At 37.3% G+C, this 55,947-nt stretch overlaps 2 protein-coding genes and 1 long non-coding RNA gene across 3 annotated transcripts; 1 reads left to right on the top strand and 2 right to left on the bottom strand.

The window, feature by feature from the left end:
- Positions 1-1,366: 1,366 nt before the first annotated feature.
- LOC117315670 lies at positions 1,367-11,720 on the top strand. Its single transcript, XR_004529740.1, has 4 exons — positions 1,367-1,470; positions 3,458-3,555; positions 4,288-4,364; positions 8,941-11,720. It is a non-coding gene; the product is annotated as an uncharacterized LOC117315670 (long non-coding RNA).
- A 1,951-nt stretch (positions 11,721-13,671) lies between these two features.
- LOC117315669 (transmembrane protein 267-like) lies at positions 13,672-17,791 on the bottom strand. Its single transcript, XM_033869965.1, has 3 exons — positions 17,574-17,791; positions 15,704-16,384; positions 13,672-14,727 (listed from the first exon to the last, which is right to left on the bottom strand). The coding sequence occupies exons 2-3, from the start codon at positions 16,013-16,015 to the stop codon at positions 14,395-14,397; spliced, it is 645 nt and encodes a 214-aa protein (XP_033725856.1). The 5' UTR covers positions 16,016-16,384; positions 17,574-17,791; the 3' UTR covers positions 13,672-14,394.
- A 14,932-nt stretch (positions 17,792-32,723) lies between these two features.
- LOC117315668 lies at positions 32,724-34,074 on the bottom strand. The gene is made up of 3 exons (XM_033869964.1): positions 33,652-34,074; positions 33,237-33,317; positions 32,724-33,151 (listed from the first exon to the last, which is right to left on the bottom strand). The coding sequence occupies exons 1-3, from the start codon at positions 33,898-33,900 to the stop codon at positions 33,047-33,049; spliced, it is 435 nt and encodes a 144-aa protein (XP_033725855.1). The 5' UTR covers positions 33,901-34,074; the 3' UTR covers positions 32,724-33,046.
- Between the last annotated feature and the right edge of the window lie 21,873 nt (positions 34,075-55,947).

Here is a 55,947-nt window from a genome sequence, read left to right as displayed (position 1 = left end):
CACGGCAGAAAATGTGTTTCTACTTTATTTGTGTGAATAATTTATTGGAGAGTGTGATAATTTCCAGTAGTATGATCAGATATCAAGTCATTTATCTTAAAAAAATGTTCTTATTATAAAAATTCTTAAAAAAAAACACTGACTTCTGGCCAACAGATATATTTCTGTTAAAGTAAACCATTATGGTGTTTCTAGGATAGAATCTTCCATAAGGCTATTTTTTCGATCGGTATTTTCAAAATAGCTTTCCGTTTAGCTGTAGTCTGAAAAAGCCTTCTCACCCAAGATAAGTCTATATTTTTTATACTTATCATCTATAAACCACCATTTAGCTCCTGGTCTCGTTATACTGCCGTTAATTCTATGTTCTCTATTTTTTTGTTCTAGTTCTTTTTTTTTATTCCAATTGAGCAAAACTAATGTTATCTTCTTCCTGAAGTGTTCGAATAGCTATTTTTGAATCATTTTCATTAAGATTTTGTCGTTTCATGAGATATGTTGAGTAAGAAATAGTTTTGCCTCTGATGTGTGTCAATAATGTTTCTAGAAAGAGAGAATCGTCAATAGTAAACTGAAGGTCTGCATCTGGTATGTGCGATATATTGGAAAGTTAGTTCAAATTAATGATGTACAAGTACGCATCTAACTTGACCTACTTTGCGAATGCAGCACAACATATACATAATAGTATTTATGTATTTTCCCCTCAATTAATAAATACACTTAATGGTAATATCCATATTGCAAAAGTGCTTTTTTTTAAAGAGGCAACTCAATTTTACAAACAATTATTTTCTGCAATTATCTGTTTTTACAATGTTTTATGTTCTATTTTTTTCATTTTATATGAATCAACGACTGTATAAGTGGAGACAGCTACATTGTCCATTTTTTTTTTAACAGACGTATTCTAATATCTTTCAAATATAATCCATCAAATTCATTATCATGTAAATGCTTATGTATGTTTTATGTATTTATGTTGATCTATTTAGTATCTGTGCATGTCTGTTTGAGTCGGTTTTGATAGTTCATTAGAACTATATTATGTTGGGTTATGATATGTGCCGACTAAAAGTTTGAATGGAACTGAATGTTGCAGAGGTTAAATCACTTATCTTTAGGCGATTTAATAAAAATACCTGGGGTCATGATATGGTGGGATGGAGGGCCCATTGAGCCTCTTGTAGAATCTTGTAATTTGTATCGGGTATCATCTTCGATGGGAAAGTGAGAAATGAGTTCGACGGTACGAGAGGCGATATATCAAAAGGGATACAACATATTACATGTATGTAAAGAATGATAACTCTTCCCTATGCGGTGTAATCGAGCGCGCCTTGTAACCTGTATCTACAACAATACAGTCGTAATCGAATGCCGTCCATAGTCTAATGTGTGAAGAGCGTGAACACTCGCTGTTTCAACACTGCTGATCATGGGGTTGGTGAAAGTACACGTCGAATATTGGTGAGGATTTTTCCTGAATTTCAACACACACACTGGAATTTATTATTACGGACACATTCTAATTAATTATCCTGCGAATACCTAGCAACACAATGCGTTTAATTTGAATTATAAAGTATTAGTAAGCCCAATACTGTACAGCTAGGGTGCCCTTCCTAGTCTAGTTTGCCAGAATTAATTTACGTCGTTATAGTTTGTACCCGTATGTTGTCACGTGCACGGTGTATCAGCCATATCTTCTTATAATTAATTTTTATGGACATATTTTCTGTGAATTATTCCTAAATAAGGTGTTGACAACTTGGAGATACTATATTTTGGGAAGTACTGTCTACAATCAATCGGTAATTAGCTTGTGAGAGACTAGCCCGAGTTTCCTCTGGCCCTGACACATGTCATGTCTGGTGTCAGGGCCAGAGGAAACTTGGACTAGTGAGAGAATACAGGTCCCAAATTTAAAATGAACAATAGCCACTTTCCTCGAATTAATTTCAATGCCCAATAAGACATCTAGTGGGGTCTGTGGAAACTTGATTTAAGGGGTATTGCCGAGTGCAATCACCGACACCACCAGGTGAACATATAGGCACTTGTATCTGGTTATTGACACCAGAGTTAAAATTATCCTCGATATCCTGTATATAGTAGCCCGAGTTTCCTCTGGCCCTGACAGCATGTCTGGTACATGGTGTCCGAGCCAGAGGAAACTCAGGCTTATAGTACATATGATGAATAATCTGAAAACTGGTGTTAATTACCAGATACAAGTGACTATGGGTGAAAACATGCATAGACGGTTTTCATACAAAATTAGTGACGTTATAGGATGAAATAATCGTTAATGGGGAAATGTTTGTCGATTTCATTATAAGTTATTACATATTTTGTTGGTGTTCACAGGGCTGCAGTATTCTCATTTCATGAAAGATAAATTATTTTCTATGTATTATGTCAACCTATCAATTTTTCTGGAGAAGACTGGCGAGAAACATCACAAAACTGCATTCATTTCCATGTCCACAATATCCAAAACAGCAGTTGAGATGACAAGGCTTTTTATGCACTGAGTCATCCCTACCTGCCAAAAGGCGGCGTCGGAGCTATATGAAGGTGCATTCTTACATAAATGCACATGCTACAGGCCAGGTACATGTATTTAAATTTTCATTTATACCCAGGAAGACTTGTCACCTCAGCTGTTTTGGATATTGTGGACATGGAAATGAATGTGGTTTTGTGATGATGCTTGGTAGGTTAACATAATAATGCCAACAATTCTGCTTGAATATAATACATTGTACAAGTACACATTGAAAAATGATAAAATCAATGACCTATATAAGAAATATCCATAACTTTAGGTGAAGCTTTAGTATCGGAAATATGTTGGTATGTTCATATAATAAGAATTATATAATCAATAATCAGTTGGATGTGAGAACTACCAATAACGGATTACCAGGTATAACTGATTTCATCTTGTTGCCAGTTGACTGATTAACCAATTGATAATTAGTATTTATATTATATATAATTAAAAAGTTACAAAAAAAAAAAAATGACAGCAACTGTCACCTTATAATCTTATACAGCTATCTGATTATGTAGTCTATTAACTAATCAAAACAGATGTCCTGTCACTATTGCCAAGTTATAGGAACGATCATAAACCCATTTTAATACCCTGTCTACTCTGTTTCTCTGGCAGGACTAGAAATGTCCATGACCACACATGTAAGAAATTGTCTGTCCATCATCATTACATTATTGCTTCTGTAGTTATACATAAATGTATTTATATGTTTCAGTGACTCGTGAAAATGTATTTGTTTCAGTGACCTGTGAAAATGTATTTAATGTTTCAGTGACTCGTGAAAATGTATTTGTATGTTTCAGTGACTCGTGAAAATGTATTTATATGTTTTAGTGACTCATGAAAATGTATTTGTATGTTTCAGTGACTCATGAAAATGTATTTATGTTTCAGTGACTCGTGAGGGTACGGTGGTCGGTACCAGGAGCTTCGCAAGGCCATCCTTGCTGAGGTACCTGATGCCGACGTCACTGGAGCTGTGGGACGTTCCTGTAAGTATCCCCTAACATATCATATCTGGGTACTAGTCGTAATATTTCCACATCTTTTCAAAGATCAAATTTGCACTGCCTACATGGTATAATAAAGGTATCGGTGGTCGACATTTCATCCATATTTCATACGCAAATTCTGCTTAAGTTATTTTTCATTTCATAAAAGATTTAATATAATTGCATGCATCTGTGTCACAACTAGTTATTATATAGAATTTGGACACACAGCCATTTGTTTTTGTGTTGATGTCCTATTTCAACAGCTATGGTCATTTAAGAACCCTGTATGTTAAACATCCTTAGTATCAAGAGCTATGGTCATTTAAGGAGTCTGGACACTGTATTGTTTAACATCATATTAAGAGCTATGGTCATTTAAGGACCCTGTGTGTTGTTTAATGTCTATCAAGAGTTAAGGTCATCATTTTAGGACAGCCTCCCCTGTATGTGAGATGCATGTGTGTGGTTCGTTAGTGTGTATGTCTTTGGGGAGGCTGCTGTTTGTTGTCTTTGTCTCCTTGTGATAGCACAAAACTGATGTCAACTTTATAGTGCTACCTCACTGAAACATACTGTCAAAGACACTATGTACCATAATCAATTAAATAAATCAGAACGCTTTTCTGATAATAATCTGTTTATATAATGGGAGAGATTATCGGTACAATTGTTTTTCGTTTCATAGATATACATACAAGATATTTGAATTGTGTCATATTTACTTCACAGCTTCCTTTGAGGTAACGATAAACAGCGAAGTTGTCTTTTCCAAGTTGAAGACACATGGCTTCCCTGACGCAAATGATGTAAGTATTTGTCAATTGATCATGATAAATGATCAGCATTTCTGTTTCCCCAAATCCTGACTAACCTCTGCATTGTTATACATATAACTGAAAGGCTCCTAGAATTACACCCAATGTTTAAGAATAGCAATTGCCTTGGCCTATATTCAATATCACTTGGGTAAAAGTTTACAAATTTTAAACTACTTTTGATTGAAAGTTTTGATAAACAAAAGGGCCTGAGATCAAGACTTATCATATAATTTTCTTAAGTAGGAGGGGTCAATCTCAACAACTAATAAACTCACCGGCCTTGGATTTACACACTTTTATATTAATTTTTAGCTCGTCTCTTCGAAAAAGTGAGAGCTTATGTTGTCACTCTGGCGTTGGCGTTGTTTTTTCAAATGTTAAGTTTTTGGTGCAAGTGTTGAAAGGCATAGTAATTTATGGTAATATGGTCCCATTGGGGGTTAAACTATCCCCTGCCGGAGTTAAACTAAAAGAGTTTTTTGAAAATTGAAAAGTTTTTGGTGCAAGTGTTAAGAGGTTTTAATACACCACTTTATAATTGTACTAGGGTGCTGATATTTGGCAATAGAGTCCTTATGGAGTAGGACCATCCCTTCCTGGTGTAAAACTTTTTAAAAATTTGATTTTTTCTTTTTAAATCTGTTTTTTTTGTTTTTTTTTTAAATCTTTTGACTTTGTTGTGAGTGTTGAAAGGCACAGTAATACATGGTATTAGGTTCCCTGTGGGGGTTAAACTATCCTTTGCCAGAGTTAAACTGAACATTTTTTTTGGGGAAAAAACAGATTTTTTAAATTTTTGTGCAAATGTTGAAAGCTATTAACACATCACTTTGTGATTGTACTAGGGTGCTGATATTTGGTAAAAGAGTCACTATGGAGTTACACTATCCCTTCTTGGAGTTGGTAAAAGAGTCACTATGGAGTTACACTATCCCTTCTTGGAGTGAAACTTAAAAAAAACAATGCAAAAATGCTCACATTAGACAATTTATACCTGTCCAAATTTTTCAAGGGAGACAACTCTCATAAGGATAATATTTTATCAAAAAATTGAAGAAATATGTCCAAAAGCAATTACATTTGTATTTAATATATTCATTTAATCTACAACAGCATAGCTTGTCTTCCGAATGTTTGTCAATAAATAATTTATATACATGTATATATAAATTGGTATGGTTTTGAAAATTGCATGAATTCACAAAACACAATCTGATCAGGTAAACAATATAAATATTATTAATACAATTTGTGAAACCATTCCAATTAATATATTTCAATTATTCATTGATAAACATTTCTGAGACGAGCTATGCTGTTCTCCAATACTTCGTCTTAATATCCGATTGACTCGTCTGTAACATTTTACATGTCGCTAGTATATACCTTGGATCATCTGCCAGTTATAACTCCATTATGGCGTCGTGATATGGAAAATGACACAATGTAATGATTTGTAAATGGCACAAAAAATGGCCGTCTCTATTTTATTAAGGCCTCCACATTTGTAAACCTTTCAAAAAGGTATGTCTTGACTTAAAAGTGTCCTAAATTTATTTTCATCTATTTGTATATATAGTCTACCAGTTATACATGTAGTATGGAATAATAGTCTACATGTAGTATTGAATGATAGTCTAACGGCTATAGTATTGAATAATAGTCTAACAGATGTAGTATTGAAAAGAAAGTATTCTTGCATTAACTATGACAGGTTTTCGGATATAATATGCTTCGTTTTCTTGATTTAAACTATCTTAAGAATTAAAACACAGTATAAATACATCTGTTCTTTTTAGTCCATTACTTTCCGGTACAGGTGGTTAGTTGCACTGTCACTGTCACAAATATTGGAAAAGTGAGGGGCTAAATGGATGGACCCTGGTTTCATGAGATATGAAACAAGAATGATGCTGAAGTATATTTGTCGCTGGTATTGGTATGTCAATATATATCATAAGCATTTCATATGGGTACATGTACATTGGTTTTATTTTAATACTGAAAATTCCAAAAAGTGCATTAATCTGCGACCTCAGAGGGATGCTACCACGCTAATGTGAGTGATATCCATTGCTTAGTTTCAGAGAAGAACTTGTTTAGACCAATTGACCCCTTTTGACCCTGACCTCTGCCCCCTTGGGGGTCAGCTCGTTCCTTTATGCAATTTTGAATCCCTACCCCAATAGGATGCTACCAGTCAAACCATTGCTTAGTTTCAGAGAACAAGTTGTTTAAATCAATTTAGCCAAATTGACCCCTTTTGGCCCCACCCCTCAGCCCCCTGGCGGCCCAGGTCAACCCCAACATTTTTACAATTTTGAATCCCCACCCCATAACCATGCTGCCATACAAATGTGAGTAATATCCATTTCTAAGTTTCAGAGAAGAAGTTGTTTAAACAAATTGACCATTTTTGCCCCGCCCCTCAGGCCCCTGGGGGGGTCAGCCCCACCATTTGTACAATTTTGAATCCCCATCCCATAGGGATGCTACCCGGGAAATATGAGCGACAGCCATTGCTTAGTTTCAGAGCAGAAGTCGTTTATTTCAATTTTGCAAAACTGACCCCTTTTTGCCCCGCCCCTCAGCCCCCACGGGAGTCGGCCCCGTCATTTGTACAATTTCAAATTCTTACCCCAAGGTGATGCTACCAGTAAAATATGAGATATCCATTGCTTGGTTCCAGAGAAGAAGTCAATTATATGAATATAGCCCGATTGACCACATTTGGCACCACCCCTCAGGCCCCCAGGGGGTCAGCCCCATCATTTGTACAATTTTGAATCCCCACCCCATAGTGATGCTACCAGGCAAATATGAGCGACAGCCATTGCTCGGTTTCAGAGAAGAAGTCGTTTATATCAATATAGACAAATTGACCACATTCGGCCCGCCCCTCAGGCCCCTGGGGGGTCAGCCCCATCATTTGTACAATTTTGAATCCCCACCCCATAGTGATGCTACCAGGCAAATATAAGCGATAACCATTGCTTGGTTTCAGAGAAGAAGTCGTTTATATCAATATAGCCAAATTGACCACATTTGGCCCCGCCCCTCAGGCCCCTGGGGGGTCAGCCCCTTCATTTGTACAATTTTGAATCCCCACCCCATAGTGATGCTACCTGGCAAATATGAGCGATAGCCATTGCTTGGTTTCAGAGAAGAAGTCGTTTATATCAATACCTCCAAATTGACCCCTTTTGGCCCCACCCCAGAGGCCCCCAGGGGGTCAGCTCCATCATTTGTACAATTTTGAGTCCCCTACCCATAGGGATGCTTCTGACCAAATTTGTTCAAATTCTGATCAGCGGTTATGAAGAAGAAGTCAATTGTTGACGGACGCCACGGTATGGCATAAGCTCACCTCCAAATTTTTCAAGGGAGACAACTCTCATCAGGATAAAATTTTATCAAAAAATTGAAGAAATATGTCCAAAAGCAATTACATTTGTATTTAATATATTCATTTAATCTACAACAGCATAGCTTGTCTCCCGAATGGTTGTCAATAAATAATTTATATACATGTATATATAAATTGGTATGGTTTTGAAAATTGCATGAATTCACAAAACACAATCTGATCAGGTAAACAATATAAATATTATGAATACAATTTGTGAAACCATTCCAATTAATATATTTCAATTATTTATTGATAAACATTTCTGAGACGAGCTATGCTGTTCTCCAACACCTCGTCTTAATATCCGATTGACTCGTCTGTGTAACATTTTACATGTCGCTAGTATATACCCTGGATCGTCTGCCAGTTATAACTCCATTATGGCGTCGTGATATGGAAAATGACACAATGTAATGATTTGTAAATGGCACAAAAAATGGCCGTCTCTTCTATTTTAGTAAGGCCTACACATTTGTAAACCTTTCAAAAGGTATGTCTTGACTTAAAAGTGTCCTAAATTTATTTTCATCTATTTGTATATAGTCTACCAGTTATACATGTAGTATGGAATAATAGTCTACATGTAGTATTGAATAATAGTCGAACGGCTATAGTATTGAATAATAGTCTAACAGATGTAGTATTGAAAAGAAAGTATTCTTGCATTGACTATGACAGGTTTTCGGATATAATATGCTTCGTTTTCTTGATTTAAACTATCTAAGAATTAAAACACGGTATAAATACATCTGGTCTTTTTAGTCCATTACTTTCCGGTACAGGTGGTTAGTTGCACTGTCACTGTCACAAATATTGGGAAAGTGAGGGGCTAAATGGATGGAATAAACCATTGATATGGGAATAAATGAGTGTTCATCCATTTATACATGTAGGTAGGTGTTCTATCATTCCATATTTATTTTGACTGCACCAAAACACCAAACAGTGTCTAGAGAAATTCCATGTTTTCATATAGTAGTGTGCTCTGGCCCTACTCCAGACATGGTATCAGGGCCAGAGGAAACTCGGGCTACAGGTAAGCTATGCTGGCCCACTGGGCCTCCTGTTTTACTTGATCAGGTTCATGTACAATACTTTAGGGAAGAACGGTTGAGATAACACATAGTTGATGGATATTATTGTATTTTTTTGCAGGTAATCAGACAGGTCCAAGCTGCTCATAAGGGGGAGACCACGACAGAGATTACCGATTCTCAGTCCCCAGGCTGTACCATTCTCTAGAACAATAGGGGTCACAGCCTCACCGGAATATCCCATTCCAACATTGGGAGCCCTTCAACACCATTCACATTACCTTCTACATCATCCTGACTGACCTCTGTATCTTCAGTGGACTCTACCATATGCATCTGTGCCTAACATAGACTTCATCTATGAGCAATGTTAAAACTGTAACTAATAATCCAAGTTACTCATTTTAAATAGAGCACATATGTTCTGATGTTGGTAAAAGTATGATCAGAATTTGTAATTATCTAGTAATTGATAACAATGTCCCACTTACTACTTTATATAATAGTGAATTCAGAATACTTTGACCATTGTTTGATATAACAAGCTCATTAAGGATTTTGAAACAAGAACAGTATTTATTAACTAATATTTGAATCTGTGTCCTGAAATTTTAAACACACATCATTGGCATGTCACAACAAAAATATGCCTTTCGTTTAAATGTAAAAACAGAAAATATCAATGTTAATTGTGATAAATGTATGAAATCATTTTTTTTTGGTGAATATTGATGCAGCAAGAATGAAAATAGCATGTATGCTTATGCGTACAAGAAGAAAATTGTGAAGAGTCAGTAGCTATAAAAATGCAACTTTGTCCTTTTATGTGTTTTTGAGATTATTTCAATCCATATTATTACAGTGGCGACTGAACTCCACTAACTTATCATTTCAAAACAGATGTTGGCAGACTTTCATCTACAGTTGAAAATTGTGATGTCATAAATAATTGATAATTCATTCATTTGATTCACATAGAGGATAATTTATTCATGTTGTCAATAAATATTGTTTCGATCAGTATAAAAAAAAGTATCGTCCAAGTCGAAATTCTTCAGTCAAGGGAAATAACTCTTAGATATTTTGCTTATTTTTTCCTGAATATGAGTTTTGTGATAAATAGCATCTTACACTTGAGTTTAATTATGCAATATTTGAACTAATTTGAAATAAGTTTGTTTTACATTTGAAATTCATTTCATGGTCCTGTATGTACAAGGTGTAATTGTGTATGTGATCAAGGGTTTGTCCCATTTAAAAACTGATGTAAATATTTTCTTTAATTTTCTCCATGGTTGAGAGCTGGTGAGTCGCCCATGATATTAAAACGCCACAGTCTTTTAGAAAGGCGTCTTAGTGGATACAATGATAAAATCAGCTCTCACCTTGGGATAAAATTGCAGAAAACTCTACCTCAGTTTTGTATAGGACTGTATGGTATTATCAATTCATGTACATATATATATATATTTCTTTTTTCTTTTTTATGTATCAAAAATATCTATAGATTAGAACATTTCTAGATTATAAAGATCAAAAGATATCCGAGTGACCCAATATTTAGTGATAAAACATGTTCACAAGATTTAGAGTACAATGTGTATTTAAAGGTGCTACATCTCTGACAAAGGGCAATCATTGATAAAAACAAGAATAGGCTATTGTATGTTTTTACACAATACTTAAAGTTACATGTACATTCCAAAAAAGTGAGCTACTGCATATAAGAATGTCTTCTGTGAGAATAAATAATTGCATATTTATCACATAACTGGCCCGTTCTGCTGTGTCATAAATATCACCAGACACATGTGTAATAACACTATTGTGACGCCAAATGGCTTGTAGCATAGCCACTCATTAAGGCACTCTATATAAACAATGTCCATTGTCAGCAATGTAGCATCTTAATTACTAACAATCATTAAATATTCTTAATAGTTTTAGTGATAAATAACATCCAGCATATGAATCTACATTTTAAATAAACAAAAAAATAGATATTTGACATTAAGGAAAAATACCATTTAAATATTCTATGAGTACCCAATCCAATATCCATTTAACATAAACCTTCCATGAAGTAAAATAACCAATTCCATAAAAAGGAAAAAATCAATTTGAAAATATATAAAAATATTACTCTGTATATATATATTGACATGTCTGAATTTGGTAGCTACTTTGAGTGTCAACTGTTTACTAGTCGAGCTGTTCCATCCAATGTGATTAATTCTGATGATAAACAACAAGCAATTTACCGCTGTTCTTCCAAACGGCGACACTTGCACACATTATATCTAGTTGCTGTGCTCTGACCAAATTAAATTTGGTGGTCGAGTCATAGTTGATTTGATATGTTTTTTCTCGTTTTCTCGTTTCTTTACACATGTGCATTACATGTTACAAAAATGAGTTAAATCTTATAGTAAGATCAGTCACTATATATAGTTGACACTCAAAGTAGGTCATTGCACATATCCAGAAATAAGCCGAGGAAGTCAACTTATGTCGTTGGTGGTCCATGTAGATAATATGGGTTTATTCCAGGGATTAAAACATGAGCAAGGTCACAGGCACCGGTTTCTGGTTAGTATTAAGAGAAAATAAATATCAGGCCCTACTCCTACTAGATCTTAAAAGTGTTACACCTTGTTGATATAGTATGAGTAGGGTCTTATATTTTTTTCTATTAATATTAACCAGAAGCCTGTGGCAGATTATATCTGTATCTACTTTTTGACATGCCGGATAAAAATAATCTTTGCTCTAAAAAATGAGCTTTGAACAACCGAGTACTTGATATTCTGCAAGAAATCCTTGGGGAAAATAAGAGTATTGCTATAATTTTTGTTCTATCTAGTCATGTAATATTATTTGAATTAAAGATATTGTAATTTTTTTTTGATTTTGTGTAGTATTGTTTAAAAGTCCTATCAACAGCTAAGCTGTTTAACCAGCAGGACACCCCACCCGGTCACTGATGAGTAAACCAGTCATCCCACTTCCAAAATGATGAGTTAAGTAGGAGAAGCAACTACCAATTTTAAAGACTCTGGTATGTCTCGACCAGGGGACAGAACCCAAAGCCATCCACACAGGGGCGAACGCTCAATAGATGCAGTTTCAAGGAAGACATTAAAAGTAAGAAAGTTGTAATAGAAGGAGGCCCTGACTCTACATGACAAAGCCAGAAAGAAAATTCTTTACAAATATTGCACTTTTTACGGGGACTTCGCAAAAATTTCAAACACCACGGTCCCTAATGCATATACAGGGTATATATCGTGATAACGGATTTGGTAACTAGTGCAAAGGCTATGAACTACAAGGAAACACAAAGTTCAATACATAATTTATACAAGTCACTCAAACTTTAGTTTAGATTTTCGATTAATGAAAAGTCAATATTAGATTTCACATCTCGTTAGAGTCACAAAAACACTTGTTTAGGTTGAGGTTGTGATCAGGAATTAAAACAGCTCTATATAATTATGGATGATGTGATTGAATTTGAGACAGGTTGGCACATGCATGTACATATTAGGATTTCCTTTCACAGTCCAGGTCCCAGTTTCATCAATGACCTTAACTTAAAATTTCCTGTAGCAAAGCATTGCATTACAGGATTCAAGGAAAGTTCCTTAGCCAAGATATTTTTTTTTTCTAAAATCCAAGAATGCTTTCCTATTGACAGTTTTAAGTTCAGGAATATTGATGAAACTGGCCCCAGGCACCTTAGGATTTCTGTTTCCAACTGGAATGTTTGATTTCACTGGCAACACATTCATAATTTCATTGTCATTTGGCACCAAGTTAAAGAGGAATGAATAGTTTTATTTTTTTTAACGTCCTATTAACAGCCAGGGTTATTTAAGGACGTGCCAGGTTCTAAGGTGGAGGAAAGCCAGAGTATCAAGAGAAAAAACACCAGCCTACGGTCAGTACCTGGTAACTGCCCCACGTAGGTTTTGAAATCACAACCCAGAGGTGGAGGGCTAGTAATAAAGAGTTAGGACACCTTCACTACCGCTGCCCCTTATAGAGGAGATATATCACACCCTAGGGGGTGACAGAGATATCACACCCTAGGGATTGACAGATATATCGCACTGTAGGGGTTGACAGATATATCATCCCCTAGGGGTTGACAGAGAATATCATACCGTAGGGGTTGACAGAGATATCATACCCTAGGGGTTGACAGATATATCACACCCTAGGGGTTGACAGAGATATCACACGCTAGGGGTTGACAGATATATCACACCCTAGGGGTTGACAGAGAATATCATACCGTAGGGGTTGACAGATATATCACACCCTAGGGGTTGACAGATATCATACCCTAGGGGTTGACAGAGATATCACACGCTAGGGGTTGACAGAGATATCACACGCTAGGGGTTGACAGAGAATATCATACCGTAGGGGTTGACAGATATATCACACCCTAGGGGTTGACAGATATCATACCCTAGGGGTTGACAGAGATATCACACGCTAGGGGTTGACAGAGATATCACACGCTAGGGGTTGACAGATATCATACCCTAGGGGTTGACAGATATATCACACCCTAGGGGTTGACAGAGATATCACACGCTAGGGGTTGACAGATATCATACCCTAGGGGTTGACAGAGAATATCATACTGTAGGGGTTGACATATATCACACCCTAGGGGTTGACAGATATCACACCCTAGGGGGTGACAGAGATATCACACGCTTGGGGTTGACAGAGATGTCACACCCTAGGGGGTGACAGATATCACGCCCTAGGGGTTGACAGAGATATCACACCCTTGGGGTTGACAGATATATCACATCCTAGGGAGGGGGGGGGGGGGGGTTGACAGAGATATCACACCCTAAGGAGTGACAGAGATATCACACCCTAAGGAGTGACAGAGATATTATACCCTAGGGGTGATATCATACCCTACATACAATGTAAGGGTTGACCGAAAAATAATGAATAAGTTTAACGTAAGACAAATCTGTTAATGATTGCAGAAAATGGTTTCTTTTAACCATTTTGATGATTTGGTCTGGATAATCTAAATATTTGACAAACATGAAATTGGTGTATTGCGGAGCTGCCATAAAGTTAACCGAAATCTTTTTGAAGTCCTAGATATTTGCCACCTGAGAATATTTTTGTTCCTAATTATACACAGTTTGATCCTTGGACAACTACACTTAACTACTTTCAATTAAGTTTGGATAAAATGTCACAAATTTCTCAATCAACTGATGACTCATGAACAGAAAGGGAAATATACCAACATGGGGCTGCAATATAGTAAGTTTTAAAATGTTTTCAAATATTGTATTTTTTAAGAGGTTTAACGTCCTCACAAATGACAGGGTCATATGAAGACGGTCAAATATTATTTAAAGCTTTCTGAGGTAAATCTATAATTTCTATTTCTAATTTTGGGTTTGATGTAAATCTCAATAACTCCTGAAAATTTCCAAGTAATAATAGTCAAACCATCACAGAAAATCAGGATTAGGCAAAAAGACTAATCATTAATAAAAAAAGCACCAATATCGATGCAAGTATTCAGTTACAATATATCCATATCAACAGCTGCATCCGTTTGAACAATATTTGATTTTGACATCCTCAATAAAAACAACACGGCTACAGGGAGTATCATCATCATGGTAATGTACAGTGATGGTGAGAGAGGAGGAGTGCTACCAAAGGGAGGTAACCACAACCCACGTCTTGTAGCATCCCTTAGATGGTGTGACAACCAGGCTGTGATAAACAGAGGACACATGATGCCATAGAAACTGTCTTTGTACACATCTCCCAGGGTCCATAGGATTGCAGCGATCGGGATGATGATAGTCGTCGCATGAAAGTACGGCCTGCTGGGTAACGAGACTAGATCCTGTTTAAAAATAAAGCATGTCTTAATACTAACAAAAACCTGAGACGTGAAAATAATATTTATTCAGGTGAAAGTGGGGCAAGCTATATATTAATATCACATATTTAGTACTTATTTCAAATGTGTATCACAGATTATCACAGCCAGTGTTTACATTAACACAATTTAACACAAATTAAATTATCACAGCTTTTACCAAGGATATCACATGAAAGCTGTTAGACATTTTATTTCTAATGCAATTCTCAAGTTAAGATTTTTTATTACTTCATAGTGTGACCATATTGTGTCAAGGTTTGATTTTGTATTGCTTAATGTCCTATCAACAGCTATAGTGATTTGAGGATCCTAAGTATTGTTTAACGTCCTCTCAACAGCTGTAGTGTTTTGAGGATCCTAAGTATTGTTTAACATCCTATGAACAGCTATAGTCATTTAAGGTCCCCCTTCTTGCCTGTGTGTGATATGCACAGTGAATGTGTGTGTTGAGGCTGTGGTATTGAATATTTGGTTCAGTTAGGTATTGTTTAATGTCCTGGTAACAGCTGTGGTCATTTATGGTTATTGATACATGTGGGTGTTTAGAGTGCAATTTGGGTTTGGATTATTTTGTTTCATGTCATATTAACAGCCATGGTCATTTAGGATGTGTCTGGTTTTGGAGGTGGAGGAAGGCAGAGTGTCCAGAGAAAAACAATTGGCCTACGGTCAGTACCAGGCAACTGCCCCACGTGGGTTTCAAACGTGCGACCCAGGGGTGAAGGCCTAGTGATAAAGAGTCTGGAAACCTTTACCACTCAGACATCGTGCTCCCCCACCCCCTCCCCTGTGTAATTTGGGAGGCTGCAGTATATTCATAAATAACATGACTTTATAGTGCTACCTCACGTTCAATCTCATTTTTATACATCTTATCTAATGGTTTTCCTGTCTATATGTTTGATAAATGAATACATACACAATACAATATACTTACATTAAGGTTTAGAGATCTCGCCATAATAGCATGATCCACATCAACCACCATAGACAGTCCCATACATATGATACACTGAAGAAGGCCCCTGACCCATTGAGTAGAGGTCAGAGGTCGAAGGTCAATTACAATTGCCCAGGAGAAGAATCCCACTAATCCATGTGTCAGACTGTCTGTGAAGATTCGAAACACAAGATTTTCATACTCTCTTGCCAACAGGAAATCCCCAACACTTAAAACGGCATATAACAGGAACTCAAAAATAATCGTGTTTACGTTAATCAGAGTCGAAAAAGATGCAAGACTTTGCATGTTGTGGTATCTTGCTGCTTAAACAGCTCAAACCTGCGTAGTTCTAGCTGACATTCACAGAAAACTGTCGAAGTGAAGCAAAAATCCTCAAGTCTGAAAATCCCATACTACATTTTCTGATCGCTTGATGAGTATTCAGCCCAAAAATCATGCATTCCATAGCACAGTCGAACATTCACAGACAACTGTGTCAAAGTGAAGCAAAAATCCTCATGTCTGAAAATCCCATACTACATTTTCTGATTGCTTGACGAGTATTGAGTCCAAAAATCACACATTCCATACTACCGTCGGAAAGTGAAAGTCACAATATTCTGATCAGTGAATCTTCAATAAACGTTTTTTTGTCCCTGGATCCGAGTCAACAGACTAAAATTGAAATAAACAAATGTTGATCATACATATATACACTAACAAAACTATTCTATAAAGGTCACTAAGGGAGAAAAAATGACCTTTACAGGCATGAGTCTATATATAAAGTTTCATACTCAGTTGTTACAAAGGAACCTTGTCTAGGAGGGGGGCAGGTGGCCTCAATACATAGGTTCAATATCTGAAGTCAAAATAAGTTATCATTATTTAGAGGTTTTCATTATATAAAGGTGGTCTTTTAGACAGGTTTGAATGTACATATGTCAATCATTTTTTAAAGTAACTGTGCATAAGCATGTTGAATCAATCAAGATTTTTTAAATTTGACTCCTTTTGGCCCCACCCCTCAGGCCCCTGGAATATCGGGACCATAAATTCACAATTTTGGTTGACCTTTGGCCATGGAAGCTTCTTGCCAAGTTTCATTGAATTTGGTACAGTGGTTTTGGAGAAGTCGAAAATGTAAATTGTTTACCAATGCATGACAGACGACTTCAAATCAGGTGACCTGAAAACTGTAATGTTCCCAAACTTAACAACTACATCAACCTCACTGTACATTGCGTATACACACCACACTGCCAACTGTGATAGGGCAGGGCAGGGCAGGACAGGGCACTACATTACATACTTCACAAGTCCGACCACTCCACATCTAGTGTCACAGACATGTGTAGAGATGCACGTCTCAGCTTGTCCATTAAAAGGCAGCAATTGTAAAATATAATAGTCAGGAATTCTAGCACTCTCCTTTAAACAACATAGTGCTCATTATAAAACACGTCAGAAAACAACCTTTCTTCCCGGTCATCGCACCATAGGCCTCATCAAAACTTACACCAGACAGAAGTACCTCCTGATCAACCACCGATTCCTTTAAAATAACCACCTACTCCTGTTATAAACAATAAACATTAAACTACGCCCCCTCCTCCCCACACATATTTTTATCATATCATCACTTGTAATTGTTTTCCGCTTATGACATTCATGACAGGCCGACGATTTCTGACAGATGGTCGTTGTCATCAGAATGATGTCGACTGGGAATCATTACTCGTTCTAGAAGCAGTACGAATATAAGTTAGACTTACCGTTTATAAAATGTTTGTATAATTTCAGTTTTAATTCAAGTTCACCATTTCATTTAAATTACTCTCGATCGCAAGTATAGCGTACCTACCTATCATAGCATTTTCTCTTGTCTTATCCTGTTGTCTTTAAACTGCAGTCTTTTTATTTCATTTTATTAATCAATGTTGCACACGTAGCAAATACTGATCCGCGTGTTTACCGGAAGTAGTCGACATCGAATGCACCCATCGAGGTTAAGTCTCGCTCAACCACGCGCTTGCATATTTTGCCTACGTGTACATTTTGCAATACGCGTAGATTGGACAAAGGAGCAACAACCATTTACATGCATTACAAACTAGGCGTTACACAAATAGTGGTCAGGTGTCCTAATTATTTCACCAAGACTGTTAAACATTACGTTGACACGCCTATTTAGTCCATTCTACCTACGAATTTCAGCCGTTTGAGTATTAGTCGGTTCCAAGCCCGTGTTGGGAGTGGCGGAGGGAGTACTGACTTTCGGTATAGCTAACGATTCGCGAGTAGAGGTTGAAACCTAAAATTCAAATCGAGACTTTAAACCTGCAACAGTATCACGTGATTTATGCTAAAATCCTATCGAACATGGAAATGACGTCAACTTTATGCAATAACATATGGGACGAGACCCAAATATACCAAGAACATGTCTATATAAAACCAATGGAGACACGGGTCAAAAAACATGGAATGTCTATGTAACAGAGCGGCGAGCGCAGGATTAATTAAATTTAAATCACGGCCTCCGCTAGGGATCGAACCCGGGACCTCTGGCTTACTAGTCTAACGCTCAACTGATCGAGCTAAAGATATTGCGGCTAGTATTCTACCAGGGTTACATACTCACCCTCCAGGAAAGAACTCGTCTTCGAGTTTCCAGGAGTAACAACGATGCTTGTGGAGCATTCCTGAGTATTTTCCCCGGATCCCTACATGGGCGCCAATGTAACAGAGCGCACGATAAATTAAATTTAAATCACTGACTCCGCTAGGGATCGAACCCGGGACCTCTGGCTTACTAGTCTAACGGTCAACCGATTGAGCTAAAGAGAAGATCTCTCTAGCCGAGCGGTATATTGCGGCTAGTATTTACCAGGGTTACATCTATATAAAAATACAATTCCCTGCATGCTCAGGAGTCCCATCGAAGTTCACACCGACTAGGGTTATCCGGTAACTGGATACGCAACTGGAACGATGTCGTAGTTCCAGTCGCTTGCATCTACATTTAGGTCATCGTCAAGAGCTGTCGTTGGGTTGGGCTGCTCCTTTCCTTCATGTCTTGCAGATTCTGAGTGATTTGGTTTGGTATTGTTTATCGCCGATCACCAGTAAAGGTTATTTAAGGACAGTCTCCCCTACATGCGACATGCATGCGTGTGACAAGGAGTATGAGCAAGGTGTACGCATGTGTATTTTAGAAGGCTGCGGTATGTTTATGTTCGTCTCCGTGTGATAGCGCGGAACTACCACCGACTTTATAGAGTTACCTCAATGAAGCATGCTACTGAAGACACCTAGCACTGACAACGGGCAAGCCAGTCGTCCCACTCCCAAAACGCTTAGCGCTGCTTCGGGGTAACCACTAGAAAGTCTCTGGTACATTTTGTATGTCTCGGCCAGGAACAGAACCCAAATCCTTCCCCACAGGGGCGAACTCTCATCTAAAGGCCATAAGTAAGACATGATGAAGGAAGACATAAGGAAGAAGAAACGTGTTAAACAAGAATGAATAGAAAAGAAAACCGCTCCATGTCCGATAAAATATTGGCGGAATCAAAGTTGTCTTCGCCCAGAACCATTACATCCAATTCCCTCCTTGCGGCGTTTATCGTTGTCGGACTTTCTGGTTACTCTTGGAGTCTCACATCGTCTCATTACAATGGGAAGAACATCCCCAATTTAGTCGCCTCTTACGTTCATGCAATGGGGTAGCAGATACAATGTTTACGCCCTACCTGTTTATATGGATGCTTAGCATGATGGTGCGACTGTGTGTTGGAGATTTGGTCCCAACTTCTGGGTTGTATCCATTTGTTTCAACTGCAGTTTTAAATCTTGATCGAGGAGATTTTTTGTTTGTTTTGGACGTGTCATTACACAGTGCCTTGATTATAAGAAGAGAGCAAGTCCGGGCTGATCAGAAAATCGGTGAAGTTGATCTGAAGTAGCTTGAACGTGTCATTTGCCAGTTTGAAACGCTATTCAATTTCTGCAGGATCAAGTCCTTTCTTGGCTTTAGCGCCGGGCAACATTTAATCAATCATTTGTGGGTTTGGACAAATCGCTTAAAGCGATTAAGACCCTTTTATTTTGGCATCAATGTCTTGCGTTTTCTTGCGTAGTGTTGGTCATACATCAGTGTTAACTTGAGGTACGACGAAGTTTTCCGGACGGAAGTTCTGACATGTTCAAGTTTTTGCCTCTGTCACACTGGACTGGAAATGTCCGTTTATGGATATTGCAAGATCTCCGCTAATCGCCGGGCCACATTAGTCTTGCATTGTCAAAAAAAAAACACTGAGAGATTCCAGTAGATCTTCAGAGGTACCTTCCTGTTCTTTTGTAGACGCACAAGTTCGGCCGTAAAAGTAGGATTATCGGGTACAACTTTCTCCGTATTTGCGGTGGTTGTATATGTTTGTCCTTCAGAGTTTGTAGTCCGATATCCCAGAAACACACTTGTACAAAACCTTGTTTTTCGAATATCTCGCATCTTAAAAATGTAAAATACGCTTTAATTTGGATTCCGAGCCATGTCGGAATTGAAGAATCAGAAGCAACGAATTTGGAGACGGGTTTAAATCTCCAGCTAACAAATATCATACTTCCATACACACATTTCAAACCTGTTGCGATATTTGCACGGTCATTCAAAGTAAAAAGCAACAGTGGTCTGTTGAGACAAGAAACAAAGGTTTTAATGTACAACCGAAACTTAAATAATTCTTTCCTAGTTGGAATGATCGTAGAAAGGAAGTTATCCTCTCTGGGCTCCGCACTATGCACCTATGCATTTGTTATACAATAAGGTGTATCAACATTTTGGGGGCCACGGTGGACGAGTGGTTAAGGTGTCCCGAGACTTTAACACTAGCCCTTCACCTCTGTGTTGCGAGTTCGAAACCTATGTGGGGCAGTTGCCAGGTACTGACCGTAGACCGGTGGTTTTTCTCCGGGTACTCCGGCTTTCCCCCTCCTCCAAAACCTGGCAAGTCCTTAAATGACCATGGCTGTCAATAGGACGTTAAACAAAAACAAACCAAACAAACCAAACTATAAATCGCCAAAAGTTCCGGCCTATCACAATGAGACTTAACACGAACATACCGCAGCCTCCCAAAACACACATACGCACTCGCCACATGCATGCATGTCGCACCTACGGGAAGGTTCATCAACATGCCATACATGAGACACTCCGTTTACAGTCAAGCATTTATTTATATACCGTTTCGATTCGGATATGAAACTGTTCAGATCTATGGATTCGAGGGATCTATTTAGCTATTCGATCTTTTCTTTATCAATTCTATTGTCCTTTTACATACCTTAGCTACTTTGCAATATATATTTATGTGATTATATTTATCGCATATAGTTCACATCATCTACTTATTATTTCTTAGTATTTTAATTTATTTTAGTGATCTAAACATACAGCACACACATGCGATTGATTTTAAAAGTTGAACCTTTTTATCTGATTTTGTTTATTAGAAAGTAAATATATCATCATGACCCTAAATGACCTCAGCTGTCAAAGGGCCGTAAAACCAAAACAAATTGCATGATGGTAAGAGGCGACTAAATTTGGGATATTCTCTTTTCAAAACTTCCTTATTACTTGCTTATCCCTTGACAAAAATGCGTCACTTTCCTGCTTGATTGTCCGTTTGCCCATCTGAGGAAAGGCTTCGGGATCTGTCCGCAGCCCGAGACATAATCTAGAGTCCAGAAAATGGTTATTTTCAGCATTTTGGAACGGGGACAACTGGTTCGCCGGTTGTTACTATACTAAGACCGGGTGGTGTGTCCTGCAGGGTGCCTTCGGCACAATTTCTGCACCATCACATGAGACAACATAGAGCATCCTCCCCATACACGCATATGCACCACTGTATTTGTTTCTGGGTTCATGGAAATACAGGAATACCTAGTAATGAACAAACATATCGCGCTGCAAACACGACATTTACCGGTTTTAAACCATTTCTAACTAATTTTTAACATCGCTTTGGCAAAGTGCATGGAATCAATATGTAGATGACAAATGGAACTCGATTAAACCAGATTTTGGTGTATCGTCTTGCTATACAGAAAAACACGGATCGGCACGAAATATTCCTACATGCAGACTACATGCGTTAGTTCCTATCATATCCAAAACCAAGGATTATCTCTAGCACTTTGGGCTTTTCGAACAACACCATTGAAAAACCTTGATATAGAAGCAAATTAGCTATTCTTTTAAAGACCTTTGGTTTGGTTTATTTTGTTTAACGTCCTATTAACAGCTAAGGTCAATTAAGGACCACATAATGATAAAAAGGACATGCTCTACATTATGCCGGTCAACTGAAGTCAAACCATAAAAAAAACATATTCACTCAAAACCAAAAAAATCTTGTCAGCATTATGCATCAGAATATAAAACTTCATACAGGACTGCCATGTAGGTAGGGCGTAAGAATTGTACCTACTATCGTAAAAGGCGAATAAATTTGGGATCTCATTTTCTGTTTCTGAACAGCTTCTTTTCAATGTCGCCCTTGACAATGCCCCATTTTTTACCTTGAGTTGAGCGTTCTCACCTGTGAGGAAGGCTTTGGGCTCTGTCCCCTGGCCGATACATACCACTGTCCTTAAAAAATTGTAGTTTCCACTCCTACTTAGCGTTCTGCATTTTAGGGGTGGGACGACTGGTCCGCCCGTTGTCAGTATAATGTGACCGGGTGGGGTGTCCTACTTGGTGTCTCCGGCAGTGTGCCTCAGTGAGACATTACCATAAATAGGCAAAAGTTCCGGTATACCACAAGGTGACATCACACAAACATACCACAGCCTTCAAAAGCTCAGCTGTAAAATAGACATCAAATAATGAAAATTTAGGTTTACGGAATAGTGAACATCAATCCCATCTGTACGTTTTCTGTGAAACACGTTGTGTTAAAGTGTGTTAGGATAAAAATAAACAACCAATAAATAAAACGTGTTTTAGTTCAAAACGTTACAAGGCCCCTTACCTGTAGGTCCTTTATGATAATAACATGAGAGGTGCCGCTATCACGAACGGTCCATGTAGGTCCCTCCATCATAAACGGTACCTCTAGGTCCCTATATATATACAAAAAAATAGGTAAACATGATAATATCTCGTGCGTGTAAACAAATTCATAATATTTATCTCTTTACAGCCTATCTTCAAACATTTCAAACATTATTATCAGAAATCTACATATGATGCTTATTACAAAAATATATATACATATATCTTCTCACAATTAAAATGAGAAATGTAACTTTTACTACTTATGACACACATTTTGCATGGAGTTTTATTTTGACAGCCTATTAATTTATCCAAACGCGGAAAGGTCTCGCATTTATAAGTGTGAAAAAACAAGTTTAATTGAACATCAATTTCTTACCCTTTGATCCCCCGACAGTACCGCTAGAACCTTCAAATAGTATTTAAAGCATATTTAATATCGTAACATTATCATATATTCTTTTTAAAATTTAAAAAATATCATCTTGAAGATAAAAATTATCTACAAATCATCTACATAGATAAATTACAGACATCATAATATACTTAATATCTCACGGAGAACTTGTTTAAAGTCAGCGAGTCATTATAATTTGACATGCCACTCCATGGACACCAGAGAGAAAATGCCCATATTATTATGTTATTATAATTAACTGTTTTCATTACTTTATAACAACTTACATTCATTTCCTTTTCTGTTTCCTATTCCATTCCTTGGATATCAAGATCTGCCAGGATCTGTTGGAATGGAGTATTTAGTTCCTTGCTCCATTGAACTTGCATTGTGGCAGCTGCATAAATTAATATACATGCATGTATATATAATTGGATTAGGCCTACATATTCCAACAAGATATGCTTTACCCCTCTTTCATAAGGCATTTAACTTAGATCTTAAAGATTAACTTGTTTTTAATCCACCCCCCCCCCCCCCAAAAAAAACCAACAACAATAAAACAAATTCCCCCACTCAAATTTTTTATTTTGTTTATATGCAATAAGATCTAGCCTGGTGGTCTGGAATTCTGATTGAAAAATAATCAAAACAAAAACAAACGAGAATTCCATGTCGTAATTTTTTTATTTGTAGCTACGATAGGGATGCTAATTTTGGCTTCATTGAGTTGATTTACAAATATAGATGATTTCAAACAGATTCAAATAATCATACAAAATCTGCTTCTATTTCGGTTATGATCGAGGAAATTATGACGAGTGATGTCCCCTGTTTTACTACCCAATATGTCGCAAGTAAAGTGGGAGGGATGGAACTAAATCATAGACGTTCCTCCAATCCTGGCTATAATGGCGTTCTGGTTTCCATGTCCCGGGCATTTAGCGAGTCTCCAACTCGATACGTCTGTCCTTGGCTGAATAATATTTGACAAATTTAGTACCTTTCCTTGTTTAAAGTTGTCTACTTCCCAAAGGAATATGCCAATATCTGCTTTTGCCATCGCGTATCTTCGAAAATCAAGCGATTCACTTTGTTGTGTAAACAGATATCGACCTCGTGACCGCCAAATAGAACACCAATGGAACAAATTGGTGACATCATACGATCTATCCCGAAACAACACATCTCCATTTATATCAATGACAGATTTAACAACACGCTCTTCATACATATCTGAAGAGGTTATCGATATCACTGTAAAGAGCGATAACTCGTAATCTGAGTTTGTCTCTCTAGATCTACTGTTTGAAAAAAGAGAGATATTGATCGAATTCGTCCATGTAGGACGAGGCTCCAGTCACTGCTCCGGCTGATGCTCCGGAGGGGCTTCTTCTATAAGGATGTATTCTTCTTTCAATGACCATGGCTTGGTATAGTGATGAAAGTCTCCTAAAATTTCAGTCTCCTTGTCGAATCATGGTTTGTGGCGCCTCCGGTTCGGGAAAGACATTCTTAACCAAAAGAATTTTGGAGAAGACCAGTGGCATGTTCAGCGAGCCTCCTAAAAAAGTAATCCTATGTTACGATACATGGCAGCCAACATTTGATGAATTGAGACAAAATTTGAGAGAAATCACGTTTCACCAAGGTTTACCAAACGAGGATCAGTTTAACGAATGGGGAGATATAGAAGGTCATAAATTATTGGTGATCGACGACTGCATGGCAGAAGGTGTAGATAGTACACCTCTAATGAAAATGTTTTGTGTGAAATCGCACCATAAAAACTTCACCGTTATGTTTTTAGTACAGAACGTATTCCAGAAAGGAAAGGTCATGCGTACGCTTAGTCTAAATACACAATATTTCTTACTTTTTAGAAATTACAGAGATCAATCACAAGTAGAGGCGCTGGGGAGACAGATATTCCCAAGACAGAGCGCTTATTTCAGAGAAGCTTATCAGTTGGCAACATCAAAAAGATTCGGCTATTTATTAATAGATGTCTCACCTTCTACTCCTGACGTAAATATCATCGGTCTCCAATCCGAAGTACCCCCACTCCGCACCAGGATCTTACCGGGAGAAGACACGGTACTGTATTTTCCTAAAAAACAATGAAGAGTTTAGTGGAATTCTGGCTGATAGCATCGAACAAGCAAAAGAAGTGTATTTTATTAACTCTAACAGAGCAACAACTCGGCTTTGTAATGGAAATTATATACAACGTTGTAACAGATAACATAAACATATCTAACGAGGATAAAGAGCCATCGCCAAACACAAAGTGTTCATTCATAAGGTATTGAAGGAAGGACTCAGCAGGCGTCAGAGAAGACAGAGACTTCTTACAGTGAGTAAAATCTTACCCGTATTCTTTCAAAATTACTTAAAATGGCTAGAGCAATGATATTGATACCAAAGGTAAAATATGATGACATGATAAAGAAAAACGACGATACTACAGCCAAAAATAACAAGTCAGACGATACCAACACTAAACACGTTGGTTTGAACTCAGAAAATGACGCCAGTCCATCTTCCCACAATTCAACAGACACTAATACATCCGAAAATGTAGAAGATAGTAATCTATCTAGCCTGAAACCATCCAACCGAGAAAAAAACCCGGGTGAGATCGCATCGATCAGACGGAGCATGCGCAAAAAAGTCAGTACTCAACGAGGTGGAAAGTTGTTTGTGAAGACCACACCTCTACAATTCGAGAAGCGAACCAATCGGAAATGGCTTTCATTCAAGGTATAAAACCTCAACATTTCAGCGGGGATTATAAGTGAGGAAAAGACCAAACGAGAAACATGGCAGCAAAATATTTTGACGATTTGATTACTTCAGTGAGTGATGGAGATAAAAATGCCATAGAAACAGCGAGAAAATTGAAAAGAGTATTAGATACGGTGGATATATCTCCGATGAAAAAAGTCAGAAATGAAAACAGAAAAGGACACAAAGTTGTACTTAAAGACAGCAACGGGCAGAAAGAGCTCGCTTGTAATGTGTGCAAGAAGACATTTTCTACGGAAAGGAAACTGAAAAACCACACTAAGACTCATTATCAACAGTCGAAGTGTAAGGAATGTGGTAAAGTGTTTAACGATTCCAGTAATCTAAGAAGGCATGTGAATAACATACACAAAAAGAGTTATTACAAATGTGACATATGCAATGAGACCTTCCAAAGGAAATATAATATGAAAGCACATTTGGTGAAAAAGCATGGGCAAAGTGGAGGAAAAAAACGCATATATACATCTCTTCCTGAGCAGTCAAGGGTATCACCACACTCCGGAATCCTATCACCGCAGGTGGGACCCTCTGGAATCCAATCACCACAGGCGGGACCCTCCGGAATCCAATCACCACAGGCAGGACCCTCCGGAATCCAATCACCACAGGCGGGACCCTCCGGAATCCAATCACCGCAGGCGGGACCCTCCGGAATCCAATCACCACAGGCGGGACCCTCCGGAATCCAATCACCACAGGCGGGACCCTCCGGAATCCAATCACCACAGGTGGTACCCTCCGGAATCCAGTCACCATTACCAACACCCTCTGCGCAAGAAAGACATTGTTTTTCAGACGATGTGAGTTTAGGAGGGAATGCAAACATCAGAAACATATTCCCAAGTTTTCAGGACAATAGTGACATACTAACATTTTTCACTAATACTAAAACGGAAGTGATGGAACATGTAACGAATTTGTGTGAGAACTTAAATGGAATTAAGTGGTATTTGAACATTCGCATGTTGTTGGAAAAGGAAGACCGAGAAGGTAATGTAGTACAGACCTCACCCCATTTCCTGAGTAGAACTTACATATTGATGCCAAATGAATCAGGGTTAGAACATGATATCAATGAAGCTTATCAGAAAATGTTTGCCTCTTTTGAGGAATTCGTTCGGCATGGGTCAGCATGGGTACTGAAGAAAGTCATCAAGTTAGAAATACACATTGCAAATTACTCACCTCTGAGTGGCTCCTCTTACATACCAACTCCAGCCACTTTTTGTAACCACAATTTGATCAATGTCTTTAATTCTGACGAAAAATGTTTCCTTTGGTCGGTTTTGGCTTCTCTCCACCCAGTCGATACCCTACCTGAGCGTGTTTCTCATTATGAGCAGTACGAATGCGAGTTAGATATGTCAGGTATCAATTATCCCGTCTCCATCACCCAAATCGATAAATTCGAAAGACTGAACGGTTTATCGGTAAACGTGTTTGGCCTCGAGGATAAAACCGTTTATCCTATGCATGTGAGTAAAGCGAAACAATCCCGCCACCACGTCAATCTGCTCTTTTTACAAGAGGGGGAAAAAACACATTACTGTCTCATTCAAAATTTGAACGCATTTTTAAGTAGAACGAAAAAAGCAAAACGTCAAACCCATTTTTGTCAGCATTGCCTGCAAGGTTTCACGAGTAACGTACTACTAAGTAAACACATGGAACTGTGTTCCAATTACAAGACACAGAGAGTAGAATTTCCCAGTGAAGACGATGCTCTCTTATTGTTTCAGGATTTTCAGAAACAAATGAAAGTACCTTTCATTATTTATGCAGATTTCGAAACGTTTGTAGAGCCAATGGATTCCTGTGAACCAAACCCAGACCATTCCAGCACTACTAAGACTATAAAATTCGAACCTTGTGGTTTTGGATATCAAGTCGTGTGCATGGATGACAGATATACCAAGCCACCAGTCATTTATAGGGGGGACAATGTCAGTCAACATTTTTTGGAATGTATTTTAACAGAAGAAAAACAAATTAAAGATATCTTAAATCATCCAGAACCACTAGTCATGACTCTTCAGGACGAGCAGTCTTTTGTGACGAGTAGTCGATGCCACATTTGTGGTAAACATTTCACAGACACTAGTACCGTGGTACGCGATCACTGTCATTTGAGTGGGAAATACCGCGGTGCTGCACATAATGAATGTAATCTGAAATACAAATATCCCAAATTCATACCGTGTGTTTTTCACAACTTAAAACGGTTCGATGCGCACATTATAGCGGAAAGCATAGGAAAATTCAAAGATCAGGAAATCAATTGCATTCCAAACACGACGGAAAAGTATATTTCCTTCAGTCTGGGTAACATTCGATTCATAGACTCTTTTCAATTCATGTCTCAGAGCTTAGAGACTCTAACTGAAAATCTTGCCAAAGAGGGTTTGGTAAAATTCGAAAACTTCTCCAGAGAGTTTACCCAATCAGAAGCCAAATTACTTCTCAGAAAAGGCGTATATCCATATGAGTACGTAGACAGTGCCGATCGATTTTCCGAACATAAGCTCCCCCCAAAAGAGAAATTCTATAGTTCACTGAGTCAATCACACGTGTCAGATGTTGATTACGCACATGCACAGAACGTGTGGGAGAAACTTAACATTTCAACTCTCGGTCAATATCACGACCTCTATCTCAAGACGGACGTGCTTCTATTGGCCGATGTCTTTGAGAACTTTAGAAACATGTGTCTAGAATATTATGGTTTAGATGCGGCTCACTTCTTTACCAGCCCAGGCCTGGCTTGGAGTGCAGCTTTGAAGATGACTGGAGTTAGGTTAGAACTCATTAGAGATCCAAACATGTATCTCTTCTTTGAAAGTGGAGTACGGGGTGGTGTTAGTATGATCTCGAACAAATACGCTCAGGCTAACAATCCATACATTCCAGAATCATACGACCTTTCCCAACCGCACTCGTACATTATGTATACCGATTGCAATAACTTGTATGGGAAGGCCATGTCGGAATCCTTACCCGTGGGATGGTTTCAATGGGTTGAAAACCCACACACATTTGATCTGAACAAGATAACCAAAGATGGAGACTTGGGATACGTATTTGAAGTTGATCTGGAATATCCAGACGAGCTCCACGACAATCATTCCGATTACCCCCTTGCACCGGAACGCAAAAAAGTCTCAGACAAAGAATTGTCACCTATCAGTAAAGAGATGTGGAAAATATTACATCCAAACCCTAAACACACCGATGACAATTTACATGGGCGCGTATCGACAGAAAAACTGATACCAACATTAGAAAACAAGACCAAATACATCTGCCATGGTAGAAATCTACAATTGTACATGGAACTGGGTCTAAAAATCACAAAAATCCACAGAATTTTGGAATTTAAACAAAAACCCTGGTTACGCCCATACATACAATTCAACACATCCAAAAGAGCGTCCTGTAAGAACGAGTTTGAGAAAGATTTTTTTAAACTCATGAACAATGCCGTATTTGGAAAGACGATGGAGAATGTACGATCGCGAGTCGATATCAAGTTGGCTCACACGGTCAAAAAATTCAAAAAATATGTGGCAAGACCTTCGTTTCAAAGATTCACAATCTTTAACGAAGACTTGGTAGCCGTTCAGAACGATAAAATCAAACTAGTTTTGAACAAACCTGTATATGTAGGACAGACCATTCTAGATCTGTCGAAGTGTATCATGTATGAGTTTTTTTACAAGTACTTAAAACCCAAATATGGGAATGGTATAAAATTACTCATGACAGACACAGACAGTCTATTATACCATGTTCAATGTGCAGACATCTATGATGACATGTATCGGGACAGATATCTATTCGATCTGTCCAATTATCCAATCGAGCATCGCTGTCACGATACAAAGAACAAAAAAATACCCGGATATTTCAAGGACGAAACGGGAAGCGAACCCATTGCAGAGTTTGTAGGGCTCCGTGCAAAAATGTACTCCTACATCTATGCCATACGTACACAGATAGAGATTGAAAATCGTACCGTTCTTTGGAACGATATGAAAGAAAAACAGATAGCCAAGGGTGTCGCAAAAACGACCATCAGACGCGATCTAAGGCACAAAATGTACAGAGAGTGTTTATTCGGAAACGAAATCAAAATGTGTAAAATGAATTCAATTAGAAGTGATAAACATCAACTCTACGTTCACAACGTCAACAAGTCGGGTCTGTGTGCCTTCGATGACAAGCGTTGGGTCTTACCCAATCGGTGCGATACGCTCGCATACGGTCATTACATGATTTCCGCAATGGAATGGTAATAAAAACAGAAATGTAGTTTTACAGATATTTATTATGGATATCGAACAGAAGTCGTCATGGAAAATATTGTAAAACTATTTATACATGCTTTGGATATGTTGTAAATATGTTGTGTTATTTAGTTGTAGAAATTTCAAGTTAATTATATACACATGTATTATTACATTCTTAATTAAGTATAGAGTTTAAGAAAGTTTTTATACGTATGAAAACTTAATTAAGATGAACTAAAAAAAGCTTTAATAAAAATCTAGAATAAAGATAAAGTTGAAGAACAAAATTATTTTAAAAAATAGCTTTAAAATGTTTTTAAAAAAAATCATGTTTCAGAATATAAAGTTTTTTTTTAAAATGTTTAAACAAATGAAAATATTCAAAGTTAAAAATTCATGTTTCAGAATATAAAGTTTTTTTTAAAAATGTTTAAACAAATGAAAATATTCAAAGTTAAAATTCATGTTTCAGAATATAAAGTTTTTTTTTTAAATGTTTAAACAAATGAAAATATTCAAAGTTAAAAATTCATGTTTCAGAATATAAAGTTTTTTTTTTTAAATGTTTAAACAAATGAAAATATTCAAAGTTAAAATTCATGTTTCAGAATATAAATGTTTAAACAAATGAAAATATTCAAAGTTAAAAATTCATGTTTCAGAATATAAAGTTTTTTTTTTTAAATGTTTAAACAAATGAAAATATTCAAAGTTAAAAATTCATGTTTCAGAATATAAAGTTTTTTTTTTTAAATGTTTAAACAAATGAAAATATTCAAAGTTAAAATTCATGTTTCAGAATATAAATGTTTAAACAAATGAAAATATTCAAAGTTAAAAATTCATGTTTCAGAATATAAAGTTTTTTTTTTTAAATGTTTAAACAAATGAAAATATTCAAAGTTAAAATTCATGTTTCAGAATATAAAGGTTTTTTTTTAAATGTTTAAACAAATGAAAATATTCAAAGTTAAAAATTCATGTTTCAGAATATAAAGTTTTTTAAATTCAAGTTTTTAAGTTGGTATGAGAGATTTCATTTAAATGTTACAAAAATCATATATATCGCACATTAGATGTCAGTATGAGAGAGATCATTATAAGATTCTCTAACATTGTAATTCTGGAAGTATGAGAGAGATCATTATAAGATTCTATATAATTCTGAAGTATGCGAGAGATATTTAAAGGTTACATAACATTGTATATCTGAAGTATGAGAGATGTATACTACAGTGTATCATTAAAATAGTTTCAGATTATTCTTGAATAAGATCCTATACCCCTTATGAATTCGATATTTTATTAATGTATAATTATGTTTTATAAGTTGTACTTTGTATTCATTTGTCAATAGAAATGTTATAATTAAAAATGTAGCAAACAAATTATTTGTTCTTATTCAATCTACTCTACATTCTGATATAGAATCCAGCACTGTCTCTTCATACGTTGAAAAGATGACTTCTACTTTACAGTAATATCGATGTCTCCTCAGCTTTTTCATATGGGAACGAACTCTCCCATATCTCACTTCTACTACGCTATCTATGAAAAATTGAGTTTCGTCTCTAAATTCTGGATACCGTAGCTGTATTGCTGTAATTACTTTACGATAGATGACGGATCGACAGATGTCTACTTCATGACACCCGAATAATATACTAATAAAACAGAGACTATTTGAATAGTACGATCTATCTCTAAATAATACATCTCCATTTGAATCTATGACTGACTTAACGACACGTTTTTGATACATAGTTGAAGAGACGTCACTATTGCTGCAAGTTTAACAAATGACTGCCCGAAGGGAGATCACTCTGATTTAAAGTCACTGTTCAGTGACAGTAGCATAGACTCTGAATTATGTCTTATAAGGATTTAGAAGTTTACATAATATTTCAAAAAGAAGCCAATATCTATCGGGTGATTATTAAAATTGTTGTCCGTTCAGATATTGATCAAATTCGTCTGCATATGTCTGGATCGCTCCAGGCGGGTTAGTCTGACGGTACGGGTGCATTCTTCTTTCCACCACCTATAGTAAGAAATAAATGTAACTAGTACACCAACAGTAGTAAATAATATATTGACACATGTTCAAAACTTGACAGCCAACTTACGTGTCTCACATCTGTTGCACCCTTTTGCTCGTCCCTTTTTTTACCAGCTTCAGTTGGTATCGTATCTTCTGGTTTCTGAGCCTGTGGGAAAATTTAATGGTGCTGTACAATCCACTGTTTAAAACTCGATCAATCAATGGTTTATTACTGTGTCATGCATTATATCACAATATATATAACAGATAAAACATACATTTGTGGAAAAAACATCCAGATAAAATAATTTCAAAATTAAATTGGTGTAATTGTCTAGCCACAGATGGATTATGAGACATATTTTCGTCTAAATTCTGGATACCATAGCTGTATTGCTGTAATTACTTTACGATAGATGACGGATCGACAGATGTCTACTTCATGACACCCGAATAATATACTAATAAAACAGAGACTATTTGAATAGTACGATCTATCTCTAAATAATACATCTCCATTTGAATCTATGACTGACTTAACGACACGTTTTTGATACATAGTTGAAGAGACGTCACTATTGCTGCAAGTTTAACAAATGACTGCCCGAAGAGAGATCACTCTGATTTAAAGTCACTGTTCAGCGACAGTAGCATAGACTCTGAATTATGTCTTATAAGGATTTAGAAGTTTACATAATATTTCAAAAAGAAGCCAATATCTATCGGGTGATTATTAAAATTGTTGTCCGTTCAGATATTGATCAAATTCGTCTGCATATGTCTGGATCGCTCCAGGCGGGTTAGTCTGACGGTACGGGTGCATTCTTCTTTCCACCACCTATAGTAAGAAATAAATGTAACTAGTACACCAACAGTAGTAAATAATATATTGACACATGTTCAAAACTTGACAGCCAACTTACGTGTCTCACATCTGTTGCACCCTTTTGCTCGTCCCTTTTTTTACCAGCTTCAGTTGGTATCGTATCTTCTGGTTTCTGAGCCTGTGGGAAAATTTAATGGTGCTGTACAATCCACTGTTTAAAACTCGATCAATCAATGGTTTATTACTGTGTCATGCATTATATCACAATATATATAACAGATAAAACATACATTTGTGGAAAAAACATCCAGATAAAATAATTTCAAAATTAAATTGGTGTAATTGTCTAGCCACAGATGGATTATGAGACATATTTTCGTGAAATAAACTGATAAGATTTAGAAGCTATAAAAACTCATAAGTCCATATATATATATAATCATTTAATCGCGTCTGTGTCTTTTTTTTTTCAATTTTTCTGTATATATAAGACACTGTTTATAGACATTTACCTGACTAATCAAATGTAGACTGTCCTCCAAGGTTATTCGTAGGTCTGTTAAGTCCTGGTATTCGTCTAACGTTAATGGGAGATAATACTTTTTCTCCCTCTTGTTTATGTGAACGTACACAACTCCGTTAAAGACATTCACAGACAGACTGATCTGGCTATTCAACTTAGTGGATAATGTTGGTTCTGTAGAACCATCTTTTTTCTTTTGGTTGATAACATCAAACTTTCCGTAGATATTATGATCCATTTTTGCGCTAAAAGTAACAGCTGGCGGGGTTTGCGCGCTTTTTTATACCAACGGTTTAGGTGTGAAACCGGGTAGAATCGAACGACCAATGAAAACCTAGAATGGGGAATGTTTAAAATTTTAAAGGGTGTATTCTTGATTAACCGGTTTTTTTTTTTTTTTTCACACGACATTTGTGTAATATATTTCAATTTTAAGGCTGTGTCAGCATTTCCACGCATATGATTCGTGTTATGTATACAATTTCATGTGTGACACTTTTTTAACATATTTATTTCTCTGAGCAGAGGATTACGTACAAGTTATCGACACCTTTTACTCTAATACAGTACATATTAATATTTACATACTACGACATATTAAATTGATATACAACTAATACATTATATTTAAAACTGGATTTGATGAAAAGTCGCACGTGTCTGAAAACTTCTGTATTAATATCTATGAATTGATTTTCTAGATCTAACTAATTCCTGCATCAATAAATTTCTCTCGTTTTCATAATTTGATAGATCATCTAAAATTGTGGTCCGACGTCTACAATTTCATGTTTGACATTGATCTCGTTTTCACCATTTGGTCTGTAAAAATTATTGTACGACATTTTTTTTCCCCGATTGATACTGCTTTTCGACGATTTTATTTTCAATTCACTATTGTAAAGAAGGCTAGGTTAAAGCTGTCACCGTATTCCGGAAGCTTTACAGAATTTGACGGGATTTCTGCACGTGCAAAGCGTGAATCTGAATCAGGTCACGACCTGTAGTGGATAACGATGGCTGTACATGTGCTGCGTGTAATGTTGCTATTGCTCCTGTTGGGGGCAGAGGGGTGTATGCACACCCCTTTGCTGTATGCCTGTAACAACAACAGGGAAGACACAGACTTCCAGATCTTTTCGTGTACGATGGACGAGGCATGGTTGATTCGGGGGATGAACACAACGTTCACGTTGTGTTGTGGACCAGCACCCCACGACCAGCCATTCCTTGTCATCAAAGAGTGGCGATCAATTGACCGTCTCCTGGGGGATTGCATTTATTATCACCCCAACATCAGGATCTACCCCCAGGTTGATTGCAGCATGGTGGAGGGGCAGATAGAATATTGTGTGAGTACAATCTATTCTGTTACTAGAAAATATTTTGTGTATATGTAATATCACCTAATAGGTTATCTATTCATGTCAATACTTGTGGTTTACAAAATCTGACCTCTATTGCCAAGTATATATAATACCTGAATCTACCAAGTGTCTTCATATGAATAAAACATTCTAATTACTGTTGTTTAGCATAATGCCACCACCGCTACCACCAGTGAGGGGGCCATTGCTACCACCAGTGAGGGGGCCATTGCTACCACCAGTGAGGGGGCCACCGCTACCACCAGTGAGGGGGCCACCGCTACCACCAGTGAGGGGACCATTGCTACCACCAGTGAGGGGGCCATTGCTACCACCAGTGAGGGGGCCATTGCTACCACCAGTGAGGGGGCCATTGCTACCACCAGTGAGGGGGCCATTGCTACCACCAGTGAGGGGGCCATTGCTACCACCAGTGAGGGGGCCACCTGCTACCACCAGTGAGGGGGTCATTGCTACCACCAGTGAGGGGGTCATTGCTACCACCAGTGAGGGGGCCACCGCTACCACCAGTGAGGGGACCACCGCTACCACCAGTGAGGGGGTCACAACATCGAAGATGTCCACTTCTGTGGTGCTGTTGTTAATTTTATCTGTGGTTCTACCATTGATGTTAGGTATGTACGATTACTTAATTTTGTGCATTTTTTTTTTTAAAAGACATCGTCTACTTTCTTAACCTTGATCATCATTGTGTAATGTTAGTAAAATACAATTTCAGTGTTTTCCCAAAAACACCTGATGAATGCTCATTTGGTTCAATAATAAGTAAATATATGTCAGCATGACCAAAAGTCATCTACATTTTCACCCCAACAGAATTTTCTCTAGTCATGCAACTTCCAATATTCTACCAGGGTAAATGTCCTTTGAGGAAAAAAAAAAAAAAAAAAAGATTTATTTTCATGTATTTACTTTGATAGATGACATTGAAATGGATCAAACCTTATTACCACCACCACTACAGCCACTACCAGCGCAGCCACTAGGTAATGATTATTCTTCCTAAGAAATGTAAACAAATCGTGTTGAGGTTAATTACATAAAAATTAAATATTAAGACGACATTAAAAATCAAATATTAAGACGATGTCGCTACCATGGAAAAATTTATGTTTAAAGATTTTTTACATTATTTCATACCAATGTTTAAAGATTTTTTACGTGATTTCATACCAATGTTTAAAAATATTTCCTTATGATTTGATACCAGTTATATTAAAGATATTCTTATCGTGTATCTTGAATTTCAATTTTGTACATTTGTGTAATACTCAGGAAGTTCTTTGTGTCCATTTAGTTTAATTTTATGTGAATTGTCAAAATAAATGTTTGATTTGTTAACTATTGTTTTTCATTATGATTTTAATTTTCATCTGATTCTGGTATCGATCTCACGAAATGGTAAACATTGTCGTGGAAGGAATGGAAATATTAATTGTAAACAAAAAATGACCTATGATGCTACGGTTAAGTAGGTTCAGTATCACATTGTACTTGCCAGCTGTACCACTTCAAACTCCTGCATTTCCATTCCACAACCTTGCTGTTTAGGATATGTATAATCTGTGATTGCATACATATGTGTGTAGCTGTATCCATAGATGCTATTTCGCAGTAAAATCGTCTTTTGTTTGCTTCGAAAACGGAATCGTTTAACATGGCGGAAGGTCTATGTCGTCGTATAGTCATAAAAACGAACAACAAACTGTCTTCCGGAATTAATAATAAAAACACTAGAATTCATAAAATAATAACTGGAACATTTTAAAACGTATACATAGCATCAACTTAAATTATCAAGTATATATATATATATGTGTATCGTTGCATCCACAGATAATAATTCGCAGTAAAATCGTCTTTTATTTACTCTGAGAGCTTACCATTTTAACAAGGCGGAAGTTCGATATGGTCATATAGTTCACAAAACGAACAACAAACATAAGTTATAAAATAATATGATGAACATATTTATGTGGTATATTCCTAATGATAATATGCTTACCTTGTTGTAAACATCCAATTTGGGTTGAAGTATTCCTCGAGTGTCTCCTTCAATATGTTCTCTCAGATAGCAGTTCTTTTAATGGAAATTTATCTCAAAAGTTTTTTTATGGAAATTCATCTCAAAAGTTTTTAAACAGAAAATAATTATCTCTCAATTTTTTATATGTGATCAATTTAGCTACAGAGGGAGGTCCAATTTCTGTTTCATTCAACTCAATGTTGAATGAGCTACTGTAAGACATAGTTAATTTAATTTCTTCACACAATACAATGTTTAATTTTACCTCTCTAGCTTGCCTATCAAATGATATAGAAACATTCAAATTGTATCCATCCCTTTGAATGGTACGGTTACCATCATTCAACAATTCTATACGTAAAATAGATGGTCCATATTTTTCAGGTCCTGTAGTAATTTGTATTTCTCTTACATCAACGATTACTTTACAAGAGTCCGTTCTATTATCATGTATAAATACAACACCGATGCCAAAAGTTTCCGTATCAAACACTGTTAAATCACAATTGAAATCCTGAAGATTAACTTTTTGTGAAGTTTGATTGCAAGTATCGTTATCCATGTCAGCTAATCATTACCACCCTTCAAAAGTTTCAGCTTCTCTTTTAAATTTTTAATTTTCAACCGAAAAAATAATTTTGTGCGTCCCAACAAAATTCCTCCTCTATATATTGTATTTGAAAGTATCAGTTAAGTTCACAGCAATTTTACAGACATTGTTAATATTTTTCATCTGATACCTTAATTTTAAACATTTCTGAACAATGGGTATCACTTTTGTCCATTTCTGTGATAAGTAGTATTTATGCTGTCGGAGACGTAGCATCTTTAAGAATTTGATACAATTTATCGTAAGGTTTCATCTTTGAGAATCGGTTGGTGTCTAATCGATCGGGCGGGGATGCCTTTTCATTAGATGACAGTTCTCATCATTAGATGTCACATCTGATAACCGTATACCGATGTTAGTATTACGAAAATTCATCTTGGAGATAATCATCTTTGAGATAATGATGGGGGTCGGATCGTACCATCGTACGGTTAAGGTTGAATTACTATACCGTGACTTCGTCTTTTCACTTTGTGTCACGTTTCCTCACAAAGTTTTAAAAACACCGATGCTTATCGCAAACCAATGTTCGTATTACTAAGTTACATTACTTGATTTATTGTTCATATTCATCTTGGAGATAATCATCTTTGACATAACGATGGGAGTCGGATCGTACCATCGTATGGTTAAGGTTGAATTACTATACCGTGACTTCGTCTTTTCACTTCGTGTCACGTTTTCTCACAAAGTTTCAATAATACCGATACTTATGTTACTTAGCTGGTAGGCCTATCTCAATTGAAAAACAATTGATAATGTGATAATGAAAAGAATTCATTGATGGTCCTTTAATACCGTTTGAAATCTTTTGTGGTCATTTGAGGTTTTTTTTAACGTCCTTTTTATTGATTTTGATTTTCTTGATAATTGTTGACATTTTATACAAATTTAAGTTTTCTGATGACGACTTCCTGTGTAAGACCGAGTCGACAAACGACTCTGTTACATGAAACCTTTGTCACATTGATGTCTTCTTTCTTTATATGTTCTACCTGTGCTTGCGCCATCGAATGTGTCGACCATGATTCTCCTCTCAATATATATCTATCCACCCGTTACCTCAACAGGAGGGTCCAACTGTAGGGTCCAAAAGGAGGTCCCGTAGTGTTATATAGGAGGTCCTAGGCGTCCAATGGTAGGTCCAAAAGGAGGTCCCGTAGTGTTATATAGGAGGTCCTAGGAGTCCAATGGTAGGTCCAAAAGGAGGTCCTGTAGTGTTATATAGGAGGTCCTACCTTAGGGACCGTACACACCCCGAAAACACTACTACTGCTGTGCTCGGTGATAATGTCGTCGATGACGTATACTTGTAGCAACTCTATACAGGTAAGGACCTACAATATCCTCACTCTGCACGTGCAAACACACCCCGCCTGACTTTACATAACTAAAATATAACGAAACGAAATTTATTTGTTTATATGTAAAAAAAAGAAAAAGAAAAACATTACAATGTAATCTTATTTCAAACGAATATACATGTTTTATATGCATACCATGTGATATAATTCTCAAAGACTTACCAATAGATGCAACTTCTGCTCGAATTGCTGCCTACTGGTTTTAAGGTCAATCTCCTCCAATTCCGTAAAACTGAGGGACAGGTAGTATTTTCTGTCTTTCTTATTGACGTGCAGAAAGTAATCGTTTGCATCCGCGAAAAAGTTACATGACAGGGTGATATTAGCATTAACTTTCATGAATAAAATAAATAATACAAACAAATTTAAATAATGTTATAGTGCTTACTTGGAGATTATGTAGATTGTCATCCAGACTTTTTCTTAAGTCTGTCAGATCCTGGAATTCCTGCAGGGATAACGGTAGGTAGTACCTTTTGTCCTTTTTGGTAATTTGTAAATATATCGTTCCAAAAAATAAATTTACTGATACTCTTAAACTGGCGTTGATTTTAACAGAGAGCGTTTGTTGTTTTTTCCCCCACCCTTCCTACCTCTTGCACTTCTACTTCTCCATATGGTTGAGAATGGACCATTTTGCGCCAAAATCTGAATGACGGTTAACGACGTTGGCGCGCTTTTTATATAGTTAGTTTAGGTAAATATATATATTTTACCATTTTAACCAATTTTTTTATCATAATGATCTAAATATACAATACGAATGCTTTTAAAACTAACAAAATAAACCAAACCAAACCCCTCACTCTCTATATTCATTGCTGTTTCCCCCGTAACGTCCACAGCAGAAACATTTTTGACACATACCACTAGTTCTTTAGTTGTTCTATCATAGTGACCATATGATTTTAACTTTTTACCATCTGTAGTATTCTCCTTCTTTAAACTGAAAAATACGTCAACTGGTGTTATCCACAATGAGTCTTGAATGACTTGAAGGCCGCCGGTAAGTCATTTGAAGACCAGTTCATCGATCGTCGGGTTGTTTCCCTTTACAACTGATCATCCACATAATCGTTTGAATATCTACACTTAATCTTATCATTTGGGACACGATCGGAACATGCCGTATCCTCGCCTCCCTATGATTTGTATTGCGGTACTGTTACGCTCCATCTCTCTCGTCTATTGTATCTACACCGGTATCTGCCTTTTATGCAGAGGGCGAAATCACCACAGTTTAATAGGTCTATACCCGTGTGTATATCCTTATACAGGTAACGGTACACTTATTTCAACTGTGGTCGACTTCCGGTCACGCTGGTTTTACCTTAGTAATCAGTGCGTCCGGGGCAGCGCCGATTGTTCGTATATAAGTAGCTTTTAAATTACTTCTCTTTCAATAATTCCACAAATATATCTCTAAACTTCTGGTTCCGATCATTTGGTCACCATAACAGCCGGTCACCGTAGTAATTACTGTCTGTAAAATCCGGTATCTGTAACAAACCCAGCATTATCAGCTAAATCACCTAGGATTGTCTCTAGCTGCGGTGTAACAAAAACGCAGATAAATAACCGTGCTCTTGTCCTCCCATTCCTCTCTTCTCCGATACACATTTTATACGACCCTTCTTAATTCTCTCCCATCTATTGTATCTACCTTAATCTGCTTTTCTAAAGAGGGATTAGTCCATCACCCCATTGATAAGTCCATACCTGTGTGTATATATCTTTATACAGGTAACGGAAACACTTCTTTCAAACATGGCTGGCTTCCGGTCACGCGGTTTTACCTTAGTAACCACAAAATTTGGGATCTTATCTTTTCTCTTCTTTCTTAACAACTTTCTTCTTCCTAGCGTCTCCTACGACACTGCCTCACTTTTGGCCTTTAGTTGAGCGTTCGCCCCTGTGAGGAAGGCTTTGGGTTCTGTCCCCTGGCCGAGACATTCCAGAGTCTTTAAAAATGGTAGTCTGCTTAGCGCTCAGCATATTTGGAGTAGGACGACTGGTTCCTCCGTTGTCAGTATAATGTGACCGGGTGGGGTGTGCTGCTGGGTGTCTTCGGCAGTATGCTTCAGTGAGGTAGCACTATAAATCGGCAAAAGTTCCGGCCTATCACAAGGAGACTTAACACGAACATACCGCAGCCTCCCAAAACACACATACGCACTCAACATACGCATGCATGTCGCACACACGGGAGGCCGTCCTTAAATTACCTTAGCTGTTAATAGGACGTTAAACAAAATAAACCAAACCAAACCAAACCGTTCAAATCAATGATGGATTTTACCACACGTTTTTGATACACTGCCCTGCAGGTAGGGCGTAAGAATTGTACCTGCTGCCCCCATTGCATGATCGTAAGAGGCGACTAAACTTGGGATCTTATCTTTTCTCTTCTTTCTTGATAACTTTCTTTTTCCTAATGTCTCCCTTGACAATACCTCAATTTTGGCCTTTAGTTGAGCGTTCGCCGCTGTGAGGAAGGCTTTGGGTTCTGTCCCCTAGCCGAAACATACCAGAGTCTATAAAATGGTAGTTGCTACTCCTGCTTAGCGCTCAGCATATTTGGAGTAGGACGACTGGTTCCTCCGTTGTCAGTATAATGTGACCGGGTGGGGTGTGCTGCTGGGTGTCTTCGGCAGTATGCTTCAGTGAGATAGCACTTTAAATCGGCAAAAGTTCCGGCCTATCACAAGGAGACTTAACACGAACATACCGCAGCCTCCCAAAACACACATACGCACCCACCACACACATGCATGTCGCACGCACGGGAGACCGTCCTTAAATGACCTTGGCTGTTAATAGGACGTTAAACAAAATAAAGCAAACCAAACCAAATTTTTGATACATAACTGAAGAGACGTCGATAGTATTGTAAAATAACATAAATGCACCTAAAGAGCGATAACTCGTATAGCTATAGCTTAAAGATACATTTGATAGAGCAAGTATCGTCTATTGAAAGTTTGATAGGTACTGTTCGAACTCCTCAGTCTATTGAACGTTTGATAGGTACTGTTCGAACTCCTCAGTCTATTGAAAGTTTGATAGGTACTGTTCAAACTCAGTCTATTGAAAGTTTGATAGGTACTGTTCAAACTCTTCAGCATAACTTGAAGCCGCCCCCGTCTTTTTGTACGGGTGCATCCTTCTTTCAACCACCTATGGCAAGAAAAAAAATGTAAATTAGAACTTCCCTCTTGTAATTAATAAATGATTTATTGACACGTGCTCAAAATATGACAGTTAACTTACGTGTCTCACATCACTAACACTTGTTTGTTCGTCCTTATGCATATGCTTACCGCCTTCTGTTTTCTCATTTGCCGCCCCTGGTTTTTGACCCTGTGGGAAAATTAAACGATACAGTACACTGTCTAATACTAGCTATAACTTGATAAACATTCTGCTGCTTAATAGAATCAACACTTACCTGATTCAATAAATGTAGGCTATCCTCCAGGCTGCCCCTAAGGTCTGCTAGGTCCTGAAACTCGTCTAGAGTTAATGGGAGATAATATTTCTTCTCCCTCTTTGTTAAATGTAAATAAACCACACCGTTAAACACATTCACGGATAAACTGGTTTGCGTATTGAGCCTCGTTGATAAAGATGGTTGTGTAGAACCATCTTTTTTTGTATGATTTGTTAATTCAAATTTTCCATAAATAATAGGTTCCATCTTCTCTTTTTTGCGCCAAAAATAAGTGACGGTAAACAAAGTTGGCGCGCTTTTTATATAGCCGGTTTAGGTGTGGTATGGTGAAATAGACATCAACCAATGAAAACTTAGTAATACGAACATTGGTTTGCGATAAGCATCGGTGTTTTTAAAACTTTGTGAGGAAACGTGACATAAAGTGAAAAGACGACGTCACGGTATAGTAATTCAACCTTAACCGTACGATGGTACGATCCGACCCCCATCATTATCTCAAAGATGATTATCTCCAAGATGAATTTTTGTAATACTAACATCGGTTTACGATTATCAGATGTGACATCTAATGATGAGAACTGTCATCTAATGAAAAGGCATCCCCGCCCGATCGATTAGACACCAACCGATTCTCAAAGATGAAACCTTACGATAAATTGTATCAAATTCTTAAAGATGCTACGTCTCCGACAGCATAAATACTACTTATCACAGAAATGGACAAAACTGGTACCCATTGTACAGAAATGTTTAAAATTAAGGTATCAGATGAAAAATATTAACAATGTCCGTAAAATTGCTGTGAACTTAACTGATACTTTCAAATACAAGATATAGAGGAGGAATTTTTAATTTTCATCTGATTCTGGTATCGATCTCACGAAATGGTAAACATTGTCGTGGAAGGAATGGAAATATTAATTGTAAACAAAAAATGACCTATGATGCTACGGTTAAGTAGGTTCAGTATCACATTGTACTTGCCAGCTGTACCACTTCAAACTCCTGCATTTCCATTCCACAACCTTGCTGTTTAGGATATGTATAATCTGTGATTGCATACATATGTGTGTAGCTGTATCCATAGATGCTATTTCGCAGTAAAATCGTCTTTTGTTTGCTTCGAAAACGGAATCGTTTAACATGGCGGAAGGTCTATGTCGTCGTATAGTCATAAAAACGAACAACAAACTGTCTTCCGGAATTAATAATAAAAACACTAGAATTCATAAAATAATAACTGGAACATTTTAAAACGTATACATAGCATCAACTTAAATTATCAAGTATATATATATATATGTGTATCGTTGCATCCACAGATAATAATTCGCAGTAAAATCGTCTTTTATTTACTCTGAGAGCTTACCATTTTAACAAGGCGGAAGTTCGATATGGTCATATAGTTCACAAAACGAACAACAAACATAAGTTATAAAATAATATGATGAACATATTTATGTGGTATATTCCTAATGATAATATGCTTACCTTGTTGTAAACATCCAATTTGGGTTGAAGTATTCCTCGAGTGTCTCCTTCAATATGTTCTCTCAGATAGCAGTTCTTTTAATGGAAATTTATCTCAAAAGTTTTTTTATGGAAATTCATCTCAAAAGTTTTTAAACAGAAAATAATTATCTCACAATTTTTTATATGTGATCAATTTAGCTACAGAGGGAGGTCCAATTTCTGTTTCATTCAACTCAATGTTGAATGAGCTACTGTAAGACATAGTTAATTTAATTTCTTCACACAATACAATGTTTAATTTTACCTCTCTAGCTTGCCTATCAAATGATATAGAAACATTCAAATTGTATCCATCCCTTTGAATGGTACGGTTACCATCATTCAACAATTCTATACGTAAAATAGATGGTCCATATTTTTCAGGTCCTGTAGTAATTTGTATTTCTCTTACATCAACGATTACTTTACAAGAGTCCGTTCTATTATCATGTATAAATACAACACCGATGCCAAAAGTTTCCGTATCAAACACTGTTAAATCACAATTGAAATCCTGAAGATTAACTTTTTGTGAAGTTTGATTGCAAGTATCGTTATCCATGTCAGCTAATCATTACCACCCTTCAAAAGTTTCAGCTTCTCTTTTAAATTTTTAATTTTCAACCGAAAAAATAATTTTGTGCGTCCCAACAAAATTCCTCCTCTATATATTGTATTTGAAAGTATCAGTTAAGTTCACAGCAATTTTACAGACATTGTTAATATTTTTCATCTGATACCTTAATTTTAAACATTTCTGAACAATGGGTATCACTTTTGTCCATTTCTGTGATAAGTAGTATTTATGCTGTCGGAGACGTAGCATCTTTAAGAATTTGATACAATTTATCGTAAGGTTTCATCTTTGAGAATCGGTTGGTGTCTAATCGATCGGGCGGGGATGCCTTTTCATTAGATGACAGTTCTCATCATTAGATGTCACATCTGATAACCGTATACCGATGTTAGTATTACGAAAATTCATCTTGGAGATAATCATCTTTGAGATAATGATGGGGGTCGGATCGTACCATCGTACGGTTAAGGTTGAATTACTATACCGTGACTTCGTCTTTTCACTTTGTGTCACGTTTCCTCACAAAGTTTTAAAAACACCGATGCTTATCGCAAACCAATGTTCGTATTACTAAGTTACATTACTTGATTTATTGTTCATATTCATCTTGGAGATAATCATCTTTGACATAACGATGGGAGTCGGATCGTACCATCGTATGGTTAAGGTTGAATTACTATACCGTGACTTCGTCTTTTCACTTCGTGTCACGTTTTCTCACAAAGTTTCAATAATACCGATACTTATGTTACTTAGCTGGTAGGCCTATCTCAATTGAAAAACAATTGATAATGTGATAATGAAAAGAATTCATTGATGGTCCTTTAATACCGTTTGAAATCTTTTGTGGTCATTTGAGGGTTTTTTTAACGTCCTTTTTATTGATTTTGATTTTCTTGATAATTGTTGACATTTTATACAAATTTAAGTTTTCTGATGACGACTTCCTGTGTAAGACCGAGTCGACAAACGACTCTGTTACATGAAACCTTTGTCACATTGATGTCTTCTTTCTTTATATGTTCTACCTGTGCTTGCGCCATCGAATGTGTCGACCATGATTCTCCTCTCAATATATATCTATCCACCCGTTACCTCAACAGGAGGGTCCAACTGTAGGGTCCAAAAGGAGGTCCCGTAGTGTTATATAGGAGGTCCTAGGCGTCCAATGGTAGGTCCAAAAGGAGGTCCCGTAGTGTTATATAGGAGGTCCTAGGAGTCCAATGGTAGGTCCAAAAGGAGGTCCTGTAGTGTTATATAGGAGGTCCTACCTTAGGGACCGTACACACCCCGAAAACACTACTACTGCTGTGCTCGGTGATAATGTCGTCGATGACGTATACTTGTAGCAACTCTATACAGGTAAGGACCTACAATATCCTCACTCTGCACGTGCAAACACACCCCGCCTGACTTTACATAACTAAAATATAACGAAACGAAATTTATTTGTTTATATGTAAAAAAAAGAAAAAGAAAAACATTACAATGTAATCTTATTTCAAACGAATATACATGTTTTATATGCATACCATGTGATATAATTCTCAAAGACTTACCAATAGATGCAACTTCTGCTCGAATTGCTGCCTACTGGTTTTAAGGTCAATCTCCTCCAATTCCGTAAAACTGAGGGACAGGTAGTATTTTCTGTCTTTCTTATTGACGTGCAGAAAGTAATCGTTTGCATCCGCGAAAAAGTTACATGACAGGGTGATATTAGCATTAACTTTCATGAATAAAATAAATAATACAAACAAATTTAAATAATGTTATAGTGCTTACTTGGAGATTATGTAGATTGTCATCCAGACTTTTTCTTAAGTCTGTCAGATCCTGGAATTCCTGCAGGGATAACGGTAGGTAGTACCTTTTGTCCTTTTTGGTAATTTGTAAATATATCGTTCCAAAAAATAAATTTACTGATACTCTTAAACTGGCGTTGATTTTAACAGAGAGCGTTTGTTGTTTTTTCCCCCACCCTTCCTACCTCTTGCACTTCTACTTCTCCATATGGTTGAGAATGGACCATTTTGCGCCAAAATCTGAATGACGGTTAACGACGTTGGCGCGCTTTTTATATAGTTAGTTTAGGTAAATATATATATTTTACCATTTTAACCAATTTTTTTATCATAATGATCTAAATATACAATACGAATGCTTTTAAAACTAACAAAATAAACCAAACCAAACCCCTCACTCTCTATATTCATTGCTGTTTCCCCCGTAACGTCCACAGCAGAAACATTTTTGACACATACCACTAGTTCTTTAGTTGTTCTATCATAGTGACCATATGATTTTAACTTTTTACCATCTGTAGTATTCTCCTTCTTTAAACTGAAAAATACGTCAACTGGTGTTATCCACAATGAGTCTTGAATGACTTGAAGGCCGCCGGTAAGTCATTTGAAGACCAGTTCATCGATCGTCGGGTTGTTTCCCTTTACAACTGATCATCCACATAATCGTTTGAATATCTACACTTAATCTTATCATTTGGGACACGATCGGAACATGCCGTATCCTCGCCTCCCTATGATTTGTATTGCGGTACTGTTACGCTCCATCTCTCTCGTCTATTGTATCTACACCGGTATCTGCCTTTTATGCAGAGGGCGAAATCACCACAGTTTAATAGGTCTATACCCGTGTGTATATCCTTATACAGGTAACGGTACACTTATTTCAACTGTGGTCGACTTCCGGTCACGTGGTTTTACCTTAGTAATCAGTGCGTCCGGGGCAGCGCCGATTGTTCGTATATAAGTAGCTTTTAAATTACTTCTCTTTCAATAATTCCACAAATATATCTCTAAACTTCTGGTTCCGATCATTTGGTCACCATAACAGCCGGTCACCGTAGTAATTACTGTCTGTAAAATCCGGTATCTGTAACAAACCCAGCATTATCAGCTAAATCACCTAGGATTGTCTCTAGCTGCGGTGTAACAAAAACGCAGATAAATAACCGTGCTCTTGTCCTCCCATTCCTCTCTTCTCCGATACACATTTTATACGACCCTTCTTAATTCTCTCCCATCTATTGTATCTACCTTAATCTGCTTTTCTAAAGAGGGATTAGTCCATCACCCCATTGATAAGTCCATACCTGTGTGTATATATCTTTATACAGGTAACGGAAACACTTCTTTCAAACATGGCTGGCTTCCGGTCACGCGGTTTTACCTTAGTAACCACAAAATTTGGGATCTTATCTTTTCTCTTCTTTCTTAACAACTTTCTTCTTCCTAGCGTCTCCTACGACACTGCCTCACTTTTGGCCTTTAGTTGAGCGTTCGCCCCTGTGAGGAAGGCTTTGGGTTCTGTCCCCTGGCCGAGACATTCCAGAGTCTTTAAAAATGGTAGTCTGCTTAGCGCTCAGCATATTTGGAGTAGGACGACTGGTTCCTCCGTTGTCAGTATAATGTGACCGGGTGGGGTGTGCTGCTGGGTGTCTTCGGCAGTATGCTTCAGTGAGGTAGCACTATAAATCGGCAAAAGTTCCGGCCTATCACAAGGAGACTTAACACGAACATACCGCAGCCTCCCAAAACACACATACGCACTCAACATACGCATGCATGTCGCACACACGGGAGGCCGTCCTTAAATTACCTTAGCTGTTAATAGGACGTTAAACAAAATAAACCAAACCAAACCAAACCGTTCAAATCAATGATGGATTTTACCACACGTTTTTGATACACTGCCCTGCAGGTAGGGCGTAAGAATTGTACCTGCTGCCCCCATTGCATGATCGTAAGAGGCGACTAAACTTGGGATCTTATCTTTTCTCTTCTTTCTTGATAACTTTCTTTTTCCTAATGTCTCCCTTGACAATACCTCAATTTTGGCCTTTAGTTGAGCGTTCGCCGCTGTGAGGAAGGCTTTGGGTTCTGTCCCCTAGCCGAAACATACCAGAGTCTATAAAATGGTAGTTGCTACTCCTGCTTAGCGCTCAGCATATTTGGAGTAGGACGACTGGTTCCTCCGTTGTCAGTATAATGTGACCGGGTGGGGTGTGCTGCTGGGTGTCTTCGGCAGTATGCTTCAGTGAGATAGCACTTTAAATCGGCAAAAGTTCCGGCCTATCACAAGGAGACTTAACACGAACATACCGCAGCCTCCCAAAACACACATACGCACCCACCACACACATGCATGTCGCACGCACGGGAGACCGTCCTTAAATGACCTTGGCTGTTAATAGGACGTTAAACAAAATAAAGCAAACCAAACCAAATTTTTGATACATAACTGAAGAGACGTCGATAGTATTGTAAAATAACATAAATGCACCTAAAGAGCGATAACTCGTATAGCTATAGCTTAAAGATACATTTGATAGAGCAAGTATCGTCTATTGAAAGTTTGATAGGTACTGTTCGAACTCCTCAGTCTATTGAACGTTTGATAGGTACTGTTCGAACTCCTCAGTCTATTGAAAGTTTGATAGGTACTGTTCAAACTCAGTCTATTGAAAGTTTGATAGGTACTGTTCAAACTCTTCAGCATAACTTGAAGCCGCCCCCGTCTTTTTGTACGGGTGCATCCTTCTTTCAACCACCTATGGCAAGAAAAAAAATGTAAATTAGAACTTCCCTCTTGTAATTAATAAATGATTTATTGACACGTGCTCAAAATATGACAGTTAACTTACGTGTCTCACATCACTAACACTTGTTTGTTCGTCCTTATGCATATGCTTACCGCCTTCTGTTTTCTCATTTGCCGCCCCTGGTTTTTGACCCTGTGGGAAAATTAAACGATACAGTACACTGTCTAATACTAGCTATAACTTGATAAACATTCTGCTGCTTAATAGAATCAACACTTACCTGATTCAATAAATGTAGGCTATCCTCCAGGCTGCCCCTAAGGTCTGCTAGGTCCTGAAACTCGTCTAGAGTTAATGGGAGATAATATTTCTTCTCCCTCTTTGTTAAATGTAAATAAACCACACCGTTAAACACATTCACGGATAAACTGGTTTGCGTATTGAGCCTCGTTGATAAAGATGGTTGTGTAGAACCATCTTTTTTTGTATGATTTGTTAATTCAAATTTTCCATAAATAATAGGTTCCATCTTCTCTTTTTTGCGCCAAAAATAAGTGACGGTAAACAAAGTTGGCGCGCTTTTTATATAGCCGGTTTAGGTGTGGTATGGTGAAATAGACATCAACCAATGAAAACTTAGTAATACGAACATTGGTTTGCGATAAGCATCGGTGTTTTTAAAACTTTGTGAGGAAACGTGACATAAAGTGAAAAGACGACGTCACGGTATAGTAATTCAACCTTAACCGTACGATGGTACGATCCGACCCCCATCATTATCTCAAAGATGATTATCTCCAAGATGAATTTTTGTAATACTAACATCGGTTTACGATTATCAGATGTGACATCTAATGATGAGAACTGTCATCTAATGAAAAGGCATCCCCGCCCGATCGATTAGACACCAACCGATTCTCAAAGATGAAACCTTACGATAAATTGTATCAAATTCTTAAAGATGCTACGTCTCCGACAGCATAAATACTACTTATCACAGAAATGGACAAAACTGGTACCCATTGTACAGAAATGTTTAAAATTAAGGTATCAGATGAAAAATATTAACAATGTCCGTAAAATTGCTGTGAACTTAACTGATACTTTCAAATACAAGATATAGAGGAGGAATTTTTAATTTTCATCTGATTCTGGTATCGATCTCACGAAATGGTAAACATTGTCGTGGAAGGAATGGAAATATTAATTGTAAACAAAAAATGACCTATGATGCTACGGTTAAGTAGGTTCAGTATCACATTGTACTTGCCAGCTGTACCACTTCAAACTCCTGCATTTCCATTCCACAACCTTGCTGTTTAGGATATGTATAATCTGTGATTGCATACATATGTGTGTAGCTGTATCCATAGATGCTATTTCGCAGTAAAATCGTCTTTTGTTTGCTTCGAAAACGGAATCGTTTAACATGGCGGAAGGTCTATGTCGTCGTATAGTCATAAAAACGAACAACAAACTGTCTTCCGGAATTAATAATAAAAACACTAGAATTCATAAAATAATAACTGGAACATTTTAAAACGTATACATAGCATCAACTTAAATTATCAAGTATATATATATATGTGTATCGTTGCATCCACAGATAATAATTCGCAGTAAAATCGTATTTTATTTACTCCGAGAGCTTACCATTTTAACAAGGCGGAAGTTCGATATGGTCATATAGTTCACAAAACGAACAACAAACATAAGTTATCAAATAATATGATGAACATATTTATGTGGTATATTCCTAATAATAATATGCTTACTTTGTTGTAAACATCCAATTGGGTTGAAGTATTCCTCGAGTGTCTCCTTCAATATGTTCTCTCAGATAGCAGTTATTTTAATGGAAATTTATCTCAAAAGTTTTTTTATGGAAATTCATCTCAAAAGTTTTTAAACAGAAAATAATTATCTCACAATTTTTTATATGTGATCAATTTAGCTATAGAGGGAGGTCCAATTTCTGTTTCATTCAACTCAATGTTGAATGAGCTACTGTAAGACATAGTTAATTTAATTTCTTCACACAATACAATGTTTAATTTTACCTCTCTAGCTTGCCTATCAAATGATATAGAAACATTCAAATTGTATCCATCCCTTTGAATGGTACGGTTACCATCATTCAACAATTCTATACGTAAAATAGATGGTCCATATTTTTCAGGTCCTGTAGTAATTTGTATTTCTCTTACACCAACGATTACTTTACAAGAGTCCGTTCTATTATCATGTATAAATACAACACCGATGCCAAAAGTTTCCGTATCAAACACTGTTAAATCACAATTGGGATCCTGAAGATTAACTTTTTGTGAAGTTTGATTGCATGTATCGTTATCCATGTCAGCTAATCATTACCACCCTTCAAAAGTTTCAGCTTCTCATTTTCTGCATTAATTTCCGTAGAAGAATTTCCCTGTTTTTCTTCAGTCATATTCAATATTACGGAGCAAAATGCTGTACGTCCGCTGTGCTCGGTGACAATGTCGTCGATGACGTATACTTGTAACAACCCTATACAGGTAAGGACCTACAATATCCTCACTCTGCACGTGCAAACACACCCCGCCTGACTTTACATAACTAAAATATAACGAAACGAAATTTATTTGTTTATATGTAAAAAAAGAAAAAGAAAAACATTACAATGTAATCTTATTTCAAACGAATATACATGTTTTATATGCATACCATGTGATATAATTCTCAAAGACTTACCAATAGATGCAACTTCTGCTCGAATTGCTGCCTACTGGTTTTAAGGTCAAACTCCTCCAATTCCGTAAAACTGAGGGACAGGTAGTATTTTCTGTCTTTCTTATTGACGTGCAGAAAGTAATCGTTTGCATCCGCGAAAAAGTTACATGACACGGTGATATTAGCATTAACTTTCATGAATAAAATAAATAATACAAACAAATTTAAATAATGTTAATGGAGATTATGTAGATTGTCTTCCAGACTTTTTCTCAAGTCTGTCAGATCCTGGAACTCCTGCAGGGATAACGGTAGGTAGTGTCCTTTTTGGTAATGTGTAAATATATCGTTCCAAAAAATAAATTTACTGATACTCTTAAACTGGCGTTGATTTTAACAGAGAGCGTTTGTTGTTTTTTCCCCACCCTTCCTACTTCTTGCACTTCTACTTCTCCATATGGTTGAGAATGGACCATTTTGCGCCAAAATCTGAATGACGGTTAACGACGTTGGCGCGCTTTTTATATAGTTAGTTTAGGTAAATATATATATTTTACCATTTTAACCAATTTTTTTATCATAATGATCTAAATATACAATACGAATGCTTTTAAAACTGACAAAATAAACCAAACCAAACCCCTCACTCTCTATATTCATTGCTGTTTCCCCCGTAACGTCCACAGCAGAAACAATTTTGACACATACCACTAGTTCTTTAGTTGTTCTATCATAGTGACCATATGATTTTAACTTTTTACCATCTGTAGTATTCTCCTTCTTTAAACTGAAAAATACGTCAACTGGTGTTATCCACAATGAGTCTTGAATGACTTGAAGGCCGCCGGCAAGTCATTTGAAGACCAGTTCATCGATCGTCGGGTTGTTTCCCTCTACAACTGATCATCCAAATAATCGTTTGAATATCTACACTTAATCTTATCCTTTGGGACACGATCGGAACATGCCGTATCCTCGCCTCCCTATGATTTGTATTGCGGTAGTGTTACGCTCCATCTCTCTCGTCTATTGTATCTACACCGGTATCTGGCTTTTATGCAGAGGGATTAGCCCAGTTGGCGAAATCACCACAGTTTAATAGGTCTATACCTGTGTGTATATCCTTATACAGGTAACGGTACACCTATTTCAACTGTGGTCGACTTCCGGTCACGTGGTTTTACCTAAGTAATCAGGTTCTGGTTCCGATCATTTGGTCACCATAACAGCCGGTCACCGTAGTAATTACTGTCTGTAAAATCCGGTATCTGTAACAAACCCAGCATTATCAGCTAAATCACCTAGGATTGTCTCTAGCTGCGGTGTAACAAAAACGCAGATAAATAACCGTGCTCTTGTCCTCCCATTCCTCTCTTCTCCGATACACATTTTATACGACCCTTCTTAATTCTCTCCCATCTATTGTATCTACCTTAATCTGCTTTTCTAAAGAGGGATTAGTCCATCACCCCATTGATAAGTCCATACCTGTGTGTATATATCTTTATACAGGTAACGGAAACACTTCTTTCAAACATGGCTGTCTTCCGGTCACGCGGTTTTACCTTAGTAACCACAAAATTTGGGATCTTATCTTTTCTCTTCTTTCTTAACAACTTTCTTCTTCCTTGCGTCTCCTACGACACTGCCTCACTTTTGGCCTTTAGTTGAGCGTTCGCCCCTGTGAGGAAGGCTTTGGGTTCTGTCCCCTGGCCGAGACATTCCAGAGTCTTTAAAAATGGTAGTCTGCTTAGCGCTCAGCATATTTGGAGTAGGACGACTGGTTCCTCCGTTGTCAGTATAATGTGACCGGGTGAGGTGTGCTGCTGGGTGTCTTCGGCAGTATGCTTCAGTGAGGTAGCACTATAAATCGGCAAAAGTTCCGGCCTATCACAAGGAGACTTAACACGAACATACCGCAGCCTCCCAAAACACACATACACACCCACCACACACATGCATGTCGCACGCACGGGAGACCGTCCTTAAATGACCTTGGCTGTTAATAGGACGTTAAACAAAATAAAGCAAACCAAACCAAATTTTTGATACATAACTGAAGAGACGTCGATAGTATTGTAAAATAACATAAATGCACCTAAAGAGCGATAACTCGTATAGCTATAGCTTGAAGATACATTTGATAGAGCAAGTATCGTCTATTGAAAGTTTGATAGGTACTGTTCAAACTCCTCAGTCTATTGAAAGTTTGATAGGTACTGTTCAAACTCAGTCTATTGAAAGTTTTATAGGTACTGTTCAAACTCTTCAGCATAACTTGAAACCGCCCCCGTCTTTTTGTACGGGTGCATCCTTCTTTCAACCACCTATGGCAAGAAAAAAAATGTAAATTAGAACTTCCCTCTTGTAAGTAATAAATGATTTATTGACACGTGCTCAAAATATGACAGTTAACTTACGTGTCTCTGAACACTTGTTTGTTCTTCCTTATGCATATGCTTACCGCCTTCTGTTTTCTCATTTGGCGCCCCTGGTTTTTGACCCTGTGGGAAAATTAAACGATACAGTACACTGTCTAATACTAGCTATAACTTGATAAACATTCTGCTGCTTAATAGAAACAACACTTACCTGATTCAATAAATGTAGGCTATCCTCCAGGCTGCCCCTAAGGTCTGCTAGGTCCTGAAACTCGTTAATGGGAGATAATATTTCTTCTCCCTCTTTGTTAAATGTAAATAAACCACACCGTTAAACACATTCACGGATAAACTGGTTTGCGTATTGAGCCTCGTTGATAAAGATGGTTGTGTAGAACCATCTTTTTTTGTATGATTTGTTAATTCAGATTTTCCATAAATAATAGGTTCCATCTTCTCTTTTTTGCGCCAAAATCGAAGTGACGGTTAACAACGTTGGCGCGCTTTTTATATAGCCGTGTACTGTTTCATCAGTCGTTTATTACATTGCAGTATACAGACCCCCGGAGAGGGTGAAAACCTACAACAATACAAACAGAAACACATATACTAACACATGTTTCTGGTAGAAATAATCGGAACTAAAATCTTGAAAACTGGACATTCATGAATGAATCGCTATTAACCAATTCGAACTATAAATCCGATAAATACGCGGATGTAATTAAACAGAAAACATATTCAGTGTATAAATGATAATGTTCAGTCACTGTCATTACGATATTGTACCTACTCTTTGGGATATAACCCTTTCAAAGTCCTGGATAGGCAAATAAAAACACATGCCGACTTGGGCGGAAGTTGATAACTAAACACAATATTACTCCACCCGCGCTCTCGCGGTGGGCTGCGCGTAAACGAACCAACAAGCTGCGCGTAAGCGAACCAACACTGAGACGAATGTTCCTTCACAGTCCCCTCCTGAGTTTACCTCACTAAATTATAATATAGATGATTGTCTTTCAAACACAAAATTAACAAGTTTGAGTCATTCCGAAGACAATAACACTAACTGCGTAACCGGACGGAAGTAAGTCACTGGTGTCGAGTCTCGCATCACACGAACTGCTGCTTTCCGCACAAGACTGTCCGAACTTGGAAATATCTTTTCGACAAGGCCGACAGGCCACTGATTCCGAGGGACACAAGAGTTCATCATAAGAACCAAATCCCCTTCCTGGAGATTTTCGCGTTCTCGTTTCCATTTTGGCCGCGACTGAAGATTCTGCAGGTATTGACTTCTCCACCTTTTCCAGAACTGATTGGCTAACACCTGAACCTGCTTCCATTGAGATTTGTACATATCTTGAAGTTGAAGCTCCTCAAATGGTGCCACGTCCGGGTTCACTTTCTGAGTTAGAAGCGCGTTAGGAGACAGTATGCTTGGTGACTCGGGGTCGCTTGAGACAGGTGTAATAGGTCTGCTGTTAATGATGGCACAAACCTCAGCCATAAGCGTGCACAAAACCTCGTGAGTAAGTGGTCTCCCTTGAACCTCGCGTAACATAGAGTCTAAGATTCTCCGGACAAGACCAATCATCCTCTCCCAGGCCCCTCCCATGTTTGACGCGTGGGGAGGGTTGAACTTCCACACAACCTTGTGTTCGAGAAGGAAGCTCTCAATGTCCTTATCCTCC

Source organism: Pecten maximus, chromosome 17 (assembly GCF_902652985.1).
Source record: "Pecten maximus chromosome 17, xPecMax1.1, whole genome shotgun sequence".
NCBI classification, from domain to species: domain Eukaryota; kingdom Metazoa; phylum Mollusca; class Bivalvia; order Pectinida; family Pectinidae; genus Pecten; species Pecten maximus.
The sequence above is the reverse complement of the archived record's forward strand: the minus strand, read 5'-3'. Positions and strand labels throughout refer to the sequence as shown.

What these genes read in the sequence shown, in the direction of transcription:
- LOC117315669 (XM_033869965.1), bottom strand. Translation starts at nt 16,015, where the DNA reads ATGCAAAGTCTTGCATCTTTTTCGACTCTGATTAACGTAAACACGATT. An exon ending in CGAGATCTCTAAACCTTAAT is followed by an intron (nt 14,728 to 15,703) that starts GTAAGTATATTG and finishes ATTTTTAAACAG; the next exon opens with GATCTAGTCTCGTTACCCAG.
- LOC117315668 (XM_033869964.1), bottom strand. Translation starts at nt 33,900, where the DNA reads ATGGATCATAATATCTACGGAAAGTTTGATGTTATCAACCAAAAGAAA. An exon ending in GTCTACATTTGATTAGTCAG is followed by an intron (nt 33,318 to 33,651) that starts GTAAATGTCTAT and finishes ATTTTCCCACAG; the next exon opens with GCTCAGAAACCAGAAGATAC. An exon ending in GTGCAACAGATGTGAGACAC is followed by an intron (nt 33,152 to 33,236) that starts GTAAGTTGGCTG and finishes TTCTTACTATAG; the next exon opens with GTGGTGGAAAGAAGAATGCA.